Source organism: Orussus abietinus, unplaced genomic scaffold (genome assembly GCF_000612105.2).
Source record: "Orussus abietinus isolate OABI.00-Male unplaced genomic scaffold, Oabi_2.0 scaffold94, whole genome shotgun sequence".
In the NCBI taxonomy this organism is placed as follows: Eukaryota; Metazoa; Arthropoda; class Insecta; order Hymenoptera; family Orussidae; genus Orussus; species Orussus abietinus.
In genome coordinates this window covers 36,120-103,732 of record NW_019394261.1, presented here as the reverse complement: position 1 = coordinate 103,732, position 67,613 = coordinate 36,120, and the positions used below count along the sequence as shown (strand labels likewise).

The following is a 67,613-nucleotide window of genomic DNA, read 5'->3' as shown; positions in this document are numbered from 1 at the left end:
CATGCGCGATGCATGCCGATAATTCAACGACGAGCGCGATGCGTGCCGGGAATTTAACAGCAACCTCGAGGACACCAAATTCCGTCGTTTTGAAGATATCGACCAATGGCGAGCAAAATTCTAAAGGACTAGTAAATTTAAGTGTGGTATAATTCGAGTAAATCGGAGCCCATGCGCGATGCATGCCGATAATTCAACGACAAGCGCGATGCGTGCCGGGAATTTAACGGCAACCTCGAGGTCACCAAAATTCGGTCTTTTTCAAGATATCGACGAACGGCGGGAAAAATTCCAGAGGATCCATAAATTTAAAGACGCTCGACCAACGTAACAGCGATGAAAAAATCTCGTTTGGATTTTCCCTAACGGAAGAGTCGAGGGAAACGCTGGAGCACGCGGCCATCGGAGGTAGAGCGGAAGAGGGCAGAAAACGGAGACGGAGGCACCCGGGAGAAGGGAGGCGCAAGAGAGAGGGAGGGACGAGCCAGGAGCAGAAGTGAGAGTGAACGGATCGATGCTAGCGTCGCGACGCCGGGCGCCGCCACCGAAACGGACCGAAACGACGCGAGACCATCGACGAACGTGCCCGCCGACGAAAAGACGCTTTTCCGCATCGGGTTCTCAATGAAAAACGCATTTCGAGGATCGGACATATTTCTTTTCATCGCCATTGACGTTATATCGACGTTATATCAACGTTTATCGGTGGAGATGCGTGTTTAGGGCAAACGCGGCAACGTCCACGATTGGAAAAAAGGTGTGGAAAAAAAAAAGTCTAAGGATTCCCTCGGCCAAAAAACCCATTTCCAGGGAAATCCTCACCCAGGAAAAGCATCCCAATTTCCGGGAGCAGAAGCTCTCTTTCTTTCTCTCTCTCTCTCTCTCTTCCTCGTCGACGGAACCCGCGCGTCCGAGTTTGCTACTCGAGTGTCTTCGTCAGCGTTTCTTCGAGTACTCGAAGTAGAGTTCGCGGCCCGGTTTAGTCAGGAACGAGGGAAAGGGGAAGACGACTGGAGTCTTTGGACTTGGGCCAGAGTCTTTGTCAGCCAGAGGTGTCCCGTCTTCCGAGTCGGCCATCGGACCCGAGGAGGTCCTACGAGACCAAGAACCCTGACAAAAAATGCCCCTGTAAATTCACACTCGCAATCACTGGTCATCCCAATGCCCCAAGAAATTGCAGGAAAATTACCCCGTCTCCGTAATGACATCATCCGAGTTAAGTTTTACCCTAAATTAGTTGTTACCAAAGAAAGTCATACAGTAACATTTGACGAAGCCACCCTGAGAGAGAGAACAAAGATTCATTTAACCAAAGAAATGTTTCGTCAATTCCAAGGATAATTATTTGACTTAGTCGTAATCCCGAATGCATCCAATTTAATCGAGTTTATTCGAGTGAAATAGTTGTTCTTTGAATTAATTAACTATTTCCTTAGTCCAATGACACTTTTTTCTCAATGGAGGGATGTCCTGTTTTCCGAGTCAGCTATCGAACCCGAGGAGGTCCTACGAGACGAAGGACACCGACTGATAAAAAATGCCCACGTAAACCTACATACTCGATCATTGATTACTTCGATGGCGCAATAAATAGAAATAAAATTACCCCATCTCTGTAATGTCACCTTCGTTACCCAAGTTAGGGAGAATTATATGTTATTACGAGGCGGCACGCGTTTGCGAGGAAGAATCGGAGGCTCAAAGGGAATCGATAGGTTCTAGGTCGAAGGTGACTTCTCTGGGTGAGACCTTCCGATCGACCCCGGTTACCAAATCGCACGAGGTCGAGGTCGATCGGCCTCGTCCCGATAACGAGCCGGCATGATTACGGTAACGAGCCCTAACTTTCCTCTGACGTCGATAGAGGAAATTCTCGTGAAATTTCACGATCGACGGTAAAAAGTGGGAGGAAGAAAATGGATGGAGCTCGAACGAGCCATCGTCAGGTAATTTCGCCTAGTCGGAAATTTCATCCCACTCGGGATCTGCAATTGTAGGTCATAAATAAATTCCAACGCGACATACTTCAATACGTTCGAAGTTTCTACTTTAGACCTTAATAGAGGCAGATAGTTCCACATCTTCGGTTGTGCATTGCAATGAATCAAATGAAATTAAAGGGCGAAATTCCGACTCGGGGTCCACGTGGCAAGAGAGGGAGAAGGAAGGACGAGGTGCGCAAGAAGGAAACCCTAGCGGGCCAGAGGACTCGGAGATCGCCACCGTGGAAATCGGCTTAACCCGGAGGCACGCGAGGCACGGTAAAAGGATATATATCGGCGAATGTGGAGCAGTTTGATCGATACACCCGCGAACGGAGGCGGCTTCTCGCCGAGCGGAAACTTCGCGGCCGAAGGACCCGACGTCAAAGCGACCGGCGACGTTTTTAGACCTCGCCTTTCCCTCTCGCCGCGAGAGGCGAAAATACCCTCGCACACACGACAAAAAGACGCGAAAAAAGCCTACTTTCAAGGAGATATTAATTACTCGCGGCGATCTAAGTACTCCCCGATAAAATTTCCCCGTTTACACCGAGGGGATAAGCGCCACGCAAAGAGATACATCTTCGAATACTACCGACGAAAATTTCACCATTGATTCAATTCAAGGAATAATTAAATTATTCCACCTAACCTGGAATAAATTGTACCCTCCGTTTCCCCGGGATGAGGACAATTGCGCCCATAATTATGAAAGTGGTCTAAGTCATATATATTTTGTTTCGAAATTACATTGAATTAATTTCGTTTGAAATAATGTGGCGTGAAATAACTGATAAACTCATTTTTTTTTTTTCAATTTTAACTTAGACCACTTTCATAATTATGGGCACGATTGATTTGAGCACACGCGAGTCAAGTAATCGTTCCTTTGGATATAGAAAATATTGGATGATCATTACGCAGTCATTACGCATTTCAGTAACGGATGGTGTGTAGAAAAATGCGTCATGACTTTTCCTACGAGCCGATATTTCTTTCACCTTCGCAGTCCGGAAGTAGTGGCGGTCGGTTGCGGATCGGCCGCAGCCGCGTCCTCCCCCCAGTGGAAAAGGCCGCGTCCGCCCGGACGGAGACTCCTCGCCTTGACGGCGGACAAATCGACTCCGGGGGAAAAGGAGAAATCGGCGGTCCGAGCGAAGAGGAGAGCCGCTCCTTTCCGCGTGCCTGAGGGGGCGCGGAAATTTCGCCGCGGAGCGCGCCGCCCCGCGTTCCGACGGTGCGTTCGCGGAACGAATGCCGGCCGGCCAGATTTAGACCCGGTACACCGGGAATGGCCGCCGAAGACGGTGTACCGACCTCTGCCCCCCGCTGCAACTTGGCACCCGGTCAGAAAAGCCCCGACGCTCCCTCCCGAAATTCGCGGCCATCGAGGGGACCCCGTCGCTCGCTAAGCGGGGTGGTTCCGTCGTTAAATACTTTCACTGTTTCAATTTTCCGTCAAATCATATTTCTTATCAAATTGTATTTCTCGGCAAATTATTATCTCCTCAAATTTGTTGTTAAATTATATTTGTTGGAAAATTAGTTTTTCGTAGTCGAATTATATTACGTCAAATTCCAGCTTTTATCAAAATACAATTATTAATCAAATTACGATTTTTAATCAAATTACGATTTTTAATCCAATTATGATTTTTAATTCAATTATGATTTTTAATTAAATTACGATTTCTAATTAAATTACGATTTCTAATTAAATTACGATTTCTAATTAAATTACGATTTCTAATTAAATTACGATTTTCAACCAAATTACGATTTTCAACCAAATTACGATTTTCAACCAAATTACAATTTTTAATCAAATTACAGTTTATAACGAAATTACCATTTTTAATCAAATTACAATTTTTTTTTAAGACGAAAATTCACCACTACGACCCAGTCTTGTAATCGGAGTAGATTAGGATTCTTATCTGGGGCGTCTTTGAGAGCGCAGCCCCCAGTCCCGCTTGTCCAGGTAGCGGACTAGTACAAATGGCGAAACAACCATCGCGACCCGCGGTACTACTGGCATCCCGAGACGCCTCCGAAACGAGGCGCACGAGGGATTACAAAACCGCGGGTTTCAGGACCGAGCGGGGACACCGCTCGTCCCACTTTTGCCGCATTTACAAGAGGAACGGATCGGAAAGCCACGAGACGAGGCGAGGTCGAGATATACGCCGTCTAGTCGTACTCAAACTTTCTCGCGGCTTTGTCAAAGGGCGCCGCCCAATCGCCGAATAATAAACTAGACCCTTTCGCAAGAACCATATCATATCATATATCATCATAGACCCTTTATTTCCCTCTTTATAAAAAAAAATTATTAAATGTCTACAAATTGCAAAAAAAAATTTTTATTTCATGGTGTTAGGACCTTCCTTACAGCCTCGATATTCACGGTGTAAAGATTGATACTATTCATTTCAAACCTTACAACATGAACATGGAGGCAATAAGGAAGGTCCCTACGCCCCCAAAATTTCCCTCTTTATAAAAAAATGATTGAATGTCTACAAAGAAATCGCAAAAAAAAAATTAAAATTTCATGGTGTTAGGACCTTCTTTACAGCCTCGAAATTCACGGTGTAAAGATTGATACGATTCGGTAAATAACGATAAAGGGGGCCCGTGTGTCGCCACATTCGCGTCGCCTTAAGCCGACGACGGTGGAACGACTTAAGCGTCAAAAAGCGCCGAAAGGGAGCGACTACCGACGCCGACTCCGAAATCGGACTTGGTCGGAGAGAAAAGAAACCGCACTGGAAATAACGGCCGCGACCTTGGCTGGGAATTCCTCGAGCTCCCGTTTCAACAAAGTCCTCGGACACAGGGAAGGGCGACGGAGACGCCGCGTTTTCGCGTGCGCCGATAACTGGAGCGCACTCGCGGCGTCGACGTTACGCCGCTCGCGGTAGTTTATTCCCGACATATATAAATACGAAACGCCTCTCAAATGAATTCCTTCCGCAGGCGTAGCGTCTCGAGACGCCTCCTCCGCCATTTTCGAGTACTCCCACGAGACCGCGTTAAGTCCTCGAATTATAGTGTCATACCACATCCAGGGTAAAAAAAAAAAAAGAAAAAAAAAGGGAAATTCACCACTCGGCCTGACTCCGTAAATTTCTCATTACGAGGGTGAAATCCCCTTTCCGCATGCGGTACCTCTATAAAACCGTCGAGCCAGGTCCCTCGGATTTTCCGGGGATTCGTTCGATCCCTGGTATCGAACGTATATATAAGGAAGATAGAACGTACATATAAGGTAGCGTCTACGTGGGACCTCGGCGACACGCAGGTGTGAATTCAAATAGGCGTTTACTCAACAGTGCCATTCGATTCCGCGTAGGTGGATAAGAGCCTTCCCTCGGCGCCTTATTGACGTCGTCTAATCGGTATCGTCCGTTTTCTTTGCGTTTTATCGTTCGCCCGATCGGCATCATATCCCTTCCAATTCCTCGATTATGACGCATTTCCACCGAAATACTTTCATCCACATAGATCGGACCCGATGGGCTGGAATTTTCGAAAAATCCCCCCCTTCCCCCGCGAGAAAGTCCTTAAGGGAATTTCTCTACCATCGATGGATCTCGAAATTTATCCTCCTTATCGCGGTATCGACTACGCACGCCTCTCATACCTTACGTATAGTCTTACGTACGCATCCGTTATAAATGATGCGCACGATACGTGACTGCGGCCTTTTCTTTCCTACATAGCCTCGCCGATCAATGAGCGAGGCCAACGCGCGGGTTACTTCCAATTCGGGATGAAAGCGCACCTTCCAAAAGCGTATCTCGAGAGCAACGTAACGACTTATATACCTCGTTACTCGGCGATGAAATTCGCCACGTTCTCCGGATGCAACTGCGCAGAATTCGACTCGGTTAAGTGGCTTAATCGAGGAGTTCCCAGCACAAACTGTGCCGTTTCATTGGAGGTCCTCGATTAGCCCATCTCGTCGATTTAAAAAGTGATCCAGTGCGAGGGCCGCGGAACTCGGTCAACCCGAGTCGAGCAGGTTCCAAAATATAATCCCATGTTCATCTACCCAAGACACCCTAAACGAGGCTCATAGGCGAGGTTTAAGGCGCCACGAAAGTGGCATCCGATGTGCTGCTCGTTTATTCCCATGTTTCCGAATTAAATGCACCAAATCGCTCGAAATTCAACCACGTAAATATATGATAATTATACAAAATTAAAGGAACATTTATAAACGAGTTTTCAAGAAGGGGAAAAATAGTGAGACCTTACTTAGGGCCTTCGTACGCATGTTGTGGAGTTTAGGACGCCACTTTCGAGCCGCCTTAAGGAAAATCCTCGCTCCAGGTCTTTCGGCACTCTTAATTACGTCTTTTTTAAGGCGGAGCGATTTTCCTGAATTATTACCGGGCTCGATTTGGGGCCTGGCGAAGTAGCGATGGCCGTGCCAGGCAGGCTTCCGGATTTGGAGGTTAAGACGGTCTTAACGGCTAATTAGCGGAGGTAGGGCGAAGAAGGCAGGAGCTTCTGGAGGCGACCTCGGGGGTCGAGGTCGAGAGGAGGCCCTCGACTCGATTTCCCGTTCCCGGGTGCTAACTTACCGAGGAAGTGTCGTCCAGTCGTGGAGGGCTCGGTTCTCGTCGGTGCTTCAGCGGGTTTCACACACGTGGGGCACACAGAAAAAAAAAGAAAAACTCGTCCTGGCACCGTAAATCCCGATTTGCGTTCGCGCTCACGATCCGACGTGATCTTCTATCGAGTTCGTCGGTCGATTCGCCGGATCTCGCCGGCCGGGGAGAAACATTTGCGAGGAGATGTAGACCGGATTCGGCGAAGCTCCGAGCCCAGGGTTGGGTAATCTCACGCGGCCATGGATAATAATCCCCGTGTGCACGTGGAAACCAAGTGCGGTAAGCTGCGTCAGGAAAATTTCGATAAAGAGCGAGACCCTCGACCTACGTGTGGAACTATCGAGTAATCGGACGCGAGAAATGAACTCTCACGAAGGGCTCGCTTAAAGTGTCGTCGGGAAATCTCGCGTAAATGCTCGAGGCGAGGAACGAGCGCAGCGCCGCCGAGGCTCGCGAGCTTGCGGCGGAAACTCGAAGCTCGGGCCAAGGGGTGGCTAATTACGAGAGGCGAGATCTCCGCGTACCGAAATACATAAAAGAAGAAGCGGAAGATTTCACGTTACTCTATATGGACTTTCGAAGAAAAATAATCCCCCGGGGGATCTATAGTAGGGTGCAAACGCGATTTGGACATTTAAATTCCAGCTTGATTAAAATCGAGGGAAGGCTCACATCGCTTTCAAGAGATTGCTGCTAAAACAATTCACCGAGACATCGAGCGTTACTTTAGAAAGCTTCTAGGATATAAATTCGAGGTATCGATATACGTAAAAGGTATACTGGAGGTTATGTGTTGAAGGGAATAACGTAAATATAGAAGCGACGTGTATCACCGCTAGTAATTGACGTACCCAACCCTGTCCGGCGCTTCGATAAAAAGGCAGACACCGAGGGGTCCGGACTTGGAGTGAATCGCGGCCGATCCGCGTACGTTGACCCGCGCGGCCGTCGTCTACCGCAACTCGGCTCGGTTTAACGACGGAACACCCTCGGAAAGGCGCCGTCCGGACGGAAATAGACCCTTTCGGCGGATCACACACCGACCGTCCTCACTGCGCGGTGGTTGCGAGAAAACTGGGGGTCCGCGCGGGGCCGCGAGACGGGTGCGCGCGCCGCGCTCGACTTCTGCTTGGCGAGTCCGCGCGCATGCGCGCAACGTGCGTCTCCATGACGACGGTCTAACGAGATAGCGAGAGGGGAGGACGGTCGGAAGAGAGAGAGAGAGAGGCGAAGCGCGTAGAGTGGTAAGGGCCGAGAGAGACGAACCGATCGACGGGCGCGAAATAAAAAGGGATTAGAATTCCCTGTACAGTTGTCAGCGTTAAGACGAGACGCGGTATTTGCGACGAAATTTACGGGGACCCTTAACTTGATAATGGGAAAGTAGAGCGATACCCGAGCATTAATGGCGGCGACTGTACGGCGATATATCCCCTTTACGAGCGAGACCACTCCTAAAGCCGCTGCTCTCCTCTCTACGGAATATCAATGAAGCCCCACTTCTCTAATTTGCGAGTTTTACTCGCTCGAGACCTTTTTACGTATTTTTCCAGCTAATTATCCAATTGAAGATGGAAGGGAGCCGTCTTAGGTGATTCTCAAGAACTCCGCACGATTACCCTGCTCTCGTACGCTCCACTCTCCGAGTGGTTAAATCGATCGATCCCGTGTAATAAAAGCGCAGAGAAAATATCTAACGTTGGAAATTAAAGGGAGAAATATATTCGAGGTGGTTACTCACCCAGAGTAAGGCGACCTCCGACGCGTGAATATACATCGGACAGAAAAGCGCATTTTCGCGGTCGTAAAATCGCTTGACATGGCTGATGTAATTATTCTTAATGACGAATCTCCTCTGTAAGCTTGAGATGAGGAAGGAACGGAAATTACAGACAACCTCTAGGTCTTCTTTCGGGTTCTTGAGTTCCTTGGTCCCGCAGGCGCTCTTCTCGGACTCGTAGGAGGATTTTATGATGTCGGTCAAAATCGAGACGACTCTTTTCCAAATTGACATAATCGGGTGGCACCCTGCGTCCTAGTCTTGCATCTTCCATTTCACGTACTTCGATGTTACACAGGGCATGGATTGCGGGAATGCTCATGACATTTGTGAAAAAGATGACTCTAAGTCGGGATCACATTTAATGCAACTTTCGTCGAGTTTATCATTACTGCAATTCGGATGATGGATCGATACCGATGACTGTTTCAGAGATCGCGAATCACTAACCTAAGGCGTAGGAAAAAAGAAAAAAAAAAGACTACCGTCCTGTCAAAGATCCGTCACCTGCGTTTGCTTCAATGTACAGGAAAAAAAAGAAAAAGTATTATTCATTAGCCAGAGTACTCACTTCGAGGGGTTGTCTTTAAAATGTGTAGAAAGGCTGGTAAAGTAATAATTATCTAGACATTTTACTGGAAACTGCTCGATATTTACACAAAATTGTTCTATAAAGTCGGACGATTTCGTATTTTCGCGGATCATACACCACTATTCTTCACATTCTGTCAGAATCTCACCGATAAAGCTTGTATCGAATAATAAATTCGTTACTGGCATACCGGTGAGCATGATCGAAGTATAAAATAACACTCTTACCGTAAAAGTGCAGGCGCGAATATCAAAACTTATCGATTAATTGTAATATATGTTGCTGCTCAGCTTCTCTCCATTCTGTGTCACCTGCATCACCCAGATTGCCTGCATACTCTGTAAATATTTATTAATAATATAATTATATATAGTATTAAATTTATTGACTGTCGCTGTGCGATCTTACGACTTACCCCTCATGATATGTCGAATAGTTTTGAGAGACGCTCGCCTCTGTGCCAAAATCCTTGTCACTCGCTGTTTAATAGCAGGTACGCATCCAGTGCAAGCTTCAAGAAGTACGTAATCCACTAGTTGAAGAGTAAACAGGCCCCCATCGAGCCTTCTTAAATATGATTCTTCCTCGTCATCTTCCTCCTACGGTAGTAATATAATTGTAATAATTAAAAATGTTATCTTAGCAATTCTCTTCATTTCACTCCGTTACCTTTGCTGATTTCTCCACATCTTCTACTTTTTCGAGATACTTGAAGTGCAATTCCATTAACCTGTCGACTTTTTCGAAGTCATTCTCCATAAATTTACTAAGCAGTCTTTGTCGTTGCTGACCTTTACAATTTCTTAACATACTAGCTATAATGGAGATTACGTGTTCTGCAACATTTTTAAATAGAAGTCAGTTTAACAGACATTTACTCTTGGAAAATTTTTTATTTCGTATATTCCGTACCTTCGTGTTCTTCTGCTGTAAGCATCCTCTTTCGGTTCTTTGTGGGTGTTTTCATAAACAGAGGAAATATTGTCCTCAGTCCGAGAATATCCACAAATTTACTACAATTATCTTTGCCATCGGGTCCGTTCATTGCATGATCTAAAACCTACAATTTTTAGTTATGGCAGTGATAAATCCTGTATTTATTACATTAAAATAAATGATCTTCTCTATTCTGTGTTTTACCTTGAGAGAACCGTTACGAGACAGCTTTTTTTCACGCAACATGAGATTCATTAATTGCAGTCCTTCTCCTCGAAGAAATCTGTCTCTATTCACTGTAGCCATCAATGCAGAGCACAATACGTTGAATAAGTTTTCCATCATTTCTTGTTCTTCTGCAGTCTGAGGATCGTGTCTCTTGTAATACTAAATTATTAGAAAAGAATAAAAATTTATTATACTTTAAATAACATCCAAATAAGAGAACTAAGTAAACCCATTGATACTTACGGCTAGTTGTTGTAGCAAAACATCTATTCCATCAAGATCACCAAGCAGTAATCGATTTTCAGGAGTTTGCTGCAGTAGTATCGAAAGAAGCTCACTGGCATATAATTTATTAGCATCAAAAGGAAGTTTTGCTTTTACTCTACGCAACAGCCACTGCATCAGGCCTTGTTGCCCTGCATCGGAGCATAATTCTGGTCTGAACTCCAAAAGATTTTCAAATATAGCTGTAACAAATAAATAATTTGTAAATTATTGTCTTAATATAAGCTTCTTATTAATGTAAACTACCTAATGTATTGAAAACTCCATCGCTTTCTTCTTTAACCGTCTCATCGAGCCTGTCCAAATTTTGCACAAGAAGTGCACAGACTTGCTGATCGACAAGGGCATCTATAAGTGCATCCGCTCCTTCTTGACTCTCGTGTAAAATATCGACATCTGTAAGTTCTTGCAAGAGGTCCACAATTCCAACTGCAATATCTGTATTTTCATGAGAAAGTAATTCCATCAAAGAAGGTACCGCTCCTAATTCCACCATCGAAGGATATAAATCAGGATTTGTTGCAACTGCATGAAGTTCTTGCAGAGTTTCATGTAACTCAACCTCTGATTCCATGAACCTAACAAAAGACAATAAAGTATTTTAATAACATTTATACATGCTATGTTCCACTATTTCCAAAATGAAAATACTTACTTTTCTGGCTGATCTGGAAATTTAACTCTCATCTCTTGATTTCTTAGTGCTCGTTTTTCAAATAAAAGTACCATTCTTTTTAGAGTTGCTTCGTCCAAGGCTTCTACCTCAGGTGCTTCCGTTTCCACATATTTTAAAATATCCTGCTTCTCCTTTTCCGTTAACTGAGGTTCCACGACATCGTTTTCTGGTGCTGGAAGAGCTGCTCTGATCGGTGTCGGTGGTTCGTTGGTTCTGATAGGAGTAACATCGGTTTCACGTACTTGTCTTTGACGAGCATGGTAGGGAGTTTTAATGACTCTTTTAGGTCTTTTAGTATTCTCCCATTCATCGTCGTCATCTTCTTCACCTGGGCCTGGACGTTTTGGCGTATTGGGAGGCTAAATAAATGATACAAACTATGAATAAACAATCGTAACCATGTAATTAATTTATAAGATGACACTTATAGGTTAGAAAGTTCTTATTACTAAGAAATAGTAAACATAAACGTCCACTCAGGCTAGGCACAGAGATTTGTAAGGAACAATTAGAGAAAATAACCTTCAACTTACCTTATAGGATAATAATTCGCCAATATCCATGGTGAACAATAAAGATATCAACACCACGGCCACAGAACTAAATATAGAAAGAAGAAGAGAGAAGTCACGACTCCTGGGAACAGTAGAATATTTTTCGACACTAGCGCCATTATAAATGCGGACATTAATAGTACCCGACCATTGTTTCAGCAGCGCGACAAAAGATACTTCATCTCGCCATCTCCAATTTATACAAAGTACTTGATACATCAAACTCCACTGAATTGTCTAAAAAATGAACAGAAGAAAACTTGTATTTTCTTCAGGAAAATCCGTGGCGACCCGTTCGATGACGCAAATACGGAAAAAATTCAACGAAAGCAGGGCGATTAAAATCTCCACCGACAGAGGTTGCCTTGTCTCCCTTAAATACGCTTACCCCTTATATCCCTTATATCCCCGTCGAAAAAAATTGCAGTGACACGCTGGACGTTCGTTTTGAATGCAAAAGTAGGGATTTAACGTCGACGCAAGCGCGGGAAAAATGTAGCGGTTTGCGATCCCAACAAGCGATACGTCAGCGTTGAGTCAACCCAAGCAACATCAGGTAACTTTCGAACACGATGCATATCGTCTAGATTCTCCGATATGCGCCATGCCTCCTCTACATATAATGGGGTATTTAAATGCACGACAGAGGAACCGGTTCCAGAGAAATCCTCACCTCTGGGAGGCGTAATTACACATCGAAAAGAAAAGAACAAAAAAGCCAAGTGGAAAATGAGCGCTCGGTCACGAAACCGAACGCCGGGCCAGGGTGTCGAGTGTCCCGGGTGCGAGACCTAGAAAACCCATCGGTCCTGGAAATACATTCCCGTGCCTTTACGTAATCCCTTGGGGAGTAAAGTGACCCTTGGAGTTTCCGCATGTCGAATCGAACATTAGAGACTAACGTCGGTGGCCAGTCATCCGTGCGTGTAAAACGCTCAGCTCGGCGTTCGAAATGCAAAACGAGGGGCGCCTCGTTTCACGAATCACCGTCGCGCGTCATCGGGCAGCCGACCACGTGACCGTTTCCGGCTGCGCGGCGGTGCACCGCGCATCCCGCCAAGTAACGGGCCGCGGCTGGAGGTCCGAGGCCGGGCCAGTAGCGACTCTACCGCGGTCCGAGTCGCATGGACCGCGTGTGCTCCACCGCTCCTGCGCCATCGCTCCGCATCTCCAGACGCAGTCGCGAGTCGCTTATCGCGGGCCAGCCTTCCGATTGACCAAAAATCGGCCATGGAGCTGCCGGTACGTATTCCCGAGGCACTTACCGCGAGGAATCCAGAGATTCCCACCTACTCCGGGGCATTCCGCTGTCACTGGAGAAATGAATCGGGAGAAAGTCGGCGTATCGGCGCGTCGCGCGATTTTTCCTCGAGCGCGTCACGCCGCGGCGACGTTGCGCGGCGTTGCGGCGAGCCGCCGCGCCGCCGCGCCGCCGCGCGCGTCCCCTAGGGTCCCGCGAGGTTTGCGTGACTGCGAGGACTATTGCGTTAGCCGTCTTATCGGCGCAAGTCATTCGTTGTGTCATCGAGTCTCGGAGGGACCGTGACGGACGGTACGGAGTCGACCTTGAGGGGCCTCGCGCACCTGAATTTGAGGCCCCCCTCCCTCGCCGCCCTCGGTACACCTAACGCGATCTGACCTTAGATGTCATTGGTCAGGAAAACACCGAGCTTCGGCTTCTTCCGCTCATTGTCATTCTCACCGCAAATTAAGGGACATGAAAACTTGAAACTAAGCCAATCGTGGAATACGGCTCGCCATATAACGTTTTTTTTTTCTTTTACTATTGCGTTTTGATTTTTCATTGTTCCCTCTAATAGCTACGATTTGTAGAAACGATTTAAAGCCTATAGGTAAGCCACTTTTACGGAGTCGTAAAACTGGAGTCTTCGTTACGTGATCTCTCGATGATTGCCAATTAACGCGTATATCTTGATAAAATGCTACTTCACAACGCCCACCGATATCCGAGTCGAGTACGAATCGGAAGGCACTCGCGATAAATCTAATTGTTAAATGTACGCCTTGGGTCTTGTCGCCCTGGGAAGACGCGCTGATTTTGCGTTTCGTTCAGTCTAACCAGTTTCTTTTTTTTTTTGCATATTAGAAATGGGAGGATATAGTATGAATTTAGTCGAAATTAAGGCAATTGTAGGATTTTTATGGGTTTTAATTTCAATATATCCGCGTTTTTATAGACGAAGGTCACTTCTTCGAGCCTACGATATGGTACTCGACCCTGTAATATCGGTAATTCCGCGCCTCATGGCCGAATGCAAATATTTTCGGTACACTTTTTTACTTTCGCCTACACCGCACTACCGCATATTAGTCATATTAGGCATTTTAATTTCAGTATATCCGCGTTTTTACATACGAAGGTCAATTCTTCGAGTCTATGATATGGTACCCGACCCTGTAATATCGGTAATTCCCCGTCTCATGGTCGAATGCAAATATTTTCGGCCTATTTTTTTTCTTTCGCCTACACACCGCATATTAGGCTGTTAAACAATTCCCGAAACTTCGATAAAAAAAAAACGGAAAAACATATTCTACGTGGTGTTTGCACCGTCAAATGAATCGAAACGTTCGTCGTGTTCGAATTGGTAACGACACTCCACTCGTACCAGTGATGTGCCTTTGATACGTGATTATTTAAGTGCACACTGTAATTGACTCAATGACACATTTACACGTATGTGTGTATGTACGTCGGTTACCGCAACGGGAGCCCGAGTTATCGCATTTCCATTTTTTATCGTCGATTCAAAGAACACGGTTTACGTGCATTCCCCTTGCATGTTCTAAATTGAAGGATTGGAAAATATACATATGTTCTTTTGTTTCTTTTTTTTTTCTTTTTTTTTCTTTCTGTAATTGGCAAATTACTGGAAAAAACGCTCAACCGCGATACCAACATTCTGGGTGATAATATTCCACGTACTTGGGAATATGTATATTCAATATTATCTCGGTAGAAATGTTTTTTTTTTTTTTTAAGAACCGCCCGAATTTTCCTGCTCACTTCGAATCTTATCATCGGCGGGGAGTTATCTAATTCGAGCTTATTTGCGCGTTTTCGTTTGTTATGACCAGTGGAAATGAAATGATGATTAATAGCTTACTCGGTTTTGGCTCTTATTACATTTCGCGACGACGTGACTTATCACGGAGGAGATAAGGAGGTACCGCCGCGCAATTGTAGGAACAATCGTCGGAGGTAAATACTTGGATAGGTGATGACCTTTGTTAAATTCCTTACACACGCTTTTCCTCTACCGAAAATCCCGGATCGATCCTACAGTCCGGGGATCCGTCTTTCTGGTGGAGAGAAGTATTTTCCTTTTTCTTCTTTTTTTTTTTTTTCACTGTCAACAAGCAGACTCTCTTGCCAAGATCATTTCGCTATTGTCACGTGTACCATTTTGGCCAACCATTAGCGAGACTATAATCGCGACTGCACAAAGAATGTCAACGCTTCTTCGAACACTTTTTCGGAATGCGACGCTGGAATCTTTAAACGATTCTACTCTGGACGGTTCTTCTTAACATTTTCTTGGGTTACTTTGTTACAGGCGGATGTAATCCTTTGACGGAGCTCGTGATATTCTCTTACCGCCACGTGAAAAAACGACCTATTTCACGGAGGCCACGTTATTGGATCACCGCCGCCCTATCTGCCCTATGTACACGAATTGTAGGAAAACGAGGAATGTAAATACGAGACGATTCTCAATCGAGAACTATTATCATAGTAAGATATTGAGAAAGCATTGGTTTATTCGCGAGCTGACGAATGTCTCATTAATGACTGATTAAAATGGTACACACGCACACACAGGGATGTGGTAAATTTTGCCTTCGTCATCGCATCGCTAAATGGATATCTTAAGCGATGGGATTCCTTGTTTGGTCATGTTTTATTTATTTTTATTTATTTATTTTTTTTATTTAAGATTTGTTTAATGTCATCTCATGACTCAATGCGTAGAAACGACATGGCTGCTCTTCAAGTATGTACAGAACGGCGGGAATCAGTGCACTCGTTAATTCAGGGAAACCCCCTAGCTGAGCCTTATCTTTCTCAACATTAGCGGCATTCGGTGATATAACTGTGTCGTTAGTTTATTCTCTGCCAAATGTCTAATAAAAGAGGACGGCTTTGCCCGACAATGACGGCCTTCTTATCGGTCATTTAACTAAGACGTCGTTTCTGATGCATTTTCCTTGGATTCCGCCTTACCGTTGCGATAACTTCTACGTTCAGACTTGGGAATGAGATTTCCCGTGACTGTGGATTAATTATAAATTGATTACGCGGAAGGGAATACCCGTCGAAAAATAGTTTCCATTACGCAGAGCAGAGCGGGGGTCTTGGATTGTCATTGATCCGACGACGCGGATGGAGATTAATTTAAAATACAGATTCTCGGAGTTGTCTCAAGTTTTCCTAAATTATCTAGGGAATTTTTTAATTACCGTGGCATTCTCGGGTGCATTGGTCGAAACTGAAATTCTTGAGAATTTAAAAACTCTAGGTGGAACGCCGATGTGGTGTCTTTGTCCCTCTTAGGTGCGCACTCGCTCCCTCTGGTTACGAAAAATTGTGCACACGCTTTCGTGATCTTTAGGGGCAAACAGTGGGGTGGAGCTTGGACACGTATGAACCAGTTTTATTCTTACTTCGTTAACCTTCTCCAGCCTTCTATTTCCTTGGTGTACTCTTAGCTGGTGTGAGGTGTCGGTAGTCGTTGCAAGTCGTTGCGTCAAGTCCTCCAGGTTGCGTATAGTTGTGTCAACGAGATAAACGATATATTTTATCTGTTATGAATGAACCGGGAATGCGGGGAGACATTGGACCTCGAGAAATTGGATTTGTTCGTGACCGTGATAATTAGCGATTATTAGAATTAAGTTCCCGACGCGGTCGTCGTTTTAATATATAATTCACGTATGCCATGGGACGAGTTTCCGACAGTTTCGTCAAGTTATCATTTAATCATGAGCTATGTGCACTTTTTCGACTATTTCTCGAATCATGCTTCAATTTAAATGCATTATGATAACATAATTTCATAACGAGATAACCGAAACGAAGTCTAACCTCGAAAGCGTGACTCGTAACAAGCGTGTATTATCTGGTTGAAATTCAACGACGTATAGAAAAATTCAGAATGTGCTCCATTGATAAAGCATATTTCATTTAATGATCAAGAGGGTTCGATGTAGACTTAAATACGACACCAAATACTGTATCGATAGACATTTAAGGTTATGTCGTAAACGATGTATAACCTGTAGTATGGGAAATTCAAAGTAGAATACAGAAGATTATTACGTTAAACTGGAACTTTGGGAGGTAAATTGTGTAGTTCTGCTAATCGTATCTTGTCAAAGTTCTTAGACTACTAATTTATTATGTGGCCAAATTATACACGAGTGATTTTAATTTGCAGACTGCAGACGCAACTCAACCAAAAGCAATTAGAATGGCAGGGTCATCAGTATTAGAAGAGGCCGATGGGGCGGAAGTCTTTGAAGAACCTTTCTTTAGCACTCTAGACATCGTTCTTCTAGGGGCTCTCCTTTTAGCTGCTTTATGGTGGTTAATGCGACGCAATAAACAAGATGATTTCCCACCGAGCACAAAATCATATACTATACAGTAAGGAAAATACATTATCTTTTTTTTTTAAAAAAAAGAACGTGAAATTAAAATTCTTGTACCCATATAAATTGTTACAGAATCATTGCTGTAATATTTTAGCTTTACGGAATAGTAAATAAGCAAATCAATATCGATGGACTCTAAAAAAATAATTGAAGAATGGCTCGATGACCATCCTGTGTGTATTCAGCAGTTTTCCATGGTTCAATCGAACAATGGATGGCTGTTATTACAATTCTAGACCTTTGAACTTCTAGAAAAATCTATTATACTAGTAGTACAGTTTAAATTATTCACATATTAATGAACTTCCGTCATTGAACAAAATCGACTCTTCTATCCATTTTTGATAGCTGTCTTCTGTTGAAAATCATATTTGCTCAGGATAAAAGGATGTTCATTGTAATAAAATAAATGTTTTATGCAATTTCATTGCTACAAAATACATGTGCTTTTAGTATTTAGACGCATGTTATACATTCTATTGGTTCACATTATTCTTATTTTCTAATTATCATATGATGTTACAGACCAACATCATATACTGCAGTTGTGCCTTCTGAGAATTCTTTCATTAAAAAATTGAAAACGTCTGGTCGCAGTTTAGTAGTATTTTACGGTAGTCAAACGGGCACTGCTGAAGAGTTTGCTGGCAGACTTGCAAAAGAGGGCATTCGTTATCGAATGAAAGGAATGGTTGCCGATCCTGAAGAATGCGACATGGTGAGTGTGGATTTTAAGAGTCGTTTTATATTTTTATACTTTTACGACAGCATAACAAAATAGCTACAATTACCTATACTTTTCTTGTAATTGCAAACAACTGCAGCTGGATACACGTGATGTAGTCAGGTGTCAAGATACAAATTGTCAAATCGCAGACAAAAGAGAACGGTTTGCAATAATAAATCTTTGCAGAATATACAGTAGTATTAAGAATTATTACTGATATCGGCTGTCGCATTATTATTTTTTCTCATTCTTCATAACAGGAGGAGTTAATAAATTTAAAGACGATACCCAATAGTTTGGCAGTATTTTGTTTGGCTACATATGGAGAGGGCGATCCTACCGACAATGCAATGGAGTTTGTCGACTGGTTGAAAAATGGTGATGCTGATCTTTCTGGTTTAAATTATGCAGTACGTAAAAAACCATACGTTATCAGAAGTATGCGTAGTCCATTATACGATTAAATAAAGTTTGTTATTTTCATGATTTTAGGTGTTTGGGCTTGGAAATAAAACCTACGAGCACTATAACGAAGTAGCCATATATGTGGATCACCGACTCGAACAACTTGGTGCTACACGTGTCGTCGAATTGGGCCTGGGCGACGACGATGCCAAGTAAGTGTAATAAAAAACATTGCATTTTATTTCGTAAAGATAACGATCGATTTTAACGATAACTCCATTGTCTGGTCAGTATCGAAGATGACTTCATTACGTGGAAGGATAAATTCTGGCCAGCTGTATGTGATTTCTTTGGCATTGAGAGTGCTGGCGAGGATGTCAGTATTCGACAGTTCAAACTGACGGAACATATGGACATTGCTTCCGATAAAGTCTACACCGGAGAGATCGCTCGGCTTCATTCCTTTAAAAACCAGAGGCCGTAAGTTCCCTGTTTTTCTTTATCTTGAGGAATCAACTGTCGGTTCATTATTTATTTGATATTCCTTTCTGCAGGCCACACGATGCGAAAAATCCATACTTAGCACCGGTGAAGGTAAATCGTGAGCTACATGGGCCTACATCGGAGCGCTCTTGTATGCACATTGAACTCGACATCGAAGGCTCCAAAATGCGATACGAGACAGGAGACCACTTGGCCGTGTATCCGGTGAACAATACAGAGCTCGTCGAGAAAATTGGTAAAATATGCGGAGTCGATCTGGACACTGTCATTACCCTCACTAATACAGACGGTACGTGCACCCTAACATTGTTTCGTTATTTATTTAACAAACGGTAATATCGTGCGATCGAGGGTACTTTACCGTGTTTTAATATTCACTCGACAGAGGAGTCCACGAAGAAAAATCCATTCCCGTGCCCCTGCTCCTACAGAACTGCATTGACGCATTACTTGGACATTACCAGTAATCCGCGTACTCACGTTCTGAAAGAATTAGCCGAGTACGCGAGCGATCCCGCCGATAAGGAAAAACTGAAGCTCATGGCGTCGACCAGTGCCGAAGGCAAGGCCCTTTATCAACAATGGGTGATCCATGACAACAGGAACATCGTGCACATATTGGAAGACATCCCGAGCTTGAAACCCGCCCTTGATCATCTCTGCGAACTTCTGCCTCGACTGCAGTGCAGATACTACTCTATATCCTCGTCGCCAAAGGTAAGTTTCCATTTGGATCGGCATATAAAGTGCAACAAACGCGAGGCAATCTTGAATAGGGAACCTCGTAGTGATTAGGAATTGTTGGATCTAATGTATAATCTCTTGGTCTTTTAATCCCAGCTGCACCCAACGTCGGTTCACATTACGGCGGTTTTGGTTGAGTATAAAACTCCCACTGGTCGTATGAATCGTGGTGTTACCACCTCGTGGTTGAGGGAGAAACGACCTGCGGAATCACCGTGCGTTATTCCGATATTTGTGAGAAAATCCCAATTTCGCCTTCCCTCGCGTCTAGTAACACCTGTCGTCATGGTTGGCCCAGGAACGGGCTTGGCACCGTTTCGGGGATTCATTCAAGAGCGGGACCTTGCCAGAAAAGATGGTCAGTTATATTATCATTCGTTATCAGAGGGGGAGAGACCGAATGATATGATTTGGTAACGCGATTTGTCATGGTTGGTTTTATCCGCTTTCAGGGAAAGAAGTTGGGGACACTATTTTGTATTTTGGATGTAGGAAACGCGACGAGGATTATTTGTACAGAGACGAGCTCCAGGAGTTCGTTGAAAGTGGTACGTTGAAATTACATACGGCCTTTAGCAGAGATCAGCCGGAAAAGGTCTACGTTACACATCTTCTTGAGAAGAATAAAGATGAACTGTGGGACGTCATTGGCAAGAAAAATGGACACATTTATATCTGCGGGTATGTTCACTCTTTTCTTCCCGTTCCGATTTGAAATTAAGTAACGAAATAATCCCACTTAATCATTTGGCTTATTTATTATTTCATGTTATTCAGGGACGCGCGTAACATGGCACGGGATGTTCATAATATTCTTTTGAAAGTTGTGATGGAAAGGGGCAAAATGACAGAGATGGAGGCAACTTCGTACATAAAGAAAATGGATTCACAGAAACGTTACTCCAGTGACGTATGGAGTTGAATTTCGTATTACGTATGCATAAACATACGAACTAATGCTAATTGCAAACGCACTTGCTCGTTAAATGACAACTATGGTACTCAATTTCAGTGGTTTAATTTCTTGGACCTTCGTATATACACGCTTTCTTTAAACAATGTATAACGATGTACATATCGTTGGTTCGTAGAATGTGCCATGTTGAATTCGTCTTTTTCGTAATGAGTTTGCAATCAAATTAGACATTGATTTCATGTAATATTGCTGCATGAAATCAACTGTACAAAGCCGTGGCATTTGTATCGAATTGTATGTGGAGTACGCGCTCACTAAGAGCGAGGAGTAAAAAAAGGAAAATATGAAAGTAAATTAAAACATTATCATAAGTTTTAGGGAAAATGAAGCAATTGATTATTTGTAATATTGTTTTGATTTTACGTCTAGCACAATGTAGATATATGCATACATAAAATGTTCAAGACCAGAGTATAACTTTTGTTATATAGGAATCGGAGTGCTGTTCGCACTTAAGCAAAGGGAAACTACTTTATTATATTAAATATCGTACTGGTGGCATACAATATAATGCGCACTAAATAAACTGCTATTAAGTTCTGTATATAAATGTGTGTCGGGGAACAATTTTATTAGATCTACGCTAAATTCGTATAAAACGCCATTATTATGAGGTATGAGCATACTAGCGTATCAGTAAATAGGCCTGTGTAACCGAATTAATGGAACGATATTGTTGACTATATTAATTCAACATTCTTCACGGAGAGGTTGTGTAACTTTCTTGTTTCATATATTTCTTATGACAAAAATGAATCTAGGTCTTACTAAGCGTTTCGTCGAATAGCAAACTTTTATAAGTAGAGAAATTGTTTATTAATTTATGCGTAAGTTCATTCTCGTACCATAAATGTTAGATGCGTTTTGATATCTTCATAAGTATGTCGGTGAAGTGCTGAAATCGTGGCCGCCGACTTTTTCGTTTCATGTATTCCAAAGTCTTCATCTGTGGGCGGAAATCGAGTTAAGGTTTATTAAAAAAAAAAAAAAGAAAGCGTTTCATTTAATGATGTAGGAAATATACCCGGAGTTTTTGATCTACGGTCGAGTGCCTTTGAGATAGATTCCACAGGTTTACTGCTACATTTGCCAAGGCTGGTTGTCGTAGATCTGCGCGAACGATTATTCTGGTAAAAAGTTCCAGAGCTAGTATGGACTGCTTCTCGTATTGTTCGGTAGACCCAAGATACTTCAAGTGATTAAGTAGTTCCTCCAATATCGTCGTACAAATTTTGTTCACTTCGCTGACGAACTTTTTATCCGAGCCATACAGCTTGTCATTCGAGTCGACCTATGGAAAATATTTCTGTTAAAAGATGAAAATACATCCGAAGTACTCGGGTAGTTAATATTTGATAATTTCTACCTTGTCAATATGATAAGGATAATTTTCTTGAGTTACAGTCGACAGTAGGTCCAGAACCCTTAAATACAGATGCGCTTTTGTCGACGAGTTCTCGTCGAAGCAACGCTGAACTGCATTTAACAGACCTCTCATCAAGTATAGTACTCCATGCTCCGGACTATCCTAAAAAAGAAAGAAAAAAAAACACCTTTAATATAGGATAAACCATTTTTTATTTAGTTAAGACTACGTTATATTTACTGGCACAACAAGTAGGGTTGATAGAAAATTCGACAGGTACGAGAGTAAGCAGGGTTCTGAATTTTTTTGCCTCCCATCGATGTCAATTGTCTTTGGCATTTCGGATACCAAATTCAGAGCAGCTTTAAAGCAGGCATCGGCTGAAAAATCATTGTTCGATGTAGCTTACGACCCAGAAAAATCATTAATTTAATTTAAATACCTTGTCCTAAGCATTGATTCAGAAGTGCCACTTGACCGGAAAGTAGGTACAATTGAAGCCTTGTGAATACCAAAGTTAACGATGGAATTGTGATGAAGCAAAAGGCTGCACAAGCCCGAACGAATGCCGACGTCCTTCTTGTGTGATGGCCTCTTACGATCTTTCTCGTGTCTATGGATAGTCTATTGACACACTAAACATTACAATGATCCTGTCTGTTCAAACTGGTTAATATTTTTCATTTCTTAACTGTGCAAAAAAGAAAATTAACTTCTATGTACCTGTACCAGTTGAATGTGAACCGAGTCAAGGTTAGGAAAGGCAGCTCTAGCTTCCGCGTAAAAATTCAATTGTTTCTCGAAATCTCGTCCATAATCGACGCGTTGCACCAAGCCGCAAATTAGATTGCCGATCTGTCTCTTCTCGTCTTCAACGGTGAGAGCACTGTACATTGGGATACATGTTTCGGTAACTAAGACAGATATTTAATTCTGTTCGATTTATATATTGATCGGTATACACTAGAGAGAAAAAAAGAAAAGACATACCTGACTGAATCATGCATTATCTTAGCAATAAACATGAGGGCATTGATGATCACTGGATCTGTAATCGAACCTGTCTGCACGCTAAGTCCTTCGATAATTGTCTTACAAACATCCACCTTTATGTTGTCCTTGTGGAAGAGATCGATCAGAGGCAAGAAATTCTCCTGTAAAATAAGAAAGAAAGCTTATTAGTATGAAACAGTTTATTAGCATGTAAAAGGAAGGAAAGAGAAGCTTTTGTAACCATTGTTAGAAGAGATTCGAGATCCTGCGTACGAACGATGATCTTCTTGACAATGTTTTGTAGTTGAGGGTAGAAGTGTTCGAAGGATCTATTTGGAGTCAAGTGGCTAATTATTTCACCTAGATACCCGTTCAACTCGCTCGTCTACAAAGAGGGAAAGAACGATTTAATAACCTCAACATTTTTTTCTTAATATACCAATTGTATATAAACGTACGGAGAAGTGGGTAACGACGAATTCGATCCAAATTTCTGTACAGTGCATGAACTGAGAAGGATCGTGAAGTTCTACCACGTACTTCCAAACCGTGGTAAGGACAAGTTGACAATCATCCTTTGGTGGTGACTCTTGCAAGAGGCATTCGCCAAGGCTACGATACAGGAGGTACTGAGGAAAACCTACGACGATTGAACACAGGTAAATTCATTACAAAATAAAGATTCTGTTTGCTAGATTATTAAGGCTCACCATCATTTACACATGTTTCAACCAATTTAACAAATTCCATCGAACGAGGTGCTACATACGTTGGCTTAAATGCATTCAGAATCGTATTTAATAGCAATCCACTGAAACATAATGACAGTTAAAACCTGAAAAGAATAGAAAAAAATATAGGAAAACTTACATGTACGTTTGTTGCTTGCACCGGGAAAGTATTTCATCCAAAACATCATCCGTTGATGTTGCTGCCATAACTTCTACTATCCAATCCAATGCGGGGGTGTACAGACTCAAATATAAGTGGAATGATACATCTTGCTTGCTTATTTCATTTTTAACTGATTGAGAAAAAAGCTGTCGATACGTAAAGAGAAAATCGTACAAGTTCTCTTTTATAATCTCTTGGTCTGATGTACGTCCCAAAGCACGACCCACTCGACATAAGTAGCATCTGGCAAAAACAGCAACCAGAGGGTTGCCGATACCTCTAATCATACGAGTTATGCGTAACAATGCTGACGTATACTCCCTGAAATGAATTATTCAATTAAAACAAACAATAGTTTTATTTTTTACTTCCTGAAATTATTTACAAACGGGGAGGAGATTCAGCAAATTAAGGGTGAAGTCCAACTACAAATTTCTGACATGCCTCTATAGTAAAATAAAGTAAAAACGAATGGTGCTTTTTTTTCACTAATGCAATGTGGCCACGTCGGAAATAAAAATGTGAATACTGTTGTACTTGCTTTATAGTATTAATCACACAACACTCAATAATTACTGTGGATCAAGTATTAACAGAATGTGGTAAAATTAAATAAAGTCGAGTATTAAAGACAGTACTCACGCACTTCCATCGTTCGGAATCGACGAAGTATGCGGTGAATCGCTTACAGGACTATGCAATGTAAAAAGTACGATGTTATAATCAAAACTATCGTGAATATTTTACACCAAATCCGTCTGTTACCGTGATGAATAAACAAAATAAAGTTTACCGTGATACAATTTTTAATTCGTGAATGACTCCATTGCATACCATTCTTGGATTTTTTTCAACATCGCGTAAAGGAATATTTATCTGTTTTTCAAGATCACTTGTTATAACTCTGTATTTTAATGTGCGCTTAAATTTGACTGTATAATTTTTTCTTTACCTCGTTGTTAAGAAACTGTAAGATTTGATTATGGCCATTTCTACGTAAAGTCTTGGTACCAGTTCTCTTATCGATGCTATCTTATAAAACCAATTCCGACATGTTTCCTTTGCACTCTCTGGCACCATGTCAGCAGTGAAGTCATCGGGCAAACTGTTTGGTACTTTACTTCCTGGCCTTGAAAAGGATAATTATATATGAATCATATTTTTATTAATCAGCCTTTAGTAAAAAATACTTACTTGCAATAGTTTTGAGATTTCATCTTGAGCCTATCGTAGACTAGCTTGCCAAAAATATCAAGGATGTCTGTAATCAGTACAAACTTGCTCGGGTAGAAAGGCATGACGGAAGTATCCACTAATAATTTTGCGCACTGTTAAAAATGATTAAACGATCAACAGAAATAGGAAAAGAATGCAATATTGTCTATGAAAATATTGTTCTTGAGTTACCAAGATTCTGACAAATTCAGATTACTTAATCTGGGAAAATTAATGCACCTGAATTGCAATTTTCAATGCCTTCACACGTTGATCCGATTGCCAGGCCTGCACAAGCTCATTGTTGAGTTGCTCAATCTGGGCTGTATACTCTTGTTGCGACAAATCTAACATCTGTCTAACTGAACTTTCCTCAAAGTCATCGAGTTGCTCTAGTCTTGTTTTGACTTTATCCACCAAAGCACCGGTTTGTTGAATTTTTACAATGACTGTTTTGTAAAATATAGAGTCATTTATATCTCACCATCCAACGAGCCACTAATCACAAATATAATTTATAAGACGAAAAGGATCTCTACCTTTCTCACCAGCTGGTAAAAAGCTTGTTATGATTGATAATTTCTCTGATGTTGTGTACTTGCCAAGAATGAAGGCTCTTTTAACTGCCCAGGATTCATCATTTTCCTCCAAAATGTTTCGCGATTTCTTACCAACTGACACATTAGCTGAATAGTCCCACTGTAAATAATTTGAAATTCTCGACAAACGATAAAAGAATAGTTTGCACGTAACGAAGGATAACGATCGAGAACGTACCTCATCGGCAGCTATTTTTGATAATGGGTCCGTATCCTCGCGAGCAAATTGCGTTAAGGGATCAGAACCATCCAAAGAAGAATGATTTAATAAAGGATCTGTAGCTAAATTATTAATGGGAATATATGAAAGAGTTGGAGTGCCCATTGAAGTACTACCGGTAATTCCGTGCAAGGACACCTGTTTACCACCATGACCATCTACCATCTAAAAAAAACTATAACTTAAAATCTCGTGAGACAAGATTCTTATTTATTCAATAAAATAATTTCTGTCTTACCTGTATCATAGCGGGCTTCAAAGGATGCACCGTTACTTCTTCGCCAAAGGCACTCGCAGGCTTTTCATATTCAACCGGTTCCACGACCCTATAATCGATGGAACGGTCGTTGTAATTAATAAAAGCATATACATTCATTTAACGTGTGATAAAAATTTGAAACATGATAGTGCGGCCTAGTATCTATTAATATTGAAACAAAAATACAGCTCAAACTTAGTTATAATAACGTTGACAACAGTTATCATTTACCATTCAATTTTAGACATCTTGCAATCCTCTTGTCAATAAATCTAATACCATAGATTAAATGATTGATAACTTTAATAATGACATTTAATGACATTTATTATCAGAGATGAGTTGGGAGATTCACGGGAAGGATCGAGCAGGATCGAGCGACCGCGTCCTGTGCGATCTCCGGTGGAGGATGCAGACGGCTAATGCCAGGGGGTCAACACTCCTTATGGAAGAGGTGTAACGCTGAAGTTAGTTCACATACTCCAAGCAAAGATAGCGCTGATGTCGTGACTTTTCAGTCTAATAGAAAGAGAAGAACAGAGAAAAAATTTTCTAACCAATAGGAAGAGACTCCAGGAGGCGCAGTCGAAAACGTTGGAAAACGTTCAAAAACGATCGATAACGCTCGAAAACGCTTGAAAGCGCTCGAAGAACGCTCGAAAAAAGCTCGATAACGATCGAAAACACTTGAATATCACTCGATAACACTTGAAAACGCTCCACCGGAGGTCGCATAGGACGCGGTCGCTCGATCCTTCCCGTGAATCTCTGATTTAATAATTTCGACGGATGGCCGTTAGGTGGCAGGGGATTTGCAGCAGCGAAATTAGGGATATGGGTATTCCCTGCTGCACTTTTATTTTATCTATGTTTATAACTGGTACGCGTGGACAAAAGGCTGTTTGTCGTTACGTCTTTATTTGAAAGTGGAGGGTAGTTGGAAATTGTTGCAAATTGTGCAAGAGATGTCGTCGAAGGATCCGAAGGTATAGAAATTTCTTGATATCTGTATGATGATTAAATTTTGTTATATTTAAAATCGGCCCTCCATATGAGTGGTTCTTTCTAAGCCTTTCACACTTATCTCCCATAACGGTATTAACTTGGCAAATTTTAGAAAAGGTAATGTGTTCTATCTCGTCCATTTTGATTAATGGATTTCTTTGACCATACGGGTTTTGTTAAAGTGAGGTATTTGTGACGGACCTTAAACTTGTAAGAATTGACATTGAACTGGTCCACTTGCTATTCGTGTACTGTTTTGTTAAAATTCGATTATTTTATTATCCTACTTCAGTTTATATGTTTGTGTTCATTCTAACCACGTGAAGTAATCGGCGCAAATGGTTAGCTCGGTCGAGTTTAAGATAAAAATTGATTTCACGTTCTTATTAATTTGTAGCGATATCAATTTACTACTATATTTCCACAGGTCATTAAGGTTAATAAGTGGGACGGTGCAGCAGTGAAAAATGCTATAGATGATTCTGTGAAAGACGTTCTGATTCAAAAATATAACAATACGGAAGTATTCGCATTACTTGATGGTAGATTAGCATTGTGCGCCGTAGCGGTGGCAGTGGCTGGGTTTGCCTTGCTATGGGATTATGTTTATCCATTCCCGACATCGAGACCAGTTTTAATTGGCTGTGTTTCAACATATTTTATAGTCATGGGACTTCTAACCCTTTATACGTCATATAAGGAAAAAGGGATATTTGTTGTGGCTATTCAAAAGTAAGTCTGCATGTTATATGTTTGTGATCGTATTATTTCAAATTATTCAATATATTATTTCTTTACATAGATGTGTTTTGAAATAAAAAATTATTCACATACTTTCAGGGATCCTGCTGGATTTAGTCCAAACCTCATCTGGGAGGCAAGCTCGTACCTAAAGAAATATGATGACCGATATAATCTAGTATTATCTGTTAGAACTGAAAATTCTGGAAGTATAAGTGAAACCTCTACTTACCAATCAGTTGCTAACTTTATCGACGAAGATGGTGTGGTTATACAGGAATTAGTGGAAGCTGTTGTGACAAACATGTATAATAGCTTAACTAGTAATCGTAAAGATAAATAGCATTAATAAATTCATACATGTATTGCAAGTTCTTGAGAATCACAATAATGTTGTGGTCAGTAAACTTTCGAACACCTTTAAGAACTAATGTTTGATAGATTTTAAAGTATTTATTCTATAAAGCAAATTTTATTACTTGAATGTATCAGGTCAACGTAGAAATTGTGGTGAAAAGGTCAATTTTGGTAACTAGAGGTTTAGTCGTCATACTGTGAGTAGTAGGGGAATATTTTGAGGTTAAAAAGTATGAAAAGAATTTTTGCAAATTCGGGCCTTTAGTTAACATAGAACATTTCAAAAATCATTTCCATATTCATTACTTTATTAGAGAAAGTATATGGTACTTATTCGGGTAGTATTTTGGAAGATCGATAGCATATACATTGCATGTTCGTATTGGCTGATTGATGAGGATTGTTAAATTAAGTTGAAAGCGTTAGTTGCTTTTGAAACATCTGTATTTGCCTCAGAAGAGCAGTCAAGCGAGTGGCTGTCGAAAGTTCTCGAGAAGATTGACTGGTTGTGTTCCCCTTGTGTGCTGGGTAAGCTCTTTTATAATTTGATCTTCGTGTGATCGGTGAGTGACATTGACATGCAGGGGGACCTGTTGCACTATTCGTTGCAATATATACGAAACTGTTTCTCTGGTGTAGCGTTTCGATTTGCTGTTTTAGGGCCATGACCTAATAAAATGCGAACACATTTTATGCCCTATGATGCATGACTTACGAGTACTAACCAATTATTACATTATGACTTAGTTCATACTGAAAGTACAAAATGGATCATTATATGTTTAAAATTACCTCTTTGTATAAACTGACAAATGCGTTAATTTCTTCCTCCTTGGCAATCAGCTGTTTTTCTAGATCTGCTAATTCTTTTGCTAAGGTTCTGTTATTAGATCTTTCGACTTGCTCTTGAAGATTCTCGTATCTCCTTTAATTAGAAAAATTCAATGAGAACATAATTTATGTCGATTTCTCGTGAATATTATTGTTTCTGTTTTACGTGTTCATCTCTTCGAACTGATTATAGAGGTTTATTAGTACGGCTTGAATTTCTTTGGTATTTTGCAATCCATTTTGATTCTTGATGTTTCGTCCATTGCTAGTATTTAATTCCTCCTGTAATAACGAATTATTAAATTCCTCATTTCCTTTGTCAGAATTGGATCACCTTACTTGTCGTTGATTCGGCGAGCCATTTGGAGTCTTAGTAGAGTAACTTCCGATGCTTTTCCATGAAGTAAATTGCATAGGTCGCAAGTAACTTACCGTTTCTCGTGTAGTATTAGTGTATCCATTGCTTTGTTCCTTACTCTTCAACTGAGGCAAAGTTTCCTATTATTAAGAGTTGATAATTTCATCGAGAAGAGCACATTACCTCATTGTCTGTTTCATTTTCGATTGGAATTTAAAACGCGGATAATGAGAAAAATATGTATAATTTGATTAGGAAAGAGTTAAAAAAATGTTAAAATCGTGTGTATTTAACTTTAAAATAATTACTTTTATAGGTATCTCTAATATTTGTGCATTAGGATTATTCGTTGTTTTTAAAGCGTTCGAGTCGCCTAGTTCGATTGGCATCATTACTGAATTATTACATCGGTTCATCTGATCGAGTAGCATGCTCATCGGTTTCATTCCTTTGCTAACTTTTCGTATAAGTAGCGGAGTGATTCCACTAACCAAAGGTTGTCTAGTTTTCATAATGCTAAGGACCTGCATACATGTGGGAGGATTTGAAACGTTTTCGATTACATTACATTTTCAGATGTCAATTGAGCTTACGTCAATACCTGTTGGATATTAAGTCCTAGATTGTGGCTGGGGGAAATGGAAGTACCCACTACAAAGGGAATATTTCTGAAGTTGAAACCGCCAAAGTATGGCCGATTTACGCGTTTTAATTTCGACGCCACAGTTGGGAGTTCGTAGTTCCTTGCTGCGGCAGGATCGTAATGCATTGGACCATTTTGGATGGACGAACTTTGAGGATTTTCTAAATCATTCCGCAGAGTCGTTTGATCTAACAAAGGGCACTCTACCAAAGCTGTTTGCCTGGGGACATGAAATTAATTGCAACGGTAGTTTAAATTATATTGTGGAGCCATGAAAAGTGTAAAGTGTAAAAAGTGTGATGAACGACTGAAATTAATTTACCCAGTCACTGTGTCTGGTTTTTGCTGGCAGTGATTCTTAGGACTCGGTTGGAGTTTAGATTGTTTTTTATAATTAATACGAGATTCCTCAATAGGCTCAATAGGCAGAGGGTCATTTTTTGGTAAAGTGTCACCGTGACGTGGATCGATCTTGGAGTGTTTGCTAGAGACCAATGACATGCTTGTACTTTTTACTGCTTGATTATGATAAATTTCAACAACTTCGCTCCAATTCAGATGGGTTCTCGGTAATGCTGGTTGTCTTTGAGAAGATTGTAAGGAGGATATCGTGCTGGGGCCTGAAACGTGATATCGTTTTATGAAATTAGTGTACTTGGTATAATTCGGCCATACCTCTTTGTTTGCGTTTTATGGGCTCTCGTTTGATCGTGGTGTTGGTGTCCCTTGTGGCTATTGTACTTTTCGAGTTAGCACTCCTTAATTTGCCTCTTTTTCTCCTTATTTTCGATGCCATGGACGCGGTATCGTCTATTTTGCCGAAGGAAGACTTTTTACTTATCGTCGCGCAATTCGTAGCTCTGTGTCTTTTTTCTGCCTTTAGTATTTTTTTGCGTTTGGTTTCTTGAGTTCCCCTTGAATTTTCCGCACTTCCAGATATTTTTAGGACGAGCTGTTGTCTCCTTCCTTCTTTTCTCGAGGATGCACACTCGGATGTATGGCCTTTCTTTCCTTCAGAAGCTAGCTGAATTACGTTATTCTCCACGTTTGCTATTTCGTTTTCCAATCCTCTCGAGTACTCTGTTAAATATTGTTGATAAGGGAGCCTCGAACCTGCCATATCATTGTCAACCAGTTCTCTACAAATCTGTGACAGAATCATGGTTACAAACAAGTCGTATCACAAAATTATTTTAGAAAAGGAAAAAAGAAACTAGTTCTAATTCAACGTTACATCATTTTTATCAGTCGTGGTTATTGGTTTGGGTGATAAAACTACAGTGCGATGAGTTGTATCGATGAAATCCAAAGTTTCCTTCCAAGTGTTCGACAAGAAACATTGATCGCTGGGGCTCTTCTCTAATTCTTCTTTATTGTCATCGTTAGTATGATCATCGATAACTAATGGAATTCCTTCCCCTGTCGGACTTTCGAAATGTACCTTCATCTGTTCTGTAAAATTGTGGAGTAAGTTGATAAATGATAAATTTAATAAATAACATTCAATCATTCGTAACTTATCATGCAAAACGTGTACGAACTTAGGAGTTATATGAGATCGATTGTTTCATTGATTTACCACGATATGCATACAATGTGTTATCGTACCCTCGCTCTCTTTCAGAATCAATTTTGCTTTATTGATTTCTTCTAGAAATTCATGGCCCTTTGTATGAACCGGACACGTGAGTCTCTCTGATTCTTTAACCGTACTGGCAGGACTCCTTTGAAAATACATTTGCGATACATAACTCTCATGTATGTCTTCTTTCACATCCTTCGCTTGTTCGTCCTCATAAAAAGTTTCCTGAAGTATAGAATAGTCTAGGATCTCTCGTGGGTTTATAGCTGCTGGTTGGGTCCCTTCGTAAAGCATCTTCATGTAATCTAATTGTGACTTGAGAGAACCACATCTCGTCTCCGCTGTCATTAGTTGGTGCTCCAGCTCTGATATCACACATATTTATAATACAATATTTAACAGTGTTATCAAAAGATCAATGAAATGGTGTAATTATTTAAGTACCTGTTAATTTTACATCTGCGCAATTGTCACTTGCTGGCACATCTCTTGAGGAAGTAGGAGATCTGTACTCACTGTAATCTCCTGTAATTTGCAAAGTGTGAGTGCGTGTTATTTGAAATTAGGCATTCGGTGGTACCTCTCTATCGTTACTTAATGGTAAGTATGGCAATACAAATTTATTTCCATACCCGAAAGCCGCATTTCGGTGCTAACGATCTCCATAACTTTGTCAAATATTTCCACTTAGTCAAACGCATTCATGTCTAGGTGGTCGCGTGCACCTCTAATTTTCAAAAGTAATTGAAGAGCTCGGTCGCCGAAATAAGGGTCGATCGATCAAGATGGTATTAGAGAAATTTTCCCGGGAAAAAATACGCGTACAAAACCTCGGTGAACTAAACTGTTAACAGGTTACCGTACCAGAACTGACGGTATGCTTCGTTTTTTTTTTTTTCTTACATAGCGTTCTTTGTTCAACGGGAGCATGCAACTTCAAGGGAAACATACGGTGTGATGTGTACGTAGTTTGTCTAATTTCAAGTTGCCACAACTCTTCACACTTACAACATTCAACGTCTGATTTAGATTAAGTAACATCCTACTTTCGCAGGTGTTATAAGTGCAAGACTAGAATCGATTCAAAGGAATTTGAAATTCCCGCCTGAAAGCTGCGGCAGTATCGCTGTAGTATCTCGCTTAGTTAAGAGATGGCGCTGCATTCGCCGTTGCTTGGCAGTGCGATCTCGTTTCCTGCCGTGAGAATGGTCCAGAAGTTAATCAAAAGGAGGCGGGGGCGTAGATAACGTTGGCGAAAACGAAGGAGTTGCTCTCTTTGGTAAATAATGCGTCAGAAGACGCGATTCGCTGGTAAATGAGAGTTAAGTCTGCTGGTAGCGTAATACTAAGAAGCGCTTTGGTATTTCAATCAAAGATGGCGCCTCATCCTTCGTCCCGCTCCTAAAACGGCGCGTCGAGTTTCCAGAAACATCCGCAGCATTCACGGCGCTCGTGTCGCAAGAAGTTCCACAGTGGTGTTCCCTTTCCTCGTCTCCTCGGCATGTAATTAACGACCTTACGTTACAATTAAAAGAATGCAATTGGTAATTTATTCCCAGCCAATATCGTATAACATTTAATAAGTCCATAAAGTCGCACCGCTAATGAAATAAAAACGTTCCTTTTTTAGGGGCCTCTCACAGACAGAGAGATAACTCATAAAGTTAAATGATACTCATTAAAGTATCATTTGTGACCACGTAATCGTATTCTAAGAGGAACTTTTGCATCCAGTATGTACACGTCGTTAGGGTGGGAATGACCTTATCGAAGTAGACGTCGAAGACTGTCGAATTTAACGTAAGTGTATTGGAATATTCCTCGAGGGTAAGAATTTCTCCTTTACTCAGGGAAAAGAAAGAAGAAGCTATATCGAACAAAAGGGATGTTTCTTCGGTTCGGTGAAATTTTCTTCCCGGTCTACATAAGCTGGGAATAAACCGAGGTACATTTCTTCCGACGTGGCGGAGGAATGAGCAATAAATATGATGTCAAGAGGGAAGAGAAGCCAGCTTTGTCGCTCCTCTTCCGCAAGAGCAGCTCTTACCCCAGCAGCGACATGTAGGGGCTCGCTTTGAGAGGCACCCTCGCTGATATAAAACCATCGCCAACATCCATAACTGGATGACTCGGAAATCGGACCGATATCCACACGTATATATGTTAAACATCGAATGACCCACTGGAAGGTCCGACCGTTTCCGCCACCGCGAGGACGTTCTCTAGAGATGCCACGGAAAGGCAGGGATTATCAGCCCTCGACTGCGAGCCTGGAGCCATTGTTAACTCCCTTTGTTGCCGACAATGTCGGCATGTTAATTCCGCGGGTAAATCGCCATTTCGATGTCAGTTTAGACCGCAAATTTGGGAAAGATAGTCCTCGAGTTGTCGGTCCTTTCCGTCTTTTTCTCTTGGGTGCGGTTTCACCGCGTGGAAACGGCCGGCATTGTTTTCGAAGCAGCGTACCCTATGTTTTGAATGGGCGACCGACGAAACGGCGCGTTTACGCTAACCGGGCCCTGCGGATGGTACCGGGTCGCGGCAACGCGAGGGCAACCGGCCGGCAACCTGGGGCAACCCGGGCCAACCCGGCCAGAATTGCGCGCGTATGCCTTCCGGTGTATTAACCGTAGGTGCGCGTACTCCACCCTCTCTCGCGTCCTGTGGGAAGAGCCGCCTGTTGTGCCCATCCATCCGGAGTTGCAAAAATACCGGAATTTCGGCGGTGCGGCCGCGCGAAATTAACGCGCTCTAAGGAAAACACCGATTTTCGGTGGAGCTCCTCCCAATCGTTCTAGCTCACTCCAGGGGAGGATCGTAGCTCGGTAACGTGGACGAAGGTTTTGCGAAAACCAGTTCAATTCTACTTGACTCGTCAAAATTAACAGTAGCTTGGTAACGTCAACGAAGGTTTTACGAAAACCAGTTCAATTCTACTTGACTCGTCAAAATTAATTTGAATGAGGAGGACAGTAGCTTGGTAACGTCAACGAAGGTTTTACGAAAACCAGTTCAATTCGACTTGACTCGTCAAAATTGAATTGGAAGTACCCGTACTCTGTATAAGTTACCGCAAAAGCATCGAGGCACACTTGGATATTTTGTATGATTTTAAAATCTAGCTTCTTAACACGAGAACGACCGGCAGATTTTTGTTTTTTTTTGTATAGGATGAGCCATTTGAAACAAGTCATTTTGACCCGTCTTGGTAGTTCTAGTATTAAGGTGATATGAAAGGGTCATTCTATATATTAGGCCTACCGGAAAGTTCTGTCCGTTAGTGCTGAAACTTGCACCGAGGAAAATGAGGTACTTGAAATGAAATAAATGTGCCTGTTTAAAAATCGTATAGTTGACTCAAGTGAAATCTTCAGGAAAAAAATGTTCGAGGTCAAACAAAGGATTTAGAAATATAGTCACGAAGCTCGTAGATTTGTTCAAGCAGTGGATTTATGAAGTAGCAAATTATATTGTAATGCCCCCTAACCCCTGATTATGAAAACACGACGGGGGCTTTTCGTCATCGGGCTCTGTAATTAAAATCACCGCGATAACGGCATTATTTTCTCCTGTAAGATGTGCGAGAGTCGCGAGACATGGCGATTGTTAAAAGTCGGGATAGGATTTTTTTTTTAATGAATCTGGGACAGATACGGCATCAATATTTGACTTTTCGTCGGCCTAGAAGTCCCGCCGCGAAGGCGATAGGGTTTTAAGTTGAGGAAAACGGACTTAAATCCGCGATAGTCCCATGCTGGGGCGATAAAGCTCCGCTTTATTAAAGATTCGTGTTAGGTAATGCTAATAGACCTACGTATGCTAATGGTACACGGTGTAAATAGTGTAAAAGACGCATTATAGGTGCTCGCATGTGGCCCGGGCTTACTTATCGTTCGCGGTACGCAAAGTCTGACGTAAGACGAGTTGCGGCGCTTGGCCGGCCTGAATTGCACCCTCGCATTACAGGTGCACCGCGATACGCGCGAGAGCTGATAAAAGAACATACGGCTGTATTACTTACAACCTGGCCGAGGGTTTCGCAACTCCTTCCCCCTGAGTTGGCCGTTTTCGCAACCTACTTACTCGTTACTTGGGAGTACATACGTAGGCCAGGTCAGGGTGGTCAAAGCCCTTAAGAAGCGTATTAGAATCTAATTAAAACCGATTGTGCCCTTAAACGAAGTATCGTTTTCACAACCTACTTACTCGTTACTTGGGAGTACATACGTAGGCCAGGTCAGGGTTGTCAAAGCCCTTAAGAAGCGAATAAATGAGAGATGAATAAGCGAAACGTATGAGAGACGCGTGAGACGTTGAACGTTCAGCCAAACCGTGAAATGGCCCCATGTATGACCGAAATTTTTGTTATTTATGGCACGTGCTATTGGAATTTAAATCGTAAGGCAAGGGTTTAAGGAACTTGGCATACCCAAGTGCGCCTGAAGCATGCTGCAGGAAATGCACCGCAGCGCGCGGGGTAGCATGCACTACGGCGCGTGGAGTCGCGGGCACTGCAGCGCGCGGAGTCTCATTCACTGCAGGCGCAGTTGGCAAGTGCATACCGCATCAAAATGGAATAAAATCCAGAAAAGTAAATTTCTAAAAAAAGTTCTTTTTCTCAAAAAAAAAAAAAAGCCGGAAACTTCGAGTTTAACATTGGCGCAGGTCGCTCGGCGTAAAATCGCCGGCCGTTCACCTCATCGATTCATCTCGTCGGTGATTCCTCGGGCCGAGTTCTCAAGAGATCGGCACTCCTCTCATCGGCGCGTGGCTAAACTACTTGGAGCGACAAATAAATATGCTAATGAGGTTTAGGGAACTTGAGATCCCGCGAACGGCACGCATCTTCGGCTTTAGAGAGGCGGCCGCGGGAACAAAGTTCCCCTAACTTTTCCCCGAGCGAGGCGCGAGTTCGGGGGTCCTGGAGGAGCGCGGAGAGACGGATGGCGAGAAGAAAAAAAAGAGAGAAAAAGAATAAAAGGAGGGAGAAGGGCGAGCAGGACCCGAAGAGCGGAGAGGCTGGAAATTCTCTTAAATGATATAAAATTCAGAGGGAGTTGATAAAGCCGCCTGGCGAGCTCGAACTTTTCACTCGGTGCCTTCCATTTCTTATTATAATGAATGCATATCGGCTTAGCGCCGCGACTGGGAGTCCTGGAGGCTTCGGGGGAACCCTTTCCAGGACCGCCTGCTTTTCGGGATTTAGGGAAAGAAGCTTCGTGCTTTCTTTCCTTCTCGGACTTCCTCGGATTTAGGCGTTCGAGAACTCGAAGACTCCGAAAGGTGCGGATTGATCGAGGGGTCACTTTCGAAATTAGGGATTTTAAGGTGATCTGAAAGGGTCGTCCTATATATATATATGAAATTTTGTTTTTAAAAAATTGTTTTCACTGATTTCCATAAGTGAATAGCCCCTCGTCGCTAATAGAAATCTCTGGAAATTATTAGAAATCTTCGGAAAATTGGCAGGATTTTAAGGCTGAACGTTACTTGTTATCGAATCGCATTGTTAATCATATGAAATCAAAGGGAGTCGGTTTTGAAAAAATGAAATCGTTTTCACCGATATCCTCGATATTGGCCGGTTTCTATCCGATCCTGCGAATGTTGGGGGAGATAGGAATGAGAGGAAGAAAAAAAAAAGGAAACAGGTCGGTGCGTAAAGACAGGGGAAGTATGTTAATACGATGGCGGGATTTTTAATATCGCCCTCGGAACTCCTGGAGGCACTCTGCGGATCGTCTTCGCAAGACGCGGCAATCCCTCGGGATGAAATCGGGGCTGTTCCAACCCTCAGGGAGCACGAAGGGACGGATGTCAAAGCCAGATTGCGCGTGTCATGCCACATGCTGCCAACTGCGGTTTGATTCGACGCGAACAGACCACGCGACACCGTCTTATGGCAGAGCCACCCCGGGTTACAGGGTCAGGACCTGGCGTCGATTATTGACTTTCCCGGAAGTGGCTCTCCCACGTGGTAATCGTAATCCCGAAGGAATTAGAAAAAGAGACGAGGTAGATAGGGAAAAAAAGGAAAATTCAGGAAAAGAACTAAGAGTAGCCGGAAAAATCGGGGGGGGGATTTATGCGGCCTAAACGTGTTGCTTCTTCTGCCGTTCGAGGGGGGAGGAAAAATCCGAGGATGTTTATGCATAAGACAAGGTTAAGCTAATTTATCGAACGAAAAGTTTTCGCGGTCTCGCGTGCTCTCACCCGAAAGCCGATACATCACCGGGCCGCTTTATTAATGGCGGGGAAATTAAAAGGCCGAAAGACAAATGGCCCCGGCCCCGTTAAATCATCGGGAAAAACTTAGTAATTTAATAAGCAATTTCATGTAAATTCCGCCAACTCGGGGAGGAGCCTCCGGGGGCTCAATTTTGGGGTGTTTGCACTCGACACTCGGCATCCGAACCTCTCCTGGCTCCCCGGTCCTCTTTTTCCTACCCTCTTTTTTTTTTCGTTGTTTTTTTTCTTCTTTTTTTTTTCGGCCGCCCCCTTTCATTTCGCCGTTGTCTCTTTTTCCCGGCCAATGAGAGCCCGGGGGTGGATTAGATTTTGTATCGAGTGGCTTTCATGTTGACTTTGAACGCCCGACAAAAACTCACTATCCGTAAAAGCTCGGCTGATCGACGCCCTCCCTTCCCTTTTTTTTTCTTCTTTTTTTTTTGGGGGGGGGGGGGTTTGGCCGGAGCTTTTACAAACGCTCCGCCAGACACCGGGGCTTCGCTCTTTCACCAGGTTCGTGCAAGGAAATACTTTCGGAAATGCAGGGGAGTTTATCTCTCGTTTCGGATTTAAAAAGGAGGGGGAGCTATCCTTCATTTTCTCGATATATCGTTAATGACGTTAAGGTGATATGAAAGTGTCATGTATACGTACAGAAAAGTTAAAATGTTTATAAAACCTTTTTTGCCATGTTGGGTGTACCGAATCATTTGGAACTTCATCACGAGATTATGCAGGCTCCAAGGGAGAACGCGATGCTCGTGAAATTTCATTTTTCAAGAAAAAAGAAATTTGTATTTATCTCGGACAGGAACCAAGAGAAGACTTTTTTTTCCCAAAAGAAAATTTAATTTCACCGTGCATCCAGTTTGGGGAGAAGCTTTATAAATATCCTCACGTTTTGATATATTAGGGCCAGCCATAAGAAATCAATTTCCTTTTGACGTCTAAAACACCTCTTTAAAAATGATTCATTACTTATGGATCTTATTGTACTTTTATTTTATATTGTACATTTATACTTTTGCATCCAGTATGTACATGTGTACATATCGTCGGACGGGGGAATGAATTTTTACAGAAGCTCCGCAAGGAAATATTTCCGGAAATGTGGGTGAGTTTATTATTCATTTCGTATTAGAAAGGGAGAGAAATGGCTCTCGAGCGACTCGAGTTATCCGGTGGATTCGTCTTACTTTTTTATATATATATATGTATATCCTTCCGACTCATTTCTCGATTTAACCACCCGCTGAGACATCACTCGCGGCTTCCGAATGCACCCTTCGAATTATGGCCCGTGGTCAACGATGTCACTTCGGATGTGACAGTGTCATCCGACTGTAATCCGGTCCGAGGGGAGATCTTTTTTCCTTTGCAAGAGAGAGCACCCCCCCATTCGAGGCGAATCTCGTTTACTCGACGCCTCCGGTACGAGTAATGAGATGCATTCTCATAGGGCGCGACTTGGTACGTGATGCAATTGGCGATGACGATACGATGTCGCGTCTTTTTGACAGGCATGAAGACGCGGATTGGGGCGACGTTTCCCATTTTCCCGAGGATATCTAGAGATCAAACGGCGGTACCTCCCGTTCGGAACGTTGCGCCCTCGTTGCAATTAAAGGGTCTTGATGCGACATGCATCCTAATCGGTCTTAAGGCGATGGGAAAGTGGCGTCCGAGAGGCCTCGTTTATCTAATTTACCTGGACCTGGGTGTGGCGAATCGTTTAGAAATTTCCAACGTGAATATGGAAGGTATGAGGAAGGTCCTGGAACGCGTATCATTTCATTTTTTGTCATTAAAATTGTTTAAATGTTGAAAGGAATTGATAAAAAATTGAAGCGAACGCCTCTTTTACATCGCCTTAATGGTGTAACTTCGAATGACCAAGCGGTGGTTAATATTGCCGACACGTGGAATAATTGACACACGTGGAGTACACGCGGAATAAGGGAAAAATTGGAATTATATCTAGTGGTTTCATCGCCAATCATTACGTCGATTTTCAACAAGGCGAAATATCATGCTCTCGACACGCGCGTGTCCTATAAGGGAGGTCCTGGAACTCATGTAATTTCATTTTTTCATAAAACATGGAATAAGGGAAAAATTGGTATTACAACCAGGCGGTTTCATTGCCAAACGTGGCGTCGATTTTCAACATGGCGACATGCCATGCTCGACACGCGCACGTCCTATAAGGGAGATCCTGGAACTCATGAAATTTCATTTCTTTCATAAAACATGGAATAAGGGAAAAATTGGTATTACAACCAGGCGGTTTCATTGCCAATCATGGCGTCGATTTTCAACATGGCGACATGCCATGCTCGACACGCGCGCGTCCTATAAGGGAGGTCCTGGAACTCATGTAATTTCATTTCATAAAACATGGAATAAGGGAAAAATTGGTATTACAACCAGGCGGTTTCATTGCCAAACGTGGCGTCGATTTTCAACATGGCGAAATGCCATGCTCGACACGCGCGGGAGTAATGGAAACGCGGGGATCCGAAGATCTACCAGGAATCGGGCCTCCGATTTCAGGGGCTTATAAGGCGAGATCCTTCTTGGATAAAGGAGGGATATTTTGTATTCCTGGACCTCTCGGTGACGGGAGATAGAATATATTGATGTAATGCTGGGGGGGGGGGATGAGTAAGAAAAGTGGGAGGGCGTAGGTTGCCACGAAGAGCCGAAGTGTCCGTTGATCCTTAGTTGATGCCTCGTTTTATCCCCCTGGATCGTCGATCGATCCATCAAGGATCCAGCATCCCGGAGGCGTCGATGCGACGAGATGAATCCTCGGAGGTGTACATATATACGCGTGTATATACACGCGTCATCAGCGATGAGTCTCGTTACATCCCCGGAATATCTTAAGGACCTCCATCCACGGGGTCTCCTTCCTCCAGGACGAGTTTGAAAGAGCAGAGTCCTGATAGAGAGCCTATAACAGAGAAACAAGCAATTCGTCATAAACGCCGTTTTACCTTGGACAGATTTATTGCAATATACGAACACCTTGTAAACGCTTTTACGTGGTGTAAAGAGAGGGCGATTAACACCGAGTTTCATATCAGCGGTTCTGGTGTAATCACGTTTTGCGAAATAAAGAGCTTGTAAACAGTTTCACCATGGTCATCGCATGTAAACGTCTTCTCGGCGCTGCCAAAAGAGGAATGAAGACTAATGCGAGGACCCGGCTGTCTTTTACAATGACATTTAAGGGGATGTGAAAGTGGCACCCGAAAGCTCAATCGTTCATAAAACTTTTCTCCGAACTGGGCGTCTCAAATCGTTTAATAGTTTAAGACGTGAATATGGAGACCCTAAGGTAGGTCCTGAAACTCGCGAAATGTCATTTTTTATAAACTATTTTTAAAATACCGATAAAGAAATTTGAAAAGAATTGAAATTTCATGAGTTTCAGGACCTCCCTTATAGTCTACCTATTCACGTTGTAAAGTTTCAAACTATTCGGTAAACCGAATTGGGAGATAAGTTTAATAAATAAAACCTCTTCGACGCCATTTTCACATTACCTTAAACTGCATTTAAACCGAAGCTGGATAATCTCCGATGATCCTAAACGCGCGTTTTGACCATTTTCAGAGAAGAAAGGGGGGTTATCTCGGTCTCTATATCGGCCCCTCTGAGAGCCTTGTAGAAAGGGAATTAAATTAGGTGCTAGGATGCCAAGATGGCCGAACGCTTTCCAGATCGGGAGCACCATGGCCAGAATACTCGTATCGAGTAAGTAACGAGTACGGCCTCCGGATTAAGTGTCGGTGGAAACTCAAGGCCCTAACCTGCCAGTCTCACGAGTCCATAAACGCGAGATGTTCCCTCAGGCTCTTAGAGGACCCTGACCGAGTCCTTCATCCCCCGCAACGGTCTTAAACTCTTCCTCCTAGAGGTCCTGGATATCCGTCCAGGGATGTAATTCCTCGGATGTAACGAGAATGTCAGGATCCAAACACCACAGGATTCCTCGTAAGCTCTGCTGCCATACCCCATAAGCCTTAAGGCTGGGCAAAAGTCCCCCCAGAGAAGTTGGCAGAGGAACAATAGGACCTCCTTAAAGAAAGGAGGAAAGGAAGAATTGGAGAAATAAATGAGCTCTTATTTCCCGATAAAGCGATAATTCGTGAAACTCGGTACTGGGAACGAGGGGGTTGCGAAAAAGAGCCGCGTTCGGCTACGGAGCAACTCTTAGGGGCACCTAGCTATTGATAACATTATCATAAAAGCGGCGTTAACCGCGCGTTCGTATGCTTCGTGCGCTTCGAACGCTCTCTCTCTCTCTCTCCGTATCCGGGAAAGGGCAGGGCGAGGAAACTGCTCTATAAATGCGTTTACTTTGAGTTATAAAAGCGCCGTGCTTCAGCTGGCACCGTTAACGTATAACTCCGCGCAAGCGCGGTTATGCGCCGTTATATAACCTGGCATAGACGGCGAAGCACCGCTTTAACGTGAAAGCCCTCTTTGAGGGAGCCGTTTATTGGTTGCTAAACATCGATATATTGCTCCATCCAGGGGGATGGAGCGTCGCCGGGGGAGGTGTCTACGGTTCTGAGCTTTTAAAAGCGCCGCGACGCCCCGGGGAAAATATCCCTCGGCGTCCCGTCGAGGAAAGAACTCGAAAGGATCACTCCTCGAATCGCTATCGCCGGAAGTATTCACTTTTCATCCCCGAATTTCCACCCCGAAGGGGATGAAATTTTCAGGTTAGTCCGCGGAATCGTTCATTTCCGGTACTTCGGGGGATTAGGAAGGTGGAGGTATTTATGAGGATTGAAATGGAGGTCGGAGTTTGTCTCAGGAATTCGCCCCCCATGGGGTTATATGATAGAAGACAGAAGGATATGAGTACCCTCTTTTGGGAAAATATCCCTCGGCGTCCCGTCGAGGAAAGAACTCGAAAGGATCATTCCTCGAATCGCTATCGCCGGAAGTATTCACTTTTCATCCCCGAATTTCCACCCCGAAGGGGATGAAATTTTCAGGTTAGTCCGCGGAATCGTTAATTTCCGGTACTTCGGGGGATTAGGAAGGTGGAGGTATTTATGAGGATTGAAATGGAGGTCGGAGTTTGTCTCAGGAATTCGCCCCCCATGGGGTTATATGGGAGAGGACGAGGTGGAGGGTCGCGGAGGTGATAGAAGACAGAAGGATATAAGTACCCTCTTTATATACCCGGCTTGCAACGTCACTCGCAGTCCGGCCATATTTTTCGCTCGAGTGCGGAGAGGAAGTTACGGCGGGCCTGAAGGAAAGAAGACTCTACTCTTTTTCCCGGAGAGTTTTCTTAAAGCTCTCTCTCTCTCTCCTAGAACTTGTTCCGCTTCCTGGAAGCGACATCCGGATTTCCAACCTTGGGGCGGTTAATCCTCCCCAGGGTCCTCCTCCGAGAGCGGTCGTCCTCGGGGCGATCCCGTGAGCATAGCCACGGTTTTATTACACCAAGAGTCAGAGAATTTCCCATGGTAATTGCATCGATAACGAAGAAAAGCCCTTCGATGGCAGTTTCACCCACAAGAACAGAATATTTTTTAACCAATCCACCTGGAAAAGCTTTCTCATAACGAGAAATGAAAAATGTAATTTTTTCAATAAAAAAGAAAAAAATCAAGGGGGGAGCCACCCCTAAATATGATTACGTTTATGCAAAAAACTGTCAAATTGAAGTCTAAAAATCTGAAAAGAATATATGTTGTGTATGAACACGAAGGAAATACGACGTGTCTTTGAATTTTTTCGAAAAAAAAATATTTTGGCCGTAGCAACTACCTCTGAACGCTTACCCCTTAATTTGTTTTTTTTTTTTTAATTGAAGAAACTATATTTTTCATTTCTCGTTATGAGAAAGCTTTTCCAGGTGGATTGGTTAAAAAATATTATGTTCTTGCCAAATCGCCCCTTGACATGCCTTACTTTGGATGGTGATTTCACCCCCTTAAACTGCTTAATGGCAGATAAAAAAAAATACGTGTCCCTTAGTTTTTAGTCTACTATAACATATTATAAAAGAAATGAAATCGGAGAGGTCGAGCTGGGATACCTTCCTTGTTAGACGCTGCTTGGAAGTCGGGGAGCCGAGGACCCCTAGAAGGAAACGGGTGGACGGAGTCGGGAAAAACGGCAAGCTTCGGGGAATTGCGAGGCGTCGTCGTTATTGGGAGAGTCGGGAGAGCCGGGAAGAGCAGGGAAGAGCCGGGAGGGACGCTCTTCGTATAGGGATGGCCTCGGAGGGGCAACTCGCGGAAGGGACAGAGTGGGCAGTGGCGTCCTGGGGTGATATATGTAACGTCGTGTCCACCCCGTAGGGCCGCGAGGTTTCCGCCAGAGCCGAGAAAACCCTGAGACCAGGTCGCCATTGGCGGACTATCCGCCCCGGCGCGGCCAATCCGCAGCGGCCCTGATAACGGCGCGTCTACGCCCCCGCAAGACGCCGTCCTTTCCCGCCCCCTTCGTCCTATATTCCTAGATACTGCATCCCGGCGACGTCTCCTATTGGCGCGTCCACTTTGCGAGGAAAGTGCACTCGCGATTGCCTCGCGAATTTAAATATATATATATACATACACACTATTGTAACACCGTCGGTGTCAGAAAAAAAAAAAAAAAAAATTGCACCAAATACATACCGCTGGAAAAGGTAGATTTTGTAAAGTGGTATATCCATATATTGTGGCGATTGATCGCGGAAAAAAACAATGAAGTCAGTTACTTTTTTGCCGAATACGTGTGGTGGGTATTATATGTAAAATTAAATTTTACAAAGGTACACTCATAAAGGAATAATTGAGCGCATGGCAGAAATGAATCTTGATAGACTTATATAGTATGTTATATTTGAAAGAAAATATAGTATACGTGTTAAATCCCTTTTCGAATTTTCTAAGACAACCGTGCCATTGTTTTTTTCTTACAACAATTTACGGGGAAACGGGGCGATGTGTATCGGACACGCACTTATTGTTACCGCGAAATTAACCCCTTCGGTCTCTGATTTCAATTGAAATGCCCCATGAGAAGCGCCTCCGATTTCTCGCGGTTTAATTCCCTCCCACATTCGCGCTACCTCTGATCATTGTTCTTATCAAAGTGGGGAGATTAGACCTCTGTAACGACGCGAGTCAATTACTGGAGACTGGAGTTTCACTGTTACCAGAAAACAATTAGTTCGACCAGGAGGGTATACGTACAGATGATTACCTGTGCTCCTGTACTGAGAAAGGAATATCATATTGTTACCCCAATTATACATACTTGCAACAAACAATTACTTTGTTGAGAAGAGAAATTTGTTGGTACAACTTTTTTATTTTTTTTTAATTTTCTTTACTCGAGTTGAGTATCTTTCTCGACGCATTTCGCAGGATTTCGTTGTAGGGAAATTTCTTTGCAACTATGTTCCTTCTTTTTTTTCTCTCTAAGGGTAAAAAACTGATAGCCGGGGAAATTTTGTAGATTTAATCGCAGGATCTATGCGATACTTCTTTTCTTCCTTTATGGGGACTGCAAAACTCGACCGGGCGATAAAAAGAGACGCGTCCTGGTAGCAACGTGCCAAGAGGAGAATCCAAGGTGTAGATCCTTCCGATCCTTGGAGCTGCTGGATCGCCTGAGAGGCAATCGAATAAAGTAGTCCGGATTCCTTATTCCCAGCACCCTCGATCTCAAAGTCTAATACGCAGGACTGGTGCGTACGAGCGTACAGGAGGAGAGAGAGAGCAGCTTCTCGTAATTTACGAGCGAGCCAGGATCGTGATCCGCCAGGACTTTTTCCATGGCGGCACGACCGCTGGAAAACCTCCGACAGGAAGTGACGTAGCTGCTCTCGAATCCGCGCCGACTGTTCCGCTTGATATCTCGATTCCTGGGAGCGATTCGCGATATATCGATGGGGCAGCGAAACATCCACCGTGAAATCTTGGCAGAAGGGATTTTTAGAAAAATCGATACGTACTTTCAGAATTTTGGAATTTGGAAAGAAGGCGACACGAAAATGGCATCCGAGAGGTCAGTTCATGAGACTTCTCCAAACCGGATGTATCTGAATCGTTAAAAACCTTAAAACGTGAATTTGAAGGCTACAAGAGAGATTCTGACTCTCGTGGATTTTCATTGTTTGTAAGGAAAAAAAAATTTGAAAATTTCGGTACATAAATTTCATAATTAATCGGTACATTCAGGAGAAGAGTTTCATGGACGATTCATGAGACTTCTCCAAGCCGGATGTATCTGAATCGTTAAAAACCTTAAAACGTGAATTTGAAGGCTACAAGAGAGATTCTGACTCTCGTGGATTTTCATTGTTTGTAAGGAAAAAAAAATTTGAAAATTTCGGTACATAAATTTCATAATTAATCGGTACATTCAGGAGAAGAGTTTCATGGACGATTCATGAGACTTCTCCAAACCGGAAGTATCTGAATCGTGAAAAACATTACAACGTGAATTCGTAGGCTACAAGGTATATTCTGACCCTCGTGGATTTTCATTGTTTGTAAGAAAAAAAAAGAAAAAAAATTTGAAAATATCCGTACATAAATTTCGTAAGAAATCGGTACATCCAGGAGAAGAGTATCATGTACGATTGACTCTTTGTACGGCATTTTTATGTCTCCTTAAAATGATGTCCAGGTCGGGGAGGCAGGAAATAACCGATAGTCGGGGCTGCGTGTAATTAGCGGTTCCCGAAGGTGTAACGCGTACCGAGAAAGCAAGACGTCGGGCAAGTCGCAGAGGGGCTCTTGAAACGGGGTTATGCCGTGTTCCGCAAGTGGCATAATGGAGCAGCGCTCGGTTGACAAGATAAAGGGCGATGATAAGGGTCTCTCGACGACGCCAAGGGTGCGTGACTCGGCCGGCCGCTGCGTGAGGCGTGTAATAACCGTAGCGCGGTTCTGGCACGCACCCTGTGAGAGAAAATGCCGTAGCGCCTTTACCAGAAGAAGGTGGACTCCAAAGCACGAGAGGTTGCCTCGGTACCTCTCTACCCTTCGATTAAATTCCACTTTTACTCCGCCCACCCTGAGAAAAGCGATTAGTCAACCGAAAGAAATATATACCGTTGACACATATGTCTGAATTATGTATAATTACAAGAAACAATTATTCCGTTGCGAGGAAGTGACGGATACATTTAAAATCATTTTATAGTCTCAATGTATATNCCGCCATTCCGCTTTTGCATCCGCGTGTTTTGCTCTTCAGGGTGTCCATATCAGTTCCCATCCCTGTCAGTCGATCCAGATTCGGGTTTTCTCTCTCGAATGTCACCACCAACCCTGAGAAAAGCGATTAGTCAACCGAAAGAAATATATACCGTTGACACATATGTCTGAATTATGTATAATTACAAGAAACAATTATTCCGTTGTGAGGAAGTGACGGATAGATTTAAAATCATTTTATAGTCTCAATGTATATTTTTTTTTAATCAACGTATTTTTTTTTCTTTTATTTTCTCATTGCACGCGATTTTCCGCCCACCCTGAGAAAAGCGATTAGTCAACCGAAAGAAATATATACCGTTGACACATATGTCTGAATTATGTACAATTACAAGAAACAATTATTCCGTTGTGAGGAAGTGACGGATAGATTTAAAATCATTTTATAGTCTCAATGTATATATTTTTTTAATCAACGTATTTTTTTTTTTCTTTTATTTTCTCATTGCACGCGACGTTCATATTTTGCTGGTCCGGTAAATCCTAATAACTCGTCACCTGAGGTGCACCGAGACAGGAAGTGTCGTTGAATCATGGAAATATTTTGTTAATTCAGAGAATAATTTCACTCAAATTGGAATTAATTGGACGCAACATTTTCTCGGATATTATAACAGTTTGAGCTTGTTAGAGGGAAATCTTTGAATTCATCCAGTGTCGGTCATTCATTGTTAATTCTTTCAATTAACATTATATTTCTTTGGTACCGTTCGGAGAAATATTTCTTTCGTTTCATGAACTCTTTTGGCAATCTTTTACTAATGGGGGAAACGCGAATCGCAATTAGAAATCCATATATGCCTGTTATTGAAACTAGGTACGCGGCGATTGGAAGTACGACCGGAAGTAGTCGAAGGAGGATGGAGAAGGGTGTCGGATGCATAACGGGGGGTTAAGTGGGTTTCGACCCTTATGGCATGAGTTGTGAAATTCAAGTACAGCCGACTCATAAGACTAATAGGCAATTTCGAGTTTATTGGATGATCGCCGGGGTATCCAGGTGCTCGTTACGAATTACGATCTTCCTCTTATTGGCCGAATGGACGTGCGGAGGCCGGAAGCTAAAAGGGTATTTAGCCCTTCCAACCTTCACTTAACTCGGAAAACTTGAAAAAGCCTCGATGGCAAGTTGGGTTATAGGAGGAAATCCCGGAAATTCGATCAGGCTGTCGCGAGGTCGCCATGGGCGTCCTCCGAATCCGACGGGAATTTTACGGTACCTCGGGCAGATTACAGGCTCAATTAGCATGGGATTACATAATTAATGTCTCCATTAGTGCGACGAGGTGTAACGTCTGTCCATTCGTCCGCCGAGGCGGGAATTGCCGTGCTACCACCGGAATTATAATCGGTCAGGATCTCGTCATCACCATCACAATCGGAGACGCTCGTCATCCGCGACATGCGGCCGGTTCTCTCCTCGCGAAGAGAAACGCTTCATTTCCTATGCGTTTGTCCATGCGGATTCCGCGTTCCGACAGACCGCGCGATACCGCCCGCGGCTCTTTCCATCCATCCATCGTTGATGGGATCGACCGGCGATCGGTAATCGGGGTGATTGCCGATAATTTAAGGGGATGCGAAAGTGCCATTGGAGGGGTTAATCAGACTTCCCTCCAAATTGGGGGTGCCGAATTGTTTAAAACTTGACATTAAATACCAAGGCTATAAGGAAGGCTCCGACGCCCGTGGATTTTTCTAAGCAATTTTTAAAATGTCCTATGGACATTAAAAAAAAAAATTGGAATTTCACGGCCGGTGGAGCTTAAATATGAAATTAGGAAAAAGGTTGCTTATATTCCCGCGGCATTATTCTGAAATTCTGAGCTAAGGGAAACGTGGATTAAGGTGAAGTGAAACACGTCGAGGAACTTGATCGACGTCGATAAAGAAGATTTTTCTAAATGCCTACGTTGCCGACGTTGGTTTTTGTATTGACAGCTGGGTCGAATTATATTCGGTATTGTACCAAATGGCATACTCCAATTGTCGTTTTTGTACAATAAATATCAAGGAATCGAAGTGAAACTAAAAAGTGTTGTATTCGAATCGGCCGATTTGAAGGGGGTTTCGCTTCACCTTAAGGAATATCAGGAATGACTGCACAGAGTTACGAAGCCACTCGTTAATTCGATGGTTAATTACTCGAGGATAATTGCGCTCGGAGTATGATCGAGGTCTCGAGGTGTCGATGTTTTAATACACCGACGTTGCGTATTCGCTTGACTGATTTTAATCGCTCCTTACGTAACTAGAGGTTAATCATACCGCTCACCTTGCGCTAAGGGGGTAAGGGTGAAATTAAATTGAACATTTATTAACCGATAAATGGATCAACACGTCGATCGGGGATCCTCTCAAGGAGAGGCGGCGGAAGGAAAAAAAAGAATATCTTGCATAAGTCGCCGACTGGTTAGATCGTTTCGTCCAATTAAGAGGGAATTAATGATCGGTTGACATCTCCGGTTACAATTTCAATTAGCGGCCATGCAAAAATGCCCGGGAGCTGAGAAGCTGGAAACGACGGGTTTCCAATGATTTACGATTTGCGGAAAAAAAAAAAGAAGAAGTTTATCGAGACTCCGGAGAGAAATCAGAAAATGATGGACGGGAGGAACTGAAACTTTTAGATTTCATAAATTAAACTTCTAATTACGTACCCCTGGCAATCTGTCCTTGCGAAACATGACCTGCGACACGTACCTCGGAACTACTAATTACCCTAATGTTATAAATATTGCCAGGTAAAATTCCGAATTTTTTATTCGATCACAGCTTTCGACGTCTTCGATTTTGCACGCCGGTCGATCGCCGTGTTACGATATCGGTGATATCGGCCTTTCTCAATGAAATCCCGGTGAACGTTAATCGCCTTTTAATCGAGGACCCTCCACCGCCATTAGCATCCGATTGACTTGGCGAGAGCAATAAATTCCTTTCCGCATAATTAACCCTCTTTGGAAGGTACGAGCAGTGTTCCGCCGCCATTCCGCTTTTGCATCCGCGTGTTTTGCTCTTCAGGGTGTCCATATCAGTTCCCATCCCTGTCAGTCGATCCAGATTCGGGTTTTCTCTCTCGAATGNATATATATATACATCGTTTGCGAAAAAAGCGCCAAAAGTGGGGAATCATCGTACCACCGGGTGAGTTCTAGAGGTTGCACCTTGTAGAGTCGTTTGTCAGGGGCGATTGATAGAATCGCAACCCCCGCGGCGACATTAGGGTAGCACCATAGACCATAGACCATATACCATAGACCATGGACCTAGGGGTGCCCCATACGAAGCAGGGCCTAAATAGGGGACGGCAACTCCCAGTTCCCTTTTCGCCACATCTAGGGACGATTTAGAGGCCACGTCCGTTTAGGCGGCCGAATTTCTATCAATTTATTGTAACCTTATAGTTACCTCTCCAGGATCCATAAATTTGGGTGAAATTCACGCGCCGGAAAATGTACAAAAAAAAAAAGAGAGAAAAATTGGAACAAATTTCACATCCAAATGCACTTTCTTTCCCGTGAATGAGAGTTCTTATCAACGAAAGGGATCGAAAATTTTCCGATTAGGTTGAATCTCGGGGGAATCCGATAAATCAGGAATTCCCTGGGCTGTGGGTTTGTAAGCTCGGCACGTGAATTAGGGAATTGCCTGCTTAAAAAAGCGCAATAACGTTAATTCGACAATCGGTCGGAGCTCGAGATGTGGTTAAACGGGTCGGGGATTGGAGGGATGGCTCGCGGGGGTGGAATAAAGTCGTATAAAATCAACGTAATTCAATCGGGACCGTCTTCCTTTTCTCTCCTTTTCCGCATAGATGAGTCGTACGGCCCTCGCTATACATCCCACAGCCCGATACGTCGAGCCGACTCGATCGTATCCCTCCAAAGGTGGATTTTCTTATCATTTCCGAGACATGATTTGTAGGAGCCGCCCTGAGAAAAAAAAAAAAAAAATTAACTCGGTCGACTAAAAGAAATATCCATCGCCGCAATAAAATCCCGCGACTAATTATACATCATTCAGGCAAGTATGCAGTGTTCGTATCAGGCAATATGTTTTTTTTTTCTCATCGGGATCTTTGACCAAAGCTCAATTTTTTAATCAACTTTCCGATAATGGGGGTCGAATGTGAGGTTTCCTCCGTGACGTATGTCCGACGTCATTCGAGGGGTGGAATCTAAGGACGAGGGTGTCCTTCTCTCCCCCATGTCCTCGCCCCTTCCTTCGAGACATGGAAAAGCGATCGAAGGAATACGCGAGGTTAACGAGGAGGGCCGTGATTCGGAGGGTGGTTCCTCGACGAGGGTTGCCCCGGATAATGGCGGAGACGTGCAGTCGTAATGGCAGCCCCAGGGACCATCGCTCCTGCGCGATAAGGTCACCAGCAATGGCGATGTCGTCGGCTCCGAATGCTGGCTAAGTTCTCCGGAACACTCTCCTCCACCTAACAAGGTACGAGGAAAACCGTGCCAAAGATCCCCTAGGCGAGCCCGGGACATCGCGATCGCACTTTGCGCCATTAATTGACACCAGGCAGGCCTCGGATCCTGGAGGATCCTCAAGGAATCCCGAAGGATCCCTAGGTAGTTTCGCTTCCCTTGATTTCGAGGGCCCTAGCCAAGGACGAGGTCCGGTTGTTTCTAATGGAACGAAATTAACCCTTTGCACTCGAGGGGTGACTCTTGGTCACCATTTGGTGCGGAAACCCGAGCAACAGTGTGTACATGTATGATTTTATAATTTGACGAAATGTAGAATGATACCCCTTGCTATTTAATTGGGACGATCCTAACAAATAGAGGTATAACAACTTTGGTTTACCAATTGAGAGTTTGTCGCCAGACTCGCGATGTGTTACAAAATACCATACAAAGCAACAGTATCGTCTTTGATATCTAACAGATTCTCTTCTTTCACGTGTAAGGATACGTTACATATTAAAATACAACAGTTTCATACGTTAATTTGTACGTGAAATCATTATAAGTTAGCTGTATGAAATTCACCGAGTATGCGGATAGTCGTCTCGAGTTCCTGGCTCGGGTTAAAAAGGCCTCGAGTGCAAAGGGTTAATACATGGGAGGCGTCCAAGGGGTATGGACCTAACTCTTGAAGTCGAAGACAATCAATTTGAATAGATTTCGATATTTTAGACCCTTGTCCTTGGATCGATTAACGGATCGAGGCAAGACCGATGTCGAACCGGTGGGGCTATATCGAGCCTCTTATCCAGAGAAAGGGCGTTCCACACCCCGAAGGAGAATTTTCCCCGTGGCCGTAACGACCCCTCCGGCCTTCTCGGGTAAAGTTCCTGGCTTCGCGTGCCGGAAGTCGATAGCCGTCACAGTGACTATTATATCGAACGGGGTCGAGATTGCGATAGCGAGCAGTTCGCGGGGCGATCGCGGCCGGTTTCCAGCGCGTGCACGGCAGGTATTCGACCAGGTACTCGAACAGGTACTCCACCAGGTACTCCGGCAGGTGTTACACCTGTTCAGGGTGTACCCGAGAGGACGCGATTCAGGGGAAACGCCGGCCACGTGGCGGTACCGGTTTCAAGGCGGTGCCAGTCCCAGTCAGCGTTCGCCACTTCGCCTTTCCTGCCGCCTTTTGTTCCAAGGAGAGATCCCGACCTAGCCCAAATGATTAATTACCCCCTAACGCCCTCCCTCTATCAGTGCCTCCACCTCGATCTGGAGTTGATCCTGCAGGACCTGGGATAAACCGTATCAAACATATCCTTCACCTGGAGCCCTCTGCAAACACGACTTCCGTTCACCTTCCTTGGATGACAACTCCATCCTGGGGTGCAGGGAATATTTTCCTTTCGGATATGGGGTGCGATGTTTGTCGATGTTCGAGGAGTCTGCCATTTGCATACCGATCGCCCCCCCCGGTGTCCTAATCTGTTTGGACTTTGGAAATATATAAACGGCGACGGTCGAGCCTGATGTGGTTTGTGGCGTTGTGGTTGGGGTCTTTATTTTTATTTTTATTTTTTTTTTCAATTCTTTTTTTAACACATGGCGTGTCCACCTAGAGCGCTTCAATGTGGTTTGTGGCGTTGTGGTCTTTATTTTTTTTTTCATTTCTTTTTTTAACACATGGCGTGTCCACCCAGAGCGCTTCAATGTGGTTTGTGGCGTTGTGGTCTTTATTTTTTTTTTCATTTCTTTTTTTAACACATGGCGTGTCCACCTAGAGCGCTTCGATGAAGTCCGTTTCCGCTGATGCCCGATTTCGATTCCCGATTATACGCGGTTCCAGCCGGTTCCGTTCGGTTCCGCCTGCGGTCGTTCTCGCCTCCGGCAAGAGGAAGGGCTACCCGGAGCCGCGTTCGGTTCTGGCTCGGGTTCGAGCTCTCGGGGTTTGTTTCGTCGGCGATCCGTGACTCACCGACGTGGCTGCGGCCAGAACACACCCTCGTCCGTCCGTCCAGAGGTGGGCGGGGAGAGATTTGCATTGCAAATTATAACATACCGTATCACACGTACGGGGCCACGCACACGCTCGCCGCTCGGAGTCGTTTCTGCGATTCCGCATCGTTGGACCTTGAATCTCCGTCCCTTTCTCGAGCTAACCATCTCTCTCTCTCTCTCTCTCTCCCTCTCTGGAATATTATCTGGAATATTTTTTGCCTCCGATCGAGGACTATCATCCCTCCGCGACTCGATCCAGGTGGATTAAGATGGATCGAGGTGTAGGGATTTTCCGATTTTCCTAGCCTTTCCTCGGGAATTAGGTGAGGTCGGGACTAAAGGGGATTTCCCGAGATAGGAGGAGTCTTAGGTTGTCAGCTAAAAGAGGGACCTTAAGGTGAAGTGAAACCCCCCTTCAAATCGGTCGATTCGAATACAACACTTTTTTTTTAAGGGTATTAGACCAAGCTGTCCGATACTTTGACACGTCACTTCTGATCACCTAAAAATTGTCCTGCCACGTTCAAAATTTGGATTTTTTAACAACATTTTTTAACTCGGCCCAGACCAAAACCAAAATGGCGTCGAGCTCTCATATTTCGATCGATATACAATTATCGAAGGCTCTGATATGAGAATCGAAAGGGTCAGGGCAATTTTACGACAATTTAGAACACTCTGGTAATCGATAAACTCGCATTTTAACGGGATAAAGGCAAAAATTGTGTTGTATGCGCTTCTATGCCAAAACGATGGGAATACGAGGTCTCGGAGTGAAAATTTAATTGACCTGAAAATCACAGATGGCGCAGGGGGTTCCTCTGCAGTCAATTAGGACCTCAGAAAGCACGAATCCAGAGGATTTCTGGAGTTTTACTTCGATTTCTTGATATTTATTGTACGAAAACGACAGGTGGAGTATGCCATTTGGTACAATATCCAATATAATTCGACCCAGCTGTCAATATAAAAACCAACGTCAGTCACGTAGGCATTTAGAAAAATCTTCTTTATCGACGTCGATCTAGTTCCTCGACGTGTTTCACTTCACCTTAAAGGCGGAATCGAAGGAACTCGGGGGACGTAGCGATAAACCCGAAGATGGGGATCAGTCAATCCTTCGTTAGAAATTCACCGTAATCATATTCGAGCAAATAATTCGTTAGGTTCGCGCGGGTGTGCGGTCTGTTCGTTAGTATAATTAAAATAAATTCAAATGACTTTCTTGTCCCTAGTCTTCGGTCTTACCCGCGAGTTCCTCGAGCTGATGCCCCTCCTCGTTTCCTCCCTCGTTTCGCCCCACCTCGGTCCCTCCGGGCTTGGGGGTGCAGCGGGGCTTCCCTTGCCTCTTCCTCCTCCTTAAATCCGTTGATTAGTGCAAAAATCCGCTTACAAATTAAATAAGGGCCGGTGCACGCCGCGGTTGGGGGTTGCGGTCTGCGCGCGCCGGAAGACGAGAAGGGGCGAAGCCTGGGAAAGGGGCCGAGGAGAGTACTCTTAATATCTTAAGCAAACCTTTCCCGGGAGGGAAAAAAAAGAATAAGCTGGCTGGGACAAAAAGACGAGGCAGCCGAATAGTAAGCACAAACAACGAATTAAAATGCGGGGGTGATCCTGGCTTTCCGGGGAGGAGACGGTCTTATTTACTCCGAGGACTCCTCGATCGAAAGGACCGACGATTTCGGGATTAATCTGAAAGTTAATTAATTTCCCCGACAGGGACCACAGCCAGACATCCCGGAATAACTCGTTTCCGCGTCTCTACGCGTATTTTCATTCCCGGCGACTGCCTGGGACCGTTTCCTTGGCGTTACCATTTCTCGTTTCACCGAGCGAGAAGGCCGGAGAGTCGCCATCCTTCGGCCATATTAAGAAGCCGCGGAATTCCCGTCGCCTCGGTATATATTCCGGTAATTAGTAACTCGGTACGGCAAGTGCGGGGGCCCTCGGACATCCTGTAACGGAATGCGGAATAAAAAGAGCCCCTCGCCCGTGGTTTTCTTAATGAGAAGTACAGAGTAAAGCTTTCTTTGCGCCTCCCTCGAATCGGCCTTCGGCCGCTCGCGGAGACTCGGTCGTGTAGACTTTTTTTCCAATATGGCGCCCGGCGCGGCGGGCCGGCTGAAATGCTTCTTGTGTAAGTAAAAATCTAAAGTGACTACCGAGATCTAAGTTTTAATTAGTTTATCTTGGCCGCGTGGCTATTGAATATTTATAAGCCATTGCCGGGGGAGTCGGAGAGCCCATCGGGGGTTTCGGAGGGAAAGAGAAAGAGTGGGCGAAAGGGAGCGGGAAGAGAGTGTCCTGCGTCGGTTCCGTGGCGAGGAACCGGCTGGCCCGGGGATTCTCTTATTCCCTTTTCGTTCCTATCGAGAGGACCAACCTCCCTCGAATTTCAAGATCCCGAGGAGTCGCCCCGGTCCTCCGACTTTAACGCGATTACGGATTTCGCTGGCTCCTTCGACCCCCAGGACCTCCAAGAGCGACTCCCAGGATACGTCCCGGGTATCCCGGGGGTTTCTTTTCCCTCCTGGGAGGGGATCCTCGACGGGGCGTCTCTGATATATTTATGTGGGCCAAGAACCCCTTCGTCCCATAACTCAGTCCTTCACCCCCTGCGAGGGAGGAAGAACCAGAGGAACGGCCTTGACGGTATGTCGCGAGAGGGAAAAACACGCGAAACCGGGGAACGAATACGAGGAGAGGTACGACGGTTTCCTGGACGAGAGGATATAGGACGAGAGGAAGTATCTATAAGTCCATAAATCTAGAGGGACGCCCCGGGAGCGGAGAGGGGAAGACGAGGAATCCCCGGCATAAATTTACGTCCGCCGCGGCGTCATAAAAACCGTAGGAACTCGCACGCGATCCGGACCGAACGGGGGACGTGCGAAAATGAAACTAGATCGGGCGAAAAAGCCGAAAATGGGGACGTTTTGCGAGGAAAAAAACACCCCGAAAAATAAAATGCTTTTCGAGGAGGCGATGCCATGAAGAATGAAGGAACTCGCACGCGATCTGGCCCGAACGGGGGACGTGCGAAAATGAAACTAGCTCGGTCGAAAGAGCCGAAAATGGGGACGTTTCGTGAGGAAAACAACAGCTCGAAAAAAAATGCTTTTCGAGGAGACCTCGCGTGGACGGGGGAAATTGGTGTGCACCAATCGGAGCAATTAATTCCCGGTAATTCGAAGTCGCGGTGCCTCGCGGCGCGGAATTATTTAACGTGTCCGTGCCCCGAGTCATGGGATGGGGTGGGTTTTCGATTCGGCCGACGTCGTAAATCAAAAACGAGCCGAAAACGTCGGCGGCGTCGCGACGAGGTCGCTGCTGCGAAAACAATGGACCGGTTAGTTGCGAACGCGGCGGCGAGGGCGCTGCTATCGTCCCACTTGTGCAGCGAGGATGTTCGAATAGGGTGGTTTTGCAGAAACGAAGGGCTAATTTGCATATTCTGAGTCATGGGGTCGGTTGCGAGGTGTCAGGGTAGAACTCATTGGTCGAAAGGCTCGGAGGAGCGAAAACCTGGACCCTGCTATCGTCCCACTTGTGCAACGAGGATGTTCGAATAGGGTGGTTTTGCAGAAACGAAGGGCTAATTTGCATATTCTGAGTCATGGGGTCGGTTGCGAGGTGTCAGGGTAGCACTCATTGGTCGGATAGGCTCGGAGGAGCGAAAACCTGGACGCAGCGGCCTCGTCGCTGCGGCGGGGCGAACGAGTACCGCGACATCGCACCGAGGCTTGTTACACGGCGGTTATGCCGCGAGGGATGTTGGCCCCGGGTTGGATTTTTCAAGCCCTCCCGTTAACACACCGGGGGCGTTCCACCCCCGTCTGTCGCGCTCGTCGTTAAGCAGGGGCGAGGAGGGAGGAGGCGGAATCGCGTGCGTTTCCAGCGGCGCGGTACAACCGGAAAAATCCCCGGCGTTACCTGGGTCGCTGGAAATGAATTACGCAGGTACACGGTTCATGTCCGCGTTAGATTGAATTTTTCTTCTTTTTTTTTCTTCTTTTTTCTTTCTGGGGCGTCGAGGGGTGGACTCACGGAGAAAGGGTTATCGGCCGTTTCGTCGTCCACCCCCGCTGGACGAATCGATCTAGTTCTGTGGATGAGGCCGCGTTTCTGACGGCGGTTTTCCCTAAGGTGTAAACGCGGAAAAAGTGGAGGGCGGAAGAGGGAAGGCGTCCGAGTGGCCCCTGAAGAAGGGTGGGTGGATGGGAGGCGAGTTATTAAAATGTAAATACGCATCGACGAGTGCACACGACGTCACATGGCGTGGGGGGTTGTCGGCCCGAAGTGGGAAGTGGTCTAATTGAAAATCTCACACCCTGGACCCACGTGCTCCGGTCGCGGAGGTAAAACGCAGTCCGGAGGGGGTGGAGTCTTTACAAAGATTCCCTCACTCTGGTATCAATCAGGGTGGTATACGCTGGTTTACACACAACGGGGGTTAATCAGGTTTCCTTTTTCCGGGTAGCGGGAGATTATTCTAAGTTTAGGGGCGCGTTATCAGACGTTAATGGAGTGGGGTGCGACGTTTCCTATTGGTCGTTTTTCTCTTGACTTTGTCGGTTGATTTTTTGGTGGATCAGTCGAATGAGGTGCTTAACGCTTTATGGTCGGGTGGTAACAACCAGGAAGGGCGGAAATGGTTCCGGGGTGCCTCGACATCCCGCGGTTGTCCTCGCGGCCATCGCGGGGGTTGTTGTCACCCCGGGCGCGCCGCTCGCGGGTCACTCGGCGGACGAGCCATGGGTTTTGGAGGTTGATATTGGTGGTTGATTATCAATTTTCTACCAATTTGGTTCCACTTGTAGCGGTGCCGGCTTTTGTCCCGCTAATCACCCCTTGGGTGCCATTCCCCGGCTCCCGGGCCACCCTCGCCCTTTCCCGCCCCCGGTTATGTTCCGATCTGCTTTGCATATTACCGCACAATATCTCGTCTGCGTGTATCCGCCGGGCTCGCCACGATTTTCCTCCCCCCTTCGTGTCAATTCCCAACCGGTTGCTTTCTTTCTTTTTCCTTTCGCTCTCCAGAGTCGACTAATAATCCACGCCTAATGGTCCAGTTCCAAGAGACCCGCTCGGCGGTCTACCGGATCCCCACCACACACACACACAAAGTAATAACCAACTAAAGAAATATTTCTGTTAACAGTATCCATGAGATATATTTTATTAGATCAAAGAATAATTATTTGAATCAAATGAATTCTCATAATTACGAATTAACGTTGCGCCCAATTTATGCCAGTCTGTTTGTGCCGGATTATTATTCTTTGGTTCGATGGCATGGTTTCTTTTAGCGTAGGAATTTACCTAGGATCGTTAATGGAAAAGTCGGCTATATTTATAAATGGTTGGCCGTATTTATTTAAAAATGCACGCATTCTGAAGTACTTTTTCGACGCAACGCGCACCCCCCTTTTCTGGATCCTCGTCGAGAGGGTTGCGTGTGAGTCCTATCAGCTGCACCAACAAGGCATTTTCGGATCAGCGATCCTTCCACAAAGAGTTCTCCTTTGATCCCATGCAATGTGGATTTCTGGCTGGCTTCTTTGCCGCGAGTGTTGGAGATATTTTTCTTGCTCGGTCAAGAGCGAAAACGCCTCCCCGATCGAATCCGCCATTGATTGGATTTTTCGAACCTTGATCGCCCTCTCGATCGGACGTTCTACCTCGGGAAAAAGGAACTCATGGAACCAAAGAAATATTTTGTCGATTCAAAGAATGAATTATTCGACTAAAATAAACTGAAACAAAGTGGCAGAATTCAAAGGAAACGTTGCATGCAATTTTTACGAGCTTAAGTCGAATAATTATCCTTCGACCTCGCGACTTTCGATTTAAAATTCAACTGGACTGCAATCTGTCGAATATAAAAATGACAAAAAGAATAATTATTCGACTCCAATAAATTGAAATATAAACTGGCAGAATCCAAAGGAAACGTTGCATGCAATTTTTAATAATTATTCCTCGACCTCGCGACTCTCAGTCGAAAATTCAGCTGTATCGGAATCTGCCGAATAAAAAAACTGACATCGAACGATCGAATCGCGAATCTTGAGGGACGATGGAAGATTTCTCAGTCTTCGAGACTCCCTTAAATCGTCGCGATGGACTCGTGCCGGTTCGAAGGTGCGTTTCCTCCGGAGCGGGTCCATGCCCACTTGGTATACCCTACGGTTCCTGCTGCTCTGCATACAATGCGGATCCTCCGATTAACGCGTCCTCCTTTTCCTTCTCTCTTATTAAGTCTCTCCGGGATATTTAATCTTTTTGTCAGCTCTTTCGCGCCGCCGTCCTCTCGACGTCGTCACATAATTGCGCACGCGTTTTCGCGCGAGCGTCGGCGTCGCGTCGCGCATGACAATGGGAGAAACCGCTTCCAAATCGTGCAGAGAGGAAAGGAGAAGGGGAAAGAGAGAAAGATATCCCGAGTGATATGCCGTCCACCGTCACTCGATAACGGTGAAAGAATTCCTTCACGAGTTTTTTCTTTTTTTTTCCCTTTTTTTGTTAATAATTGACACAGGGGTCGAGGAGCGCGCAAGGGGGATCTCCTTCGCGCCTTTCAAGGGAGTTTGTCGAATGGCGGACGGAGAGGAAAGGAAAAAGAGGGAGAAAAAAAACCTCCGATAATTCAATTTCTGGACGCAAAACGACTTGTCTCGAAGACCTCGAGACGATCTCCGACCTCGGGGCACCGCTTCGGGGAATTTATTCCCCGGAATTGCGACGACGTCTCCGGGCCGCATGCAAATCGCCTTAAATGCGCGCGGCGCGAAATTATGGCGTCCTCTAAGCGAAACAAATGTCGCCCATTGGCCCGGGAGATGTAAAACCCTCTGGGCGAGTTACGGGAGCGAGAGGAAAAATGATATCGTCCCGTTTGAGGGGAGGAACCACCCCCGGCCGAAATCCGCGACGCATTATGATAATTCCCGTAATTTCGCCGGGTCCAAGAAAGAGAGCCCATTAATTTGCGAGGTCCCCGGGAGTGGTTAGCATTTCCTCGCGGATGTCGAAAAGAAATTCCCTAGATTCACTTCCGCTTGGATTGGCGTCCGCGAATCGCCTAGTTTTTCTCCGACGGGTTGGGGAAGTGGATTAAAGGGACGAGATAAGGACCAGATAGGCGAGATAAGGGGTCTGCTTTATCGAAGGACCAGATAGTAAGACGACGGGGGGGTTTGGGGATCGAAGCCTCCCCTTGCGAGACCCTGCTCAAAATTCCCTAGGGTGGCCAGCAATAAACAGTGTATCACCGTTTCGCGGCACATTAAATCGCGACCGGCGATTCGTGGATGCCTCCGAGGGCCGTATACGGTGCCTTTTCCTCTGGGAACTCAAATTAATAACCATTAACCACGGCGTCGCGACGGCGAGGCGTGCCCCCCACCCCTGGGCAAGGAGGATCCTCGTAAACTCTAGGATTCCTCCTTGGGACGCGAGAATGGGAGCATAACTCCTGAGATTCCGTCACTGGCTTCGGACTTTGGCTTTCTTTTTTATTACATAACATATAATGTTCTCTTATATTAACTTACAACGCGGGTACTAATTCACTGGTTGGTAGAAATCGACAGCGAAATTTCTTAAGGGGATGCGAAAGTGGCGTCTGACATTTTTTGGGGACTCCGAGGGAAGCTCTTTATACCCATGAAATTCCATTTTTGTGGAGATAAACAATTTCTTTTTACGGAGAAAGATCTGAGAAAATGAAATTTCATGAGTGTCGGGACCTTCATTAGGGGTTCCTTGTTCGCGAGGTAAATTTTTAAACGATTCGATTTGTTGCAATAAAGGTTTAAATGTTCACGAAATAAATTTTCAAACGATTCGGTACAGGGCGTTCGGAGAAATTTCATAAGACGCCTCGAATGCCACTTTCTCATCGCCTTAATATGGCGTTTTTCGTCTGGGATGAGGGATGAGATCGATTCTCAATTTGTCGCAAAAAGGAGGTGGCAGGGATTGGAAAAGGACTCTGGAGCACCGGTGCCCCCGATGCATCGGGGTGCATCGTCATTTGTTGCAACGACGGCTGATGGATAGGTGGCTGGCCGTAATGGGAAAGCCGTGCACGCCCGCGCCCGTCGCCAACCGCATAAAATTAACCCGTTCGTTCGTTTTAATTAACGAAACACCGAGGGCATCACGCCATGCCGATCCGCCGCGAGGATGCAACGAGAATGCACCGATGCACGGGGTGGCCGAGAAGTGCATACCTCAGATTGTGGTTTCGAGGTAAAAATTAGGCACCTCCACCCACAAATCGATGACGGTGGGACGATCATCATCGATCCCAAAAAATAGAATCCACTGTTAATTCCTCGGATGGCCGAGAAGTGCATACCTCAGATTGTGGTTTCGAGGTAAAAATTAGGCACCTCCACCCACAAATCGATGACGGTGGGACGATCATCATCGATCCCAAAAAATAGAATCCACTGTTAATTCCTCGACACGACCCAGCATCTCTGTGAGTGAACTTTCGTCACACTCTTACCAAGAAGAGAAGGTCTCGTCAACGACGACTTCCTCGTGGTCGTCCTGGGAAAATATGCCGAAGGATGACGAGGGAGTTATTAAGTGTGCACGAGTCGAGGGAAAAGGTAAGGAAAAGGGAAGGCGTAACGTGAAGAGTGGAAACTATGTTCAAAGCAAGATGACGTCTCCATCTTGAGAGATGTCGTGCAGGGCGAGGTGTTCCGCCTCGTGTCTTCCTGGGCCCATGGGGCCCATGGGGCCCAGGGGGCCATGGGGTCCACGGGGTCCAGTCACGGAGTTAATTAGAAGCCGTGCTTCGCGTAGCTCACGTGGCACGAGCTCCAGATATCAATCCGAGTGCTGGACCTGGAGGCTGGATGCCTCTTGTGCCGGTTTTCTCATCCGACTCTCAAATCGACGCCCGGTGATCAGCGCCGATGCGGATCGTCGTGTTCCTCACAACTTCGGACCGTGATCTTCGACTTCTTTTCCGATTTCCGGCCACCCCTTAACCCTTTAGTTACGAGCGCCGACTAATCTGCACACATGCGACGACCCTTGTATACGAGCACCGACTTTAGTCGGAAAGAAATTCTGCCATATCTGAAGAGTATCTTTCGATTTTATTGACCCGTATTGGATTAATCATCCTAAAAGTACATTTTGAACGTACGTAACACAGTTTGGCCATGGAGACGAGACGAGAAGATAATTTGTAATTTCTTAAAAGTTTAAGGTTAGACTTTCATTTGGGAATTTACTAATGGTGTGATACGACAGAACAATTGTTATTTAACACTTAGACAAGTGTACGTAAAAAAGGCCGGCAAGGAGGCGTTGTTCAGGTGGAAGACGTAAGTTCGAACACCGAAGACTGCCGAAATAAGATGTGCACCCTTTCGGCGCGGTGTGGCGTTCAGTGCAGTTGTCTGGTGGAGCTGACTACCGTAATGAAAGGGTTAAATCTTGAGGTAACCGTGAAGAATGATCTGCCCGGGTCGCAAGAAAAATCTCTCCACGGAGGTCGGGTCCTAGACTAAGAGTCCGCGTTGGAGGTGATCTCGGGAGACCGATGAAACCCTGGTGAATCGCGGAATCCTAACGAGCGGCGCCGAGATCGGTTCTCGGCACTTGACTCGAATTTACTTGGGCGTTAAGGGTTGAAATCCGCGCCCCTCACGCGTGCGTTTGTTAGCGAGGAGACCGAGTGGCGACGCAGGGGTCGGGGTTGGTTTCGCCGGGGCGCTCTTCGGAGAGATGGAAGCAATAGGGATCAACTAGTATGCAAATCGCATGTAAATATCGCTCACTCTCCGGCAGCATCCCTCTCTGGACCTACCTCGCCCTCTCAGACCCGGCCCGCCCACCGGGCCGGGCCGGGGTGAGAAGAGAAGAAATCAAAGCCAGAGACAAAGCCGAGGAGACGAGCCCTCCTCTCGTTCGGGCGACAAAACCACCCCTTCGACCCCCAGCCTCGGTGTTCCTCCTTTACAGCTTTCCCACCCTATCCAGCTCTGCCGAGACATGCGCCGGTGTCTTTCCCCGAGTGTAAAGTCGGTCGTAAAGTCGACCTTTAAGCTGCTCGATCGAGTTTCGATCGTCTTTCGTTCTTTCGAGCGCCACCCCTGGAAAAATACTCGCGACTTCTCGCTTTGTGCCTCCCGGCCGAAAGGGGTGCGACTTATTACGTGCCTTTAGGGGTGGGAACGGCATTCTGACGAGGCGATCGACACGCGACTCCTCCGCCACGTGTCGGTCGTTAGATGCCTCCTCATTGGAGGAAATTAGGGGTAGTTTCGAGTATTTTCAACTACCCCCTCGCCACGACTGGGCACGTCGACCAAGTCGGCTGGAAAGGGACGGAAGGGATATTTTCCACATTTTTTGGATACATCTCTGAGGGGATGAACGGGGTTGCGTGTCTTTCCATCAGCCATTTGGCTGATCTCTTTCGCCCTGATTTCGGGATTTTTGAATTTCCCTCCTCGTCGGCGATTCGGTTGCTTTTTCGGGCCCTGGATTAAGGGTAACGTGTGGGAATTAACATTGCAAAGGGAGGAGGTAGGACTCCCTTTGGGGTGAATTTCCTTCCGGCGAGTGGTAAGCCTCGTGTGTCAAGGCTCCCGCTAATTGGGAGATTAACACACCCCGTCAGGGTTAAGGCAACCCCTTCAGGGCCGGAATTCGTTCCGAGCCGATAATGCCACCTAGGAGGTAACGTTCGATTCGTCCACCCGGTCGTCGATTCGAGGATCGTCCCGGGAATTCTCTCGACTTCCGGCCACCCAGAGGGGGTGGGAAGTGGTTAATACCGGACGGTAAGTTTCGAGTTTTACTCGGGTCGGTATTAGTCGGAATTATATAAAGACTTCCGTCTTATTTGCAGAACTCGTTCGAGGGGGTTCCTTCGCGAGCAAACGTAGAAGGGTGCTAGGGAAGAGGAGGACGGAGAAAGTGGCAACGGGGGTTGGTAAGACCGTCTAACTCCCCAGGTATTTTCATCTTATTCCCCGGTCTTCGCACCAGGATTACTTCGAAAGCCCCCGGAGAACTCGCCCCCCCCCCCCTCCGTCTTTCACGCCTTCTCGCCTCCTCTTTCCCCGAATTCTCGAAATTCTCGTTAAACCAGACCGCGGAGGTTTCCGGTCCGCGTCTCCGTACTCGGTAAAAAACACAAAAATATCTATAGCAAATTTTTTAAACATTGAAATTCCATGGACGTCAGGACCTCCCTTATAGCATCCACGTTCATGTTCTAAAGTTTCAAAAGGCTCGGAGAAGTTTGATAAAGGCGGCCTTATCAACGCCACTTTCACATCGCCTTAAGGTGAAGTGAAACACGTCGAGGAACTTGATCGACGTCGATAAAGATTTTTCTAAATGCCTACGTGGCTGACGTTGGTTTTTATATTGACAGCTGGGTCGAATTATATTGGATATTGTACCAAATGGCATACTCCACCTGTCGTTTTTGTATAATAATTATCAAGAAATCGAAGTGAAACTCCAGAAATCCTCTGGATTCGTGCTTTCTGGGGTCCTCATTGACTTCAGAGGGACCTCCTGCGCCATCTGTGATTTCCAGGTCAATTAAATTTTCACTTCGAGACCTCGTATTCCCTTTGTTTTGGCATAGAAACGCATACAACACTTTGTTTGCCTTTATCCCGTTCAAATGCGAGTTTATCGATTACCAGAGTGTTCTAAATTGTCGTAAAATTGTCCTGACCCTTTCGATTTTCATATCAGAGCTTTCGATAATTGTATATCGATCGAAATTTGAGAGCTCGACGGCATTTTGGTTTTGGTCTGGGTTGAGTTAAAAAATATTTTTTAAAAAATCCAAATTTTGACCAAATCGATAAAAAGAAGACGTATTATCGTTGTATTTAAGGGGTTCTTTTTTTTGCCAGAAAAAGGAAATCAGGATTTCCCTTGCTCGCGAATGAAAGGTCCAGTGTCACGATAAAACTCCACCGAGGAGAATCCCGGTCCTCGGTTCGGTCATTAGAGCTCCAGGGAACCCTTGGGATCCCCGCAAGTAATACTCAGGAGCCGCGATTTCGCGGGACTCGCATTTTCTATGCAAAAGAGTTGAAAACGGCGGGTAACCACCCCCGGAGGTGGGGGGTGTTCGCAGTTGGGGGGTAAGAGGGATGAAGAGGGCCGGTGTAGGGATTGCAGCCGACGGCACGTTTTAATAATGCCTCCTCCGAAGAGAGGAGAAGAAGTTTAACGAAGATTGTGCCAGATACTTTTAATTGCGATTCCTCCTCACCCTCGACGGTCCTTGGGGTGCCGCCATGGCGGGGGTGGACCGCGACCCACCCTCCCCGTGATTTTATCATTCTTGTATCTCCTCGACTATGGTGAGAGAGAGAGAGAGAGAGAGAAAGAAAGGTTTGTTATTTCGAGGAGAGTACGTACACTCCCTCGAATTAATGCCTTTGACGAGTCCGACGTATCCTTGCCTCCCCTTTGGCCCTCTTTAACCCTCACCCCCGCGGCTTCGTTAATTCCTAACAAAGCATTTCCCCGTGTCAACAGATGGGGCGGTATAAGGTGATACGAAAGTGGCATATCTCTAAGGGGTTAAACGATCGTTACGGAAACTTATTCCGAACTTTTTGACATCTCCCCACGTGGTCGTGGGACCTCCACCCAAGAGATTTCATTTTTGGAGATTAAAAAGATGCGTGTAAGGGAATTGCATGATATCTCCCGAGGGTTGGCGTCCTTTTTAAGAGCTGTACCTTTAAGTGGCAAAATCTCGGAGGATTCGGTGCGACCAGTTTGGAGCGAAATCCCGGAATCTGTTTTTTTGTGTCACTTTGATGTTCGTCGGTCATCGTGGATACGCGAATGCTCCCTGAATTCTGCTTGCAGGGAAGTTCTTTCGAAAGACCGACGAGTCACTAATGACTGTTTCTCTGGCCGACACGGTTAATCCCCAATGCGGAAATCATTCTTTCTACGGAGTGACCGCGGCTCTGCCGATCCTTCGCGGATAATCGATGACCCTAAACGGTGGTCGGGGGTTAGGTCGTTACGTATCAATCAGGGCGTCGAGATGCCGAGGAAGGGGCGGGAGATATTCCGGGGGTAGGTATTTATTAAAACGTCAGAGTGCATGAATCAGCTACCCCCGATCCGGAGAGTCCCTTACAAAGGGATGCCGCCGAGCCAGCCACCACCACCTAGAAAACCTCCGGTCCAGGACTGAAAGCGTGAATGGATTCTGGGCACAATGAGAGGAAGGCTTATCCGGGGGACGGGAGTATAACGTCGAGTCTAAAAATCAAAACACATTAATCTCGGGCACGTGGCCACCATCGCACGCCGGCTATATGCCCCTCTGTCGTTCTCTTGACGATCTACGACTTTGCCAAGAGTAGGCATTTGTTACATTTATGATAAATAAAAAAAAAAAATGGGGCCAGATTTCTGGTCCAGAGATGGGCCTCCATCCTGGGACTGTATCGACTGAAAACGTGCCAAAGCTCCAGACTTCCGATTTTTTAAAGGGATACTTAATAAAAGATAACATGCACATTGAACAGAAGAAATATTTTGTTAATTCTAAGAGGCATGTGACTCAGGTAAATTGTGCATCATTCCGAATAAATGTTCGATCCGATTTATTCGAGTTCATTTGAGTTAAGGAATTATTTTGTGAATTAACAGAATATTTCCTTGGTTCAATAACATTTATTTCGCGGTGTAAGGATGATGCCTAGGGTCATCGGTGTTCATCTAGATTCATTTTTTATAGTCATTTAGTCATCGAGCAACGTTGACGAACCCGGTGCAGGGTGCGATGATGAAGGAGCTCGTTGATACTCGACGGCATCAATGACCTAAGTGTCAAAGGGAGGTATTTAGCAGAGGGTCAATTTATCGGGGTGTGATTTCCAGCCGGGTGTCATCCCCTGAGCTCCCTGGGACGAGGAATCGAAATGACGGGGA

The 67,613-nt window shown here is 44.6% G+C and overlaps 5 protein-coding genes across 9 annotated transcripts; 2 read left to right on the top strand and 3 right to left on the bottom strand.

The window, feature by feature from the left end:
- Window positions 1-9,000: 9,000 nt before the first annotated feature.
- LOC105696910 (beta-catenin-like protein 1) lies at window positions 9,001-12,987 on the bottom strand. 2 transcript variants are annotated; one of them, XM_012419743.2, is made up of 10 exons: window positions 12,921-12,987; window positions 11,635-11,737; window positions 11,081-11,460; window positions 10,672-11,003; window positions 10,384-10,607; window positions 10,117-10,299; window positions 9,889-10,036; window positions 9,646-9,812; window positions 9,392-9,575; window positions 9,001-9,314 (listed from the first exon to the last, which is right to left on the bottom strand). In XM_012419743.2, the coding sequence occupies exons 1-10, from the start codon at window positions 12,956-12,958 to the stop codon at window positions 9,226-9,228; spliced, it is 1,848 nt and encodes a 615-aa protein (XP_012275166.1). In that variant the 5' UTR covers window positions 12,959-12,987; the 3' UTR covers window positions 9,001-9,225. The 2 variants fall into 2 exon arrangements, with proteins under 2 accessions (XP_012275166.1, XP_012275167.1); XM_012419744.2 differs by having other exon boundaries at window positions 11,635-11,701; window positions 12,921-12,936.
- Window positions 12,737-21,681, top strand: LOC105696909 (NADPH--cytochrome P450 reductase). The gene is made up of 12 exons (XM_012419739.2): window positions 12,737-12,897; window positions 15,234-15,372; window positions 17,115-17,323; window positions 17,857-18,049; window positions 18,319-18,468; window positions 18,551-18,675; window positions 18,755-18,943; window positions 19,018-19,256; window positions 19,353-19,684; window positions 19,808-20,069; window positions 20,164-20,392; window positions 20,489-21,681. The coding sequence occupies exons 2-12, from the start codon at window positions 15,343-15,345 to the stop codon at window positions 20,631-20,633; spliced, it is 2,103 nt and encodes a 700-aa protein (XP_012275162.1). The 5' UTR covers window positions 12,737-12,897; window positions 15,234-15,342; the 3' UTR covers window positions 20,634-21,681.
- On the bottom strand, window positions 21,495-26,610 carry LOC105696908 (UPF0505 protein C16orf62 homolog). 3 transcript variants are annotated; one of them, XM_012419737.1, is made up of 19 exons: window positions 26,465-26,610; window positions 26,213-26,300; window positions 25,933-26,139; window positions 25,695-25,854; window positions 25,396-25,604; window positions 25,135-25,268; window positions 24,893-25,069; window positions 24,583-24,633; window positions 23,917-24,261; window positions 23,757-23,857; window positions 23,505-23,686; window positions 23,288-23,431; window positions 23,044-23,207; window positions 22,777-22,939; window positions 22,496-22,688; window positions 22,294-22,433; window positions 22,054-22,215; window positions 21,712-21,978; window positions 21,495-21,633 (listed from the first exon to the last, which is right to left on the bottom strand). In XM_012419737.1, exons 1-19 carry the CDS (start codon window positions 26,479-26,481, stop codon window positions 21,541-21,543), a joined length of 2,997 nt encoding a protein of 998 aa, XP_012275160.1. In that variant the 5' UTR covers window positions 26,482-26,610; the 3' UTR covers window positions 21,495-21,540. The 3 variants fall into 3 exon arrangements, 2 of the variants coding, with proteins under 2 accessions (XP_012275160.1, XP_012275161.1); XM_012419738.1 differs by lacking the exon at window positions 24,583-24,633; XR_001103760.2 differs by lacking the exons at window positions 21,495-21,633; window positions 21,712-21,978 and having other exon boundaries at window positions 22,093-22,215; window positions 22,496-22,677.
- Window positions 26,611-27,074: 464 nt separating this feature from the next.
- On the top strand, window positions 27,075-28,350 carry LOC105696988 (probable signal peptidase complex subunit 2). Its single transcript, XM_012419902.2, has 3 exons — window positions 27,075-27,219; window positions 27,666-27,970; window positions 28,079-28,350. Exons 1-3 carry the CDS (start codon window positions 27,199-27,201, stop codon window positions 28,320-28,322), a joined length of 570 nt encoding a protein of 189 aa, XP_012275325.1. The 5' UTR covers window positions 27,075-27,198; the 3' UTR covers window positions 28,323-28,350.
- Window positions 28,351-28,483: 133 nt separating this feature from the next.
- On the bottom strand, window positions 28,484-32,709 carry LOC105696987 (putative leucine-rich repeat-containing protein DDB_G0290503). 2 transcript variants are annotated; one of them, XM_012419900.2, is made up of 12 exons: window positions 32,383-32,709; window positions 32,195-32,275; window positions 31,777-32,115; window positions 31,403-31,620; window positions 30,844-31,315; window positions 30,491-30,788; window positions 30,127-30,388; window positions 29,834-30,049; window positions 29,507-29,665; window positions 29,334-29,449; window positions 29,129-29,261; window positions 28,484-29,005 (listed from the first exon to the last, which is right to left on the bottom strand). In XM_012419900.2, exons 1-12 carry the CDS (start codon window positions 32,414-32,416, stop codon window positions 28,745-28,747), a joined length of 2,589 nt encoding a protein of 862 aa, XP_012275323.1. In that variant the 5' UTR covers window positions 32,417-32,709; the 3' UTR covers window positions 28,484-28,744. The 2 variants fall into 2 exon arrangements, with proteins under 2 accessions (XP_012275323.1, XP_012275324.1); XM_012419901.2 differs by having other exon boundaries at window positions 29,507-29,650.
- Between the last annotated feature and the right edge of the window lie 34,904 nt (window positions 32,710-67,613).

What these genes read in the sequence shown, in the direction of transcription:
- LOC105696910 (XM_012419743.2), bottom strand. Translation starts at nt 12,958, where the DNA reads ATGCCCCGGAGTAGGTGGGAATCTCTGGATTCCTCGCG. An exon ending in GCGAATTATTATCCTATAAG is followed by an intron (nt 11,461 to 11,634) that starts GTAAGTTGAAGG and finishes TCATTTATTTAG; the next exon opens with CCTCCCAATACGCCAAAACG. An exon ending in TTTCCAGATCAGCCAGAAAA is followed by an intron (nt 11,004 to 11,080) that starts GTAAGTATTTTC and finishes GTCTTTTGTTAG; the next exon opens with GTTCATGGAATCAGAGGTTG.
- LOC105696908 (XM_012419737.1), bottom strand. An exon ending in TTTACCAGCTGGTGAGAAAG is followed by an intron (nt 25,605 to 25,694) that starts GTAGAGATCCTT and finishes TTTACAAAACAG; the next exon opens with TCATTGTAAAAATTCAACAA. An exon ending in ATAATGCATGATTCAGTCAG is followed by an intron (nt 22,940 to 23,043) that starts GTATGTCTTTTC and finishes CCCAATGTACAG; the next exon opens with TGCTCTCACCGTTGAAGACG.
- LOC105696987 (XM_012419900.2), bottom strand. Translation starts at nt 32,416, where the DNA reads ATGGAGATCGTTAGCACCGAAATGCGGCTTTCGG. An exon ending in CCACGACTGATAAAAATGAT is followed by an intron (nt 31,316 to 31,402) that starts GTAACGTTGAAT and finishes ATTCTGTCACAG; the next exon opens with ATTTGTAGAGAACTGGTTGA. An exon ending in TTGTCAGTTTATACAAAGAG is followed by an intron (nt 29,006 to 29,128) that starts GTAATTTTAAAC and finishes GCATTTTATTAG; the next exon opens with GTCATGGCCCTAAAACAGCA.
- LOC105696988 (XM_012419902.2), top strand. Translation starts at nt 27,199, where the DNA reads ATGTCGTCGAAGGATCCGAAG. An exon ending in TGTCGTCGAAGGATCCGAAG is followed by an intron (nt 27,220 to 27,665) that starts GTATAGAAATTT and finishes ATATTTCCACAG; the next exon opens with GTCATTAAGGTTAATAAGTG. An exon ending in TTTGTTGTGGCTATTCAAAA is followed by an intron (nt 27,971 to 28,078) that starts GTAAGTCTGCAT and finishes ACATACTTTCAG; the next exon opens with GGATCCTGCTGGATTTAGTC.
- LOC105696909 (XM_012419739.2), top strand. Translation starts at nt 15,343, where the DNA reads ATGTACACGAATTGTAGGAAAACGAGGAAT. An exon ending in CTGGGCGACGACGATGCCAA is followed by an intron (nt 18,676 to 18,754) that starts GTAAGTGTAATA and finishes TTGTCTGGTCAG; the next exon opens with TATCGAAGATGACTTCATTA. An exon ending in TACCCTCACTAATACAGACG is followed by an intron (nt 19,257 to 19,352) that starts GTACGTGCACCC and finishes TTCACTCGACAG; the next exon opens with AGGAGTCCACGAAGAAAAAT.